We start from the raw sequence: 72,089 nt of genomic DNA, 5'->3' as shown, positions 1-72,089 counted from the left end.
CCTGGATACTGTACCTGGGATCAGCACAGAGTGCAATGGTTTAAGACCTGTGTGCAGTGAGGATGAAGACACAGAGAGGGAAGAAGAACAGATGTGGAACACAAAGTCATCTCCTGTGTCTGCTGTCAGTGGGTCACGGTCCATCCTGAGCCAAACAGCATCCTCACATTCAAAGAACAGAGGGGTAGAAAACTGCCCTTCACTCCACCCTGACAAGCCCAGCCAGCTCCAGACAGCCAGTTTTCTCTTCCATCCACTCCATGACTTTTCATCTGCTGCTGTCTCTGACATGAGAAAGCAAATGGAAGCATCAACATTAAATTAATAACAAAAAGAAAATCCCTCATCCACCATCCATATAAAACCACACAGAGAGAGATCAGACCATTCCACTTTGACCCTCAACACAAAATCACTGCAAGAGTCTTCAGAATCCTGCCACCACCCCTAAAATATCTCATTTCTCCAACCAGATGCTCAGATTATGCCATGATCTGCCACAGATCTCATCTCATACACCAACCAGAGGGGTACTCATGTTTCAAACCAGCACACAAGAGTCTCCTTTGCCCTCCCACACAGCCCTCAAAAGGCTCTCCTGCTCTGTAATCTCTAGTATATCTCAGTTCAGCTTCATATTACCCCTTCTCCAGAATAAATCCTTGTGAAGCCTCAGGAGGGACCAAGAGGGATCACACGTGGCCATGGGACATAAAGGGAAGCTCCTGAGCTGAGCAGGGTGATGGGGATGGGTGACACGAGCACTGCAGCCAAAATTAGATTCTGCTGCTCGTACACAGCACTGATGGTTCCTTTGGCAGGAGATTCCATGAAATTTATGATCATGCACTGCAGTGCTGAGCCCAGGGACAGAGCCTTGCTCCCAGCACAGTGGTTTCATGTGCAGCTTAATAACCAGGAGCTCTCTAATGGCAAATATTGGGTGTACCAACCTCCTCCTCCACTGAATTGCACCTTCCGTAGGTGTGAGAGATGGGAATGATCATAAAACTAATCCAGGCGGGCTCTCAGGAGAACAAGGAGTATTCAAATGCAATCAAGGCAATATGAAATCCAGCCTGTGAAAACTCCTGGCACATCTCCTAGTGCATTGCTCAAATATGATAACAAGAACACTGATTTTTTCTTTCTGTGGCAGATTAAGGCAGTTGCTCTAAAAACAAGAGAGTTCCTTTATTTTTCCTCCACTGAGTGGAAAAGCTGTATGTGATAAAGTAAATCCATCTGGGGGGGCATTAAGAGGTAATATTGCTCAGCAAATATGTACCCACTGAAGCACTGCCACCCAGAATGCTCCTTAAATTAAAAGTAATGAAGCTGAAGCATCACCTTTGATGGGAACAGAATTTGCACCTGCAAATTTAACACTCAACAACTGTGTTATTTTTTTATCAAAAAACTCTACAGTTCTGTTAAGCTGTAGTTGACTTGTGGCACCCTAATTTCACATTTCTCACACTTTTCAGAGAGGAAAATTGAAATATGTTAAAAAATGCTTTTAAAAGTAATAGTTATTGAAGTTGAATGGTTTTTATCAGCTACAAATCAATACTGTAGATATAATCAATGGATTTTCTATCAATTTTCTAGGAATTCTTTTAGGATTAGTCACGTAAAAGTAAGACTAAATAACACCAGTTATTAATAATTCACTAGCCCTGGTATTTTATTGGCAAAATTCTACTGACTTCAAAGTACTTAATGGGAAAATATAATGATATAGAGAAAAAAAAGCATCCTTTAGCTAGATAATTTTATACATGGATAGACAGATGAAATAAAATTTCATACCATTAAATAATCTGGGAAGTGACAGGAAAGGCTAAAATAAAGAAAGCAATGATTTTTTTTTCTTGCCAAGGAAAGTTCTGCTTTCAGGAATAAAATAAAAATCAGAGACTGATGCCCAGGGAAGGGGAAGAAGGGAATGGTTGAAGGAAAGTGATGAGAGGGGGAGCTTTTGGTTGGAAATTCAGCAGCAACACCTCCTGCACCAGGTGAAGAGGTCAGGAATCTTTTCCCTTTCCAACAACTTCTCACCATCCTACTCTGGGCAGGTGAAAGGATTTATGGAGATGGACAATCAGCTAGACCAGGAGCATATAAAAGTATTAGTAAAAGAAGTTATTTTGTAAAGGATGGGAATTGATCATTTGGATACAGAGGGGAAAAGAGAAAAACAAAAGTGAAATGACAAAAGAGGGGAAAAAGACGTAAGAATTTATAACATTAACTCCAATACATAATGGACTAAAATATGGAACCCCAAATAATTATAGGAATTCAGTCTAGTTCTTAAGTTATTTCTGTGTAATTTAACTCTTTCATCCTTGGTTACAAGGGCAAGAAAGGCTAAGGAGGAGTGAACAGGGCACATGCAGGATGAGCCTGGCACTGCCCTGCACTGTGGTGTTCCCTGAAATCCAGCACCTCAGGGTAGCACAGAGCACAGGTTGCAGCAATTTCACTTTTTTATTGGAATTGTTTAAAGTGCAGGAAGGTGATTTTCCTCCCTTCCACTTTTTTTCAATGACTTTCATGTGACCACGTTAGCACAATTAAAGGATGTATTTCTCACTCAGTCTTCCACCTCCTCACCCACTGCCCCCTTTAACTTAATCATCATCTCATTCACCTCATCCCAAAGAACAAGTGGAGAGCAACATTCCTTTCTAGTTGTGTTCCCAGAACATCCTGTCACTGAACTGCTCTGGGAGGAGCAATTTCCTTGGTGGTTCCTACGTGGAATCCACTCAGTTCATCATTTCTTCCCAAATGTCACTTCCTGCCCCCAACCCTATTTTCTGTTTAATATTTCAAGCCTTGATATTTAATAATGTCATGTAATAATATCAGAATAATACCTCTAATAATGTTTCTGGGAAACCATAAGATTTTCATTAATTACCTCAGTAAGAATTAAAGAAACAAGAGCAAATCTATTGCCTGAACAGAACCACATCACCACCAAGGCCTCTCCAACACTGCAGTTTCAAAAAGGTTGTTCAAAAAGCCTAAAAAATTTCTTTTATAAATTCTGTCTAAAAGGAGAGAATAAATGAAAAAGCAGAGAAGATCTCTTATTTTGGTACTTATATAACCTTAATTTCTTTTCTTAAGAGCATTCAGACAGCAGTCAGCCATTGCTTTTCAATTATTCTCATCACTTTCCACTATTTAGTGTGTCTGCATAATTTTGAAAGTTGAATTTGTGAATATTTGCAATTTTGAATAATAAAAAAAATACAGTCTTCTGAAGTTAATAAGCAATGACATTTTTCAGGTAATAGATTTAATAACCAAGGATACATATTACTTGAATTTCTGACTGCAAAAGGGATTCTCCAGCTCTCTTAAAGGAAGTGATTTCTACAGCCATGTGTTGGAGAAGATATTTCACATTCGGAAAGGAGAAGAGAATACATTTAATTTGAGAGCATAACATCTGATACCACCCAAAGGTAATAATATTCCTTTCTTTCTTTCCAGCATTGCGTTATTTTTTTCCCACTAATACGCTTTAGAAACAACACAGATTTAGAAGAAAACCCGAGACACATCTTAAAGATTCCTTTGATAATGTTAATATGCCCTTTAAAACTGAGTCCAGCTGGGAAATTGAAAGGGTGACAAGTGGAACCAACTTGTATTAGGTTGGCATGGGACCAGTCACTGGCATGGCCTAAATGACAGTGACTGCATCTGGAGAGGGGTTGATAAGGAAATCCTGTTACAGTGCAGTGCTAGATTATTATTTTCTCTTCTCCTTTCTTAAATTACATGTTCTGTGATTTTATTTTTGTCATTTCTTCATTTTCTGACGACCAAATTGGTTTAATTGAAACCCTGCTTTGATTAAACAAATGCCTCAGCGATAGCTCCCAGCACTTCCTTTGAGGTGAAAAGAAAACCTTATGTAAACTAATCTGATCAATCCAAGATTCAGGCTGGGCACCCTTCCAGTCAGAAGTTTAAAATTTGTGACAGTGGTTTGCAAAGTACCTTCCAACTGAGGACAAGAGAGAGCATAAGCTCTTTAGATGACCTTGATCTCTTCAGCTTTACTGGAGGTAATCCCAGGGGAAGGATTGTGCTGTAACAACCCTGTCTGCAGAGGGTTCCAAGAGAAATCAAACAGGAGAGAGTCACCCCAGGAAAATCTCTCTTGTGTGCAGACATGCTCTGGGAGTACATGGTGGGGAAGTGATCAACCAAGGTCTACAAGGGTTAAGACAAAGATAAATGAGTAAATTTTGTCAAAGCTTTACATTCGGCTCATCCACACCTCCCATTTCCAGCTGGATCTGTCACTACATTTTCCTCCTCTCAAAGGCAAATCTCCATCTTTAATGAAGCTGTCCTGGGAGTTCACAGGTTTCACAAACCTGGCACGGCTGTCACAACCTTGTCAGGAGAGGTGGAGTGTTTAAAACAGCCCTCCTGCTGCTGACATTTGTGTTTCTGAGGAATAAACACGATCCCTCATGACTTCCACAGGCTTGTTCTGATTCTGAATCACATCATGCTGCAAACACAGTGCTCAGGACACACCACTTGAAAACCGACTCAAAGGATTTTTAGTTTCCCACCATTGTTTTCCCCCAAAAAACCAACATTTTCTCATTCAACACGCTGGCTAATGGCAACATCCAAAATACAAGTCAACCGAGAAAAGCAAGTAAGTCACTGCAACACATCTCAAAGAGCAAATATTGGGGGTTATTTCATCATTAAGGGTGGCTGAATTAATGAGAAGAAAAAAAAAAAATCAAACATAAAATAGTCTAAAAATATGGCTGACTTTCCTCAGCAAAGAAGGTCTGTGGGTTGCATGCAGGCTCCTAAGGAATTTTTGGAACTGTGAGCCAACTTCAGTCAGATCTGTCAGATTAAACGTATAGAACGTAATTATCTTCTCATTAAAAAATTGATTAAAAAGACATACAAGAACATTGCAGAATGTTAATGTAAAGACACCATGTTTTGCATTAAAAGATGTAGAGTAAGTCTGCTAAAGAGGCTGAAGCACCAGAGTGAGGAGGATCTTCAGCCAAAGCTTCCACTGCTGCTTATTGTCCTGGATTCAAAAAGATCTTTATCTTCTCATTATCTAAACTCATTTTCCTGGAAAAACAGTGCTCCTGATCCATATAGAACCCCAGGATGGTTTGGGTTGAAAAGAAGCATCCAGTGCCACCCCCTGCCATGGGCAGGGACACCTTCCACTAGCCCAGGTTGCTCCAAGCCCCGTCCAACCTGGCCTTGGACACTTCCAGGGATGGGGCAGCCACAGCTTCTCTGGGCAACCTGTGCCAGGGCCTCCCCACCCTCCCAGGGAAGAACATCTTCCTAATATCCAACCTAAACTTCCCCTCCTTCAAATGTTCCTTGAGATGGCTCTACATTCACAGGAATTGTTGGACTTCTCAGGACTTTAGGAAGCTTCACAAATACTGGTTAAAAGTCAAGGAAAAATTCAAAATCTGCTTTAAAATAACACTGGAACTTTTGTTCTGCACATCAACGTTTCAATGCTGCAAAATATTTCAATCTCCCTTTCTGTTCTATTTTTTTCTATGTCACATTGAATTCACCCTTCAGAAAGAGGGAGGGAAAAGCAGGGTTGTGTTGTTAGGTGGATTCCTGTCATCACAGGGCACTAATGTTTCCAAATAAAGTCCTGTCAAAGACTGGGAAGAACTTGAAGAAATTCAAATGGTTTGTGTGGGTCTGAATTTTGATTCTCTGGTATTTGACTGAGCACCTGCTATCATAAGATGCATTTTTCTTTTAAACTGGGTTATATTTCACCCAACTTCCAACCCACTTGGGCCTATAACTTCTATCAGGTGAAAATTAAGGTAAAATAATACCCAGGGCCCAAACCAGGATGCATGGCTGGCTTTAGCTAATTTTTTTAGTATGGTTTTATGCACATGTGCATCCTAAAGCATCGATTCAGCTCAACATTTGTACAGCCAACATCACTCCTGGCTCCCCCCACCATTCATTCAATATTCATTTCATATTCCTGCAAAGTAGAGAAGTTATTTCACTTCACTACAGAGATTAAATGACTGACTTGGAGAAATTCAGTAATTCTGTAAAAATGCCAAGATCAGAATCCAGGTCTCCTGACTGACTCCACAAAACCAGGCACTGCAGCTGCATGTTTGAAGTGCAGAAGTTAATTATTCTCATTTCTTGTCCAATACAATCCATTTACTTCTTCTTCAGGATTAAAACTAATGTTTTGTCCTAATGAAATACCATTTTTTTCTTGGCAAATTCAATATTTCAGGTGTTTTGTTTTGTTTTTAATGGAATTCTTATGTAGAACATCATAACATACCTTCCATTGGTCGAATTTTTAGCATTTATATGTTATTATGAGTCAGGCCTTTAAAAAAGGCATTTCATACCTGGACAACAATTAAAATTTCTTGTTACATTATCTGATTTTTTAGTTCTCAAGCAGTATAAGTATCTCCTATTTCATGTATTCCTTCAGCAGTTTAAGCTTTTATATCTATAAATATTGAAATCACCTCAATACATTCTCCCTGTACATGAACTGCTGCCAGAGTTACATTTGCTTTAGTTTTCAATCTGAATAAAGACAAGCCAACTGATTGTGATCTTTTCCTCCTGGTTCATTTACCAAATGATTTTAAAAGAGAGAAAGCAAACACACAGAGCTGACAAGGAATATGAAGCTTCCTCCCCCCCTAAGCCCGATTAAAGGAAGTCGTCCTGAAGTTAATGTCAATGGAAATATCATGGAAACATGACTGCTTGTGATATTTCCAATGGAAATACCAAACAAAGAACTGTCCAAATACTGCCTCTCCTGTAAATATCATAAGGATATTTGCTGCTCAGCTCAGAGGTGGGAGGATAAAAATCGAGAAGAGGAAGAAGGGAACAGAAACAGGAAAGCAAAGTGGGAAAAGCTGAGGGACAGAGTGTGGCCGAGCTCTCTGTGAGGACATAAAACCAGAGGAGCAGAAGAAGTTCCCAGGAATGTAAATTGAACTTTAAAGGTTGGGGAAGATTTAGAACTACACAGGAAATGAGTGAAAAGGAGGGAAGGACAGAAGACAAGTCCAAGACCATCCAGCCTGGTCTTAAACAGCTCCAGAGAGAGTTGTGGATTCCCCATCCCTGGAAGTGTCCAAGGCCAGGTTGGACAGGGTTTGGAGCAACCTGGGATCATGGAAGGTGTCCCTGCCCATGGCAGGAGGTGGAACTGGATGGGCTTTAAAAGGTCCCTCCCAACCCAAACCATTCCATGATTAGAATCTAAGGCACAGAGATAGAACAGGCACACTGGGAATTGAAATAAGAATGAGATAGAAGATGCTTTTTAAAGAAGTAAAATATATTTACACAAACACACACACGCCTCATAAACACACTTGTATAATCCTTATATATGTTATTAATTCAAACTAGTAGATAAATATGTATGCATGAAAATAGTAAAATGTAAGTGTGTGTATATATAAAGTAATTTCCTTGACAGCATTTTCTTGTCAATGGAAATATATTGCAACGTTTATCTGGATACATCCTCTCAGTCAATTATTCCAGAAGCCAAAATGTATTAATGAGAAAGAGACTGTACAGCCCAAATCCTTGTTGGTTTTCTCTAGTCCATCCTACACACGACAAAATTAGCATTGGGCATCTTAGGCTGCATATTTAAAAGTTGCAGTTTTCAGCTCTTGTACAGAAACAAGACAAAATATGAGGGATTGTGGTTATTATGTCATTTCATTTTACATGAATCCTTTCCAGATGATTAATTCTGTATTTTTTCCATTACGAGTGTTATAAGAAGTCTAGAGAAACCTTTGCAATGTAAAAATACCCTGTAGAGCGAGAGGAAATCCTGTTCACAAGTCAAAGTTATTTATATTCAACTGCCGTAAAAATAAACTGAATATTTAACCCATTTTGTAGCGTGGATTAATAATGCATAACTGTGCACAAATTGTATGGGAAAGCTTTAGTCATTTCTGAATCCTTCTGATCAGTGAGGAAAATGTCACAGAGAAACCCTTCCAAACACCACTGATGAAGGAAGCTTAGAGAGTACAATGAATGCTCAGCCACTGCACAATTATTTATAATTACTCATATTGAACTGAAAAAACATTAGTCGTATTACAATTCCTCCTGGATGTCTCACACACAGGCAAAAGAGTCCTGCACCAAGGCCAGAAAGGCCAAAAGATCATGAAAATAAAAGTGGAAGAAGAAGAGAGCAGGAACTTCCTAAGTGATTTCACAAAACAGGACACAACCAGCAGAAGTGAGAAGAGCCACGTCTTGAAACTGCCAGTTGCAATTCCCATCACAAACCTCTGCCTCCCACCTGCTAACGCAGGTATAAAACTAAAATAACATGTGATACGTGCCTGCCTTGCCTCTTGAAAAAATTAAGTCCAAAAGTTAATAAAATTTACAAATGAAATGTACAAGACAAATTAAAAATATATACACAAAATGAAGATACAAATTAAGTATATATACAAAATGAATAAAATTGCAAATTAAATATAAATGAAATCAAATCTAATCCTCGTTTCCAACTTCACTCTCTTCCAAAATAGTGGCTAAGACCTTCTTGCCCTTTAAATTCATTTAAGTTCATAATATCTTAGGAAGGGTTTCATTTATCACCATGAGATGAAAAGAAATATCCTTAAGTGAGAGTCTTTTGTCTAGTTATTTGCACCAACTTGAGAACATAAACCAGGCAGGGAACAGCTCAGAGACCCACAATCATCTGTAGGATTCCCACAGCATAAGTGTTTTATTGATCCTCGTGTTACGAGGCACCATTTAAGACACGAGTCATTCCAGTTTCAAGCACACACTTCACCAGGTCAATAAACGTTCCTCTGCTGTCCCCACCAGATCACAAACATGAAAGCAGGAGCTGCTTCTCCACATCCCTTGGGGACTGGGATTCACACCCCGTGGATTGCACTGCCTGTTCCATGGACTCACCCAGACTTGCTGATAAAAGAGGTGCTGTGGAGTCTCAGAGCAGAGCTCCCCTGGGCTGGTACATCATATCAACATCTCTCTCCAGCCAAAAATCAGGATGATGCAGAGCCCAATTAGCATTTTCTAGTGCATGTTCAGCTGCTGTTTTCATAAGGAGTTTTAATGATGTGCTATGAGGGAGCCCAGGAAACTACTAGAGAGTTTTCAGTTCAGCAAAAGCCTCTTGGCACATAAATCTTCCCAGAGTGTGGCTCTGGCAGCCAGTCCAGAGTTCACATCTACCAGAAGGTGTATTCCCCCTCATTACTGCTGGGAGGGCTCAGCAGAAACTGAATTCCTTGTTTTGACAAAGCACCACTACGTTTTTTTTATGACAACAACTGGGAACATCTGCTACTACTGGTGCAGTCAGTTATTTGATCAAATAACTCCTGGTCCTGCCTTTGATTACTACCTGTTCAAAAAAACTATTTGTAAACACACCTAGATACAGATTTAGACAAGATATGGGAGATTTAGACACAGCTATATACACACACCGAGCACTGAACCACAGAATCATGGAATCATTAAGTTTGGAAAAGACCTTTCAGATCATCAAGTCCACCACCATGTTCCCCATTAAACCATTCACACATTTTTTGACATGTGGTCGCTCTGAGATCTCTAAATTCTTTAAGCTCAGCTGCACAATAGGATGCCATTTTCATGTGAAGGGGACAAAAAAAATATCCTCTAAGCCACAATTCAGCTCTCCCTGTAGAAACTGGCTTGAACAGATGGAATCACATCCATTCCCCCACTTTCATCAACACTGTCAAATAAATTTAAGACATGACTGGTTAATAGAATAAGTAGTTGAGCTTACAGCACATCTTATAAATCAAGCAGGTAGCAGCTATTTTGCAAAAACAAACAGCTTGACCAGAATAGTAACAAAGATATAATTTGACAAGTAGAAGCCTTGAAATGCATATCTGATTTAAAAAAAAAAAAAATACACAGCAGGACAAGAAAGATCTGAAAATTGCTCTTCAGCTCAGCAAACAACCACCTCAGTTATGAATTATGTGACTTAAAAACATGTCTGTGATTTTACGATTAAGGTTGGAAAAGACCTCCAAGATCATGGAATTCAGCCTTATTATTTAAGACTTGAAATTATGTATTTACTGCTTTTGTATGTGCTGTCATTTGCTTCTGAGAGAGGAAAGGCAAACCAGACTTTATGAGCACTGTGGAGCGATTTCTGCTCCACAGGAATGGAATCTTGGGAATGCCACAGACAAGGGCAACCAGGATTGTGGTTCTTACTCCCCGAGACAAAGAGGGGTTGGTTTTCTTCGGTGCTGGGTCGGCCATGTGGCAGGACAGATTACCCAGAGCAGTTTGTGCTTTCTACTTCTTCATTTCACTTTTCTACAATGGGCTGTAAAAAGCAGAAAGCGCCGTTCCTGCCTCGGAACATGGAACTCCTGTGGTGAGGAAGCAATGAAAGCAGAGGCTGTGGCTCTCCTGGGGATCACAAAGAGAGACCTGAACGTGAAATCCTCCCATAAACCAGATGTGCTTCAAGGCACATCCAAACTTCTGCCAGTTTAACCCCCTCCCTCCCACGGCACAAGAAATCCCTTGACTCCACAGCAGGGCAGCAAATGCAGGATGGTCTTGGCACCAGGCAAAGATTCTGGCTTGGTACTGAGCTTTTTCCTCATCTTACTTAGATTTTGAGACATTGAAGAATCAGTGCCTACAAGGGAGAGCACACCAAAAAATACCTGTTCTGTCTAGGACCTTGAAATACATTGAAGGCTCCACGAAAATAATAAATAAAAATTCAAAAGCTGCAGAAAACTGAACAGTAAAAGACAGTTTAGCTCAATAAGGCCTCCTTAAAACAGCATAGGCCCCTGAAGATATATAACACCAATGTATATTCTCCTTGAGGGACTGTAAACATTTCAGAGCTGTGTTCATCTTAAAATTAAAAGCAAAAAAGTCATCAGTGAAACAGAAGGCAGACAGACAATCTGGCAGCAAACTCAACTCCCTTTCCTTAAAAAAAAAATAAAAAAATAAATTCAAAACTCCTTGGTTTTCCAGCTACGATATAATCACAATTCACAAAAGTTCCATAACCCACCAAACACATCATTTTTCTTCAGGCAAATTAAGCACTGAAGCAACTGGACTTGCTTTGTACCTCATGATTTAGCAACATTAAACCCACCAGAGTGTTCTCAGCAAACACCCACTGACAGTGAGCACCTCAGGTCAAACTGACCCATTTGGGGTCCCACCTGCATGATATTATTTTCTGACCAAGCCAGTGGATCTTTCCAGAATTCCTCATTTGCTCCACTTCTTTAAGTCACCCCAGACAAACCCCACCCGGATTCAGACTCTGATAGATCCAGGATTCCCTTTTCCAGAACCTGCCATTAACAATACACAAAATATTGGACCTTTTCTTTTAAATGTTTATTTTTCTAAGATAGTTGGGGGATACAAAGTGTTGATGGGGCTTCCAGATACGTATTCCCAAAGTTCACAAATTTGTCTGTCAAGAGCCTTGATTCAGTTACATCTTGAAATCAATGCTGCTTATTTTTGGATTTAAAAAAAAAAAAAAAAAAAAAAAAAAAAAAAAGAAGTGTCTTACTCTCACACTTCAGTGTTTCTGATGACAAAATAATACACCATGGAAGTACAAATTTAATAAAGCCCCTTTTATATAGGATAAAGCCCGTGGGACTGACAAGGTGTAGACTATATAATTAGCAACCTGCACCTTCATACACTTGTTGCCTGAACAATAAGCTGAAAACCTGAGGTATCTCTCCACATGTCAGCAATCCTTTCACCAGCACAACTTGCATACTGATGAACATTATGTAAATGAATTTACAGATAAAAAGGAAAAATACCTATTCTGATGCAAATCACACTCAGCACATAAGCAGTGGGAGTGACTGAAGCCTAAATGCCTCTTGTGCTTTTTCACAGCACAAAAAAAAAAAAAAAAAAAAAAACCAAAACCACAACAAAACCCACTTAGGAAAAAGCTGTTTGGATGTTCTTACTGCTGCTGACATGGAACCAGGAGAAACTGAAATTAAAAAACCCGATCCACATTTAGTATTTGCTTTAGTTCCTGCTTGTTTAATATCAACGTGACACCAAGAAAATGAGGTTTGGTGCATCTGATCTGCTCTGAGCATGACAATAAAAGCTGCTTTGGGTAGATTTATTGCTGCTTTTAAGAGGCCAGTGCTCCAGTGACGCCCCTGAAGATCTGCACAGGTACCTTTCCCATCTCCCCACTCTAATTCTCCCTTCCTCTGCCCCTCTCTCCTCATCTTTACAGAAGTTCAGCTGAAGTCAATAATTTCAACTTAAATTAGGTGGAAGAAAGCTGCAGGCCCCAAAAATGCATCTTTGCATTTGTTTCAAGTAATAAAAGAAAAGTTTAGTAAATAAACCAGTCAATATTACTCAAGCCTCAATTTTCTTTAAAGGGGCAACTCAGTAAAAGAAATCAGTAGTAGCAGGGAAGCAGCCCAGTATTTCTCTGCTTATGAGAGTTGTGCCAAAGCACAGATGGTGTTATAAACTTTCCAGATATAAAGCTTAGGTTGTTTTTACCATTTTGCACCTGCATATTTCCCTCCTAAAAAAATCCTGCAGAAGAGCAATAAACCCCAGCCTGTTCCTCGTGCAAAAACCCCACTGCTGGTATCAGACTCCCTCTCCATCCACCCTCCCCACTGTACCTGCAAAGAGAGAAGGAGAGTGAGAGAGAGTCAGTCAAGTACAAGAAGGAAAAATCCAGAGGAAACTTGTGTGGAAGCAGAGAGCTGGAAACTTCTGGAGCATCCCTGGGTGTGGACACCACCCAGTGCAATGGGGACACCAGTCAGAGCTGAAGGAACAACCTCAGGAGGCAGTTTAGTACTCACACACCCCATGACCACTGGCACTGGTCAGACATCTCCCTCTCCCTGCATTCCAATTCCTCTGATATACTGACTGGCCCCAGGTGCTGGAATTTACCACAGAAGTGCTTGATTTCATTTCTAATTCCTTGTGTACACGTAAACTTGCTCTGGCTAATTTAAGGGAGTCTATTCCAGCACTGAACTCCTGTAAGGACATTTCAATTTTAGTCTAATTTAATGGATTATTACATTTTAAGTTAACAATGTTCTTAGCTGATTTCCACTAACCTGAAATAAACTTAGTTTATGCTGAAATAAGAGTGGCTGCTCAGCCTATTGGACCAGTTTAATGGAACTGATTTAAATTGCACCTTAATTTAAAGAGGTACAGTAACGCATATAAACAAGCTCTTAGTGATGCTTTGAATATGAAGAGAAACAGAATGAATATGAAAAGCTACAGCCACTGTTGGGTTGTACATCTCAGCTTCTCAAAGCCCAGCTTGGAATCTGACTTGGTTGGTAGTCAAGGAGAACAAACACAGCATAAGAAACAAAGTAATTAATCTTATTTTCTGCATTTAAATTATGCAAATTCAAAGATTCAGCATTTCTCCAAAGCTAAATAAAAAAAGGGGAAAGGCACATACCTGAGATTACATACATTTGATATGGGGCAAATTTATCACTGAGAGCTTGATTCTAATGCTCAAATAATTTGAGATACCATCAATTTTGGACAGGAAAGCAATGAAAGAATACAAGCGAGAGACACTGGAGTTGTGCTTTTCCTCTGTAATTAAAAGTTATGAAACTCTGTCCTCTGTTAATTGTTTGTTCTTTGGACAAAAGCAAAGTGCACAACTGCAAAATAGTGATGGTTATGCCTATAAAGAAAACAAACTATTAACTACTTGGGCTCAGTTTACTTAACTTATGTTGCATTTCAAACAAGAGAAGCTGGTTATTTGCCACTTCTAAAACTTTTATGTCCCCCAAGATTTAATTCATTATGCTGAAATAGAGTGCAAATAAAATATAAGGAGGAGAAAATGATGGTATAAACCATTGTGCTGCAGTGAGGAGAAGCAAGACCAGCTTATCTTGCCTCTGCAATGCATTCTCCATTTTCTTCTTCAAATGGGCTCATATATAATTTTAAGGGTTTGGAAATAAAGCTTTCCATGTTACTATCTGTTTAATGTCAGCTGCTCACTATTTCATGGTGGGCTTTGTGACAGCCTAATTCTGCAAGACAAGCTACTCCTCCTGCCTTGAGAGTTTAGGCCAAGGTGCTGATCACAGTCCTTAAGCTTGACCTCAAACTTTGAGAGCTAGTTGTTTCTTTGACTCTAAATTAGCACAACTTAAAAAAAAATAAAATGAAAAGACCACCAAAAAACCTAAACAACCTTATGCTTCCTTTCCACATATACAAATCAAATGCTCATTCTTGTTCCCTCAAGTTTGGGCAAAAGAATGCAGATATAGAGTCTGACATTTTCATCTCTCACAGGTAAGGGCAGGTCCCTCAAGACTATGAGCAATAATTAATTAAAACAGATGAAGACTTACCCCTGGATACAGTCTATGCCTCTTCAAAAGAAAAATAATTAAAGAATCACAATTTTATTATATTCATGACTCCTGGGAGAGCTGAACTGCATTAAATTATAATTTTATTAAGTTGGACAATTAATATATGCTAAAAACAAGTCTGAGAGAACAAATACCACAGCAAACTGTTTCTTTACTGAAGTGTCCCACTGCTCCCCTGCACTAATCCAGGTTTATGGCTGCTTTGCACCACCAGAGCAGCACAAAATAGCCAGAGCACATCAAGGAATAGGCCTAACACCTTCAGCAAAATGTTCTAGGGGTTTCTTAACCTGTTTTGGGGCCTGAAGAAGGGAGAGGGAAACTCAGCAGTGTATTAACTGAACACACAGCAATTTGGATTAAAAGTGGGTAACTCAGCAGGCAGAAAGCATTAACCTGGATTCTTCAGCACCATCAACCCAAGTGTTACCACAGACAACTCAGTTCATTCTGTATCAGGGCTTTTTCCCTTAATTCTCTAGTTCTGACTTGGCACAAAGTTACAAATAATCACTGTCGACTTTTAGCATCCCAGGACAGGCTGAAATCCAGCCCCCCTATATCCCACATAATGGGAATGTATCTTACACCAACATCCTAAACCTCAGGTACCAAAACCAAACAGCACTGCCTGTTCTCCAGAGTAGGATGGCCTTGAAGCAACAAACCCCAGCTGGTTCTTTTGCAATACAGTTCATTGCCACCTACACACAGGTTCTTCTGCAGGCTCAGAAGCCAAACACCCAAGCACCTAATTCCCACATAAGCTCTCTCCCAGCTCAGAAAGAAGGGAAACTCTGATTCTCTTGGAGAAGTCCCTGGAGAAGATGAAAGGCCAAGTGCAAAGAACACTTAACACACATTTGTGGGCTCTGCCCCCGAGTCACAGCCACGCTCAACTCACAGGAACAGCACCGACACCCACACTGAACAAAGGCAGAAAGAGCCACTTCTCTTTAAAAAGAAACGTGAGAAATGGGATCCCCTTACCTTTAAAGACGTGACAAACAGACCTCCAGAGTGCCCTGAGCATCCCTTTCAGAGCCCTACTTTTAAACGACTGCTTCACCAAAGTTCTGACCTGCAGAACTCCTGTAGTTAGGACGGCAAATCATTTCTGGAAAAAAAACATTTTTTCACTCTTCTCCAAACTTGTTCTGCCCTATAAAAGGGCTGTTAACACACAGAGATAGTCCAAGCCTCTCTAACAAAGGAGAAAGGCACAAAACCTGCAGACAGGCTTCCCAGGAGCCCTTTATAGTGGAAGTGAACAGCAGGAGAGCTCTGTCTGTGGCCAATTAGGCACCTTGTTAACAAAGACACTCCTTAAGGAAGGCAGGTCCTCCAAGCTCAGCCATCTAGGGACCCTTCCCAGCCCTTACAACGATCCACTGCAGGAACCAATCTCCTCCTGAGGAGGGAAGTGCCAGCACCTGTGGAAGGGAGGGAAGAGCACAGTGGTCCAGGGTCACCCACCTGGCAGAGGGTGGGGAGTCCCCAGGCAAAGAACAGAAACAGAATTAACAGAATTAACCAGAATTAACTCCTGGCTCAGCTTTACACCCACTCACAGGCTGCAAGTCTAATTACATAAAAATCACAGAATTTCACCCAGAAAATGCTGTCTGACAGAGCACTGGACAGAAGCTTTGTGTTTGCAAACTGGGCACAGCTCCACATTTACCATCTTAGCATTTAAACCACTATTCGTATTTGCTAAATTATTGAGGCCAGTAAAGGCCAGTCTGAGAATGTTTTGACTCTTCAGCTATATTTGGTAGCTGCTTATTTGTTATTTCTAACATGACAAACATTTTGAGGAGGAAAATTATTAGGGCAAAATCATCTTCCAAGCAGGTACTCCGAGAAAAATTGAAGCCTGTTGCAAAGCTGACACACTCCACAGTTTAATCTTGAAACAGATCCAGTGAGGTAAAAGAGTGTTACAAGTTCAAGGGCTTGAGCTGTAGCCAAGAAAAAGGAAAGTTGGCCAAGGTGCTACACAAGTACGTACACAGTCTGTGCATAAAAGTTGTATCTGTCCTTTCATCCAAGGGGAGGTGAAGAGAAGCAGGAAAAAAATCCCACCAGTTCTGTGACTTAGTTTAGGCACAGCAGAGCTTAAAACACCATGTGAAAACAGCAATAAATTTGTGTGTTCCTGAAGACTCTGGTTTGAGACATTTGAATATTTTACAAACATCGTCCAGTACTTGACACCATAAACATAAATAATCAGAGCAGAAGCTGAAATAGCAAAGTGAAAAAACCATCACAGTTTATAGAAATTTTTTATACTGGAGAATCAGTGCAGGACCCCTTGGGAGGTCTGGGGTGTCTAGGTCTGGGTCTTCCCAAAACTCCAGTGTCTGTCAAGATGTATTTATACACAGTCGGCAACAGGATCAGAATGTCAGAATATCCTCAGGAACTGCAGAAGCTGAGTCAGTTCTGAACCTCGCTCTTGTATTGCCTGACAGGAGAGGAAGGAAAACCATGTCAAATTGGAAAAGACAAGTTTTGTTCTAGAGCTGTAAGACCATAATGGTAATGAAGTTTCCAACCAGGAGACTTCTCTCCTATTTCCATTGTGTTCAAGAAAAATTGTACAGCATCCCAGAGCCCTGCTGAATCCAGTAAAGTTCTGGGGTAGGAACTCTGATTTGAACATTGGCATGAAGCTGCTACATATGATTTAACAGCAATAGGTATTTCATGTGGTAGGGATAAAAAACAGAATGAGGCTTAGAAAACCAATCAAAAGAAAATCTGGCTGACTCTTCTTATGTAAAAGGTCTGTGAAAGATATTAAAGAACAGCACAGGAGAGTCAAAATTTCTAGTTCAAAATTGTGCAAGTGCATATAAAAAAATCACACACAGATCACCTTTCATTTATCAAAACAAGTTTGGAATAAGCCTTAAAAATATTTTACAAGCATATTTTTAATACAAATATAAATATTAATATAAATTAAGTACCTCATGCGACTACAAGAGATCATGGTACATGGCCTGTTTAAAAATACAGATCCTGCCTTGGTTGAAATAAAAAACCTGTTATTTAGGATGTCAGGCATTACCCAAATGACTTTCAATGGGAAAAAGATGAACATCAGCAACATTGTTAAAGATAAAAATAGACCGTGGTAATGGATAAAAGGGGTATCTTGGGGCTTTTTGTTGTTTCTTTGGTTTTAGCTTATTTGGAATAGCTGTGGAGTTGGATTTAGGTTTCCATTAATTATCATCTGCTCGTAAAGAAGCTGAAGAAATCTTTGATCTTAAAGGAATCTTTCTATTCCCAGTTAAAGGCGTGCAGGGTAAGAACACAAAGTACATGAAATCCTGTTGTATCTGGTTAGTAACACATGAGGGCTGTGAAATGAGCAGGTCATGGTCCCTTTGTGTGCCCGGGGCAGAGCCAGGATGGCACAGCTGGGCTGTCCAAAACCAGCCAATATGAACCATGGCCACGATGTCCACCAGAGACAGCCCAGCTTTTGGACAAACAGCTTTGATCTGCCCATCTCCTGCAAAGCTGAGCTGGCTGCCAGGCTCCAGGCTGGAATTCAGAGCCCTGGGAATGCATGCATGCATTGCTCTGTGTTAAACTCGGGTTTATCTGTGTGGAAGGCACCTAAACCAGCAAGTGTTAATGCTCATTCCTTCCCCTTTGAAAGTAATAGGATCAAACAGGTTGTGCACAGCTAAATGTGCAAAGAATAGTTCCAGGTCAATTGGGTATGACCTGCTCCACTCCCAAACAGGATTTCCCTATAATCTAAACCAACAGAGTTGCAATTGTTCTTTCAATTGCAGCTTTCTGGTCAAAAAAGTGGAGACAAAAACCTGTTTCCAGTTCAGATCACCAGCACTTCCTTGCACACATCTACACTAAACTAGTAGAACAAATGATGTGGAGGGGGAAGGGATTAGCTCCTTACACCTTGCTGAAAAACAAAGCTCCAAAAATCAGACAAAGGACTATATTTAGTTCAGGCAACTACTTATAAACCATTTTATGCTTTAAAGTCTTTTCTCTTGCTAAGAGATGTTGTGCAAATGAAACAGCTTCAGCTCTAAGACTGGTGGTTTTATTTCCAGCCTGAGATTTCCTGGGCACAAATAGATGCAGGACAGAGCACAGCTGCTCTGTAAATCCAGCACTTCAGAGATGCACTGGATTTGCTGGATCTGCACAAATTAACCCTAAATCTCAGGCTTTCTTGGGCAGCCAGAACTGCTCTGGCTCTGAGAGATTGTTGTGGTAAACACATCCAAGGTTCCTGGAGCTGAACAGGTTACTCACAGCTCCTGCAGAGCAGCCAGGAGGGATCAGATTGTTCCATGTCCAACACCCAGACAAACACAGAGCATTCTCAGAGCATCCATCTGAACAACAAGAATGACTCCTCGGGGCATTTTTGAACAGCATTCAGATGAAAAGAAATAAATAAAAAAACCCTTCTAAGGGCAGAGCAAACCCAGGAACAGCAGTTCACAATAATCCAGTTGAAGTGAGGGATAGAAGCTGAATGCAAACCTGAGCTGCAACAGCAAAGATGGATCAAACAAGAGCTGGAAGATTTCGTTTCAAAACAGGAAGGCTCTTCTCTTGGTTTGTTTTCCCAACATTTATTTAGATGGCAACAGAGGCAGGAAAACACAATCACACTATTTTTAAAATTGGATGTAGCAGTCAAAAAAGGATTAAAAGTTTGGCATAACTGCAGGACTGCAGCCCTTGACGACATCAATCTTTTCTTTTTAAGGAATTTTTCCCAATCTGTACACGGTAACTCGTCCTCAGGCTCACCAGGAGTTCCTTCAGCTGGCACTAGATGGGGGTGTGATGCACAGCATCTTCTGATCGCAGTGATTCATTCTTTGGGGGGAAAGGAGCGTCAGAATGAGATTTCAACCCGATTAAATCCTGTTGAAATAGCTGGGACACCTTATTGCGGACAAAAAAAACTAGCCATAAGTCTTAATGCCCTTATTTTTTAAAATACTAATTTGATTATATTCACTGTGTCCTAAATTGAGTGTGGTAACCTCGACTTAGAAATGCAGGATGGGAAATTACACATTCCTCCTCCCACACCTTCCCATCCTTTAGAAGGTTTCCATATCAAAAGCATTGCCACTGACGTTTTCCAAAATTTGAAGGGGAAAAAAAAAATGTATGTTTAAAAGTTTTGTTTCAAGTTTTTATTTTTATGATGAAGCCCTGAAAATTATCCAGAAAAACAAACCATTTCTATAAACCTCCTGGCCTTGAAAGAAACTGCTCTAGAGAATAATGACCCCAATTCTCCCTCTTAGGTACCACCTAGAAAAGGTCCCAAAAAAAGTAGCAGCACACAGAAAACCATGTCTCTTCCTTTGCCTTTCCCAGACCACACATTCAAATCTGTTTGAAGCAGAAAAAAATAAATCTACCCTTAGTTTGTGATCTCTCACTCACCTGTCACTGGAAAGTCAAGCAGTGAAGTCGCTTTTTGAAACAGTTTTGGTTACTCACAGTGATCTGTTCTTAGAAATTAAAACTATATTGCAAAGACCATGGTGACAAAAACTTTAATTTGAATTATCTTACTAATGTTTTTCTCCTTTGAAAGGCTTAGAGTGAGGGAAAAGTTTCATTTGATTAGTTTTTTAGTTCACTTGCATGTGTTCTACTTCCTTTCTGAAAAAGAAAACCCTTAAGTTTCTGTGACTGTCAGGCCATTTTAATGAGTTGAAAAAACATTTTATTAAAATTATTCATCTCTTTTCTCTCTTGGTTTTTTAGTTTCTTCTCTTCTTACTGTATTATATTACTATTCTGTATTCTCTGCAACAAAATACTCACTTCAAAATGACCAGATTTGATATTTTGACCAAAAAATTACAACAAGCTAAGTGATGTACAGAATACTAAGTGATATATATTTATAGAATACCACCTGCAATTTCACTGCATTGTATGGAATTTCATCTTTTTTAATTTCTTGCTTTTTTCTCTGGTGGGAGGACAATAGAAAGGATGAGGGAGGGAGGAATCTGAGGCTGATGAAGTGGCCCTGGGGGTGTGAAGGTTCAAGACACACCCTGTAGCTTTGCCTTGTCTGTAGCACTGACTGATATCACAAATATCACATACTTCCAGTAAAATATCTAATATTATCAAAAAATTAAAGGATCTGGCTACTCTAGGAAGAAAAATCACTGAATCTATCTAATGATCTATTTATATCCTGAAGCATAAGAATTAATAGTGTGGTAATTTCATCCCAGCTACTGAAACAGCAGAATCTATTCTTATACTCCTGATAAATGGATTTACCCCACAAGTGGTTTAGAGCCTTATTGGGACAAACATGAAGAAATTTTAGCCAACAATAAATGACTCCATTGCTTTTGGCAAAGTAGAACAGACTCAGAAATGCTTCCTTCACAAACTGCTCATTATAAGGATAATCCCAGATAGTGAAGCTTCAGCACAAAAGAAGCAGCTGAACAATTTTGGTAAATATTAATGCTGCTTATCAGTCCTTCTAAAATGTTCACATCTATCAAAAATATGCTGTAATGATTATAGTTTATAAGAAAAGGATCTCACAACTCCCAGGAGATGCTGAGCTGAATTACTCAGACACTTGTCTTGGTTTCTTGAAATGATCAGAAGGTGCCTAAAGCCAATAATTAGTGCTTAGACTTCAACATCTTTTTCTTCTCTCCCACTATGTAGATTATTGTCTCCTGTTCTTTTGGGGATTTGTGCTCATTTATATTCTAGGACTCATCTCTTAAGAGGAACCACCCCAGCACGAGGAGCAATGAGTGGAGGTTCCACACTGAGCAGGGGCTGAGAATTTCACGAGTAAACTACACAGCAACTGAGATCCACAAATGCCAAAAGGGCAGACGGAAAAAAACAGGGACTAAATAAATCTTGGACAGGTTCCTGAAGTGGGGAAAAGAGATAATCAATAGAAGTGTCAAATCTTGTAAATCAATTTATTCTGACAGTCCTTGAGGCTCAAGGATGGGGCATGGGAAGGGAACAAGCAGCTGAAGCTGCAGAGAGGTTCACATATACACACTGTATATGACACATGCAGGGCAATGCAGTGACAGAAGTTATAAAAAGAGTCAAAAAGGACAAACAAAAAAACCACCAGAACGTAATTATGGCAAACTGCACATTAAACCAATGTCCTGTGAGGAATAGTTTAATTTATCTATCATAGATATTTAGCTACCATAGATACAGCCCCCTCCGAGCACCAGTGTCTGAAGCAATCACCATGTAAGCTCCTTTAAAGTAAAAAGTTCAGATTTATCACAGTATTACTGTCCTGAAGTAGTTGAAACATCTGTCATACTCTCAGCTTACCACAGGAACCCACAGAACTGCAGGAAAGTTGTCCATGGTTGTTTTTTTTCAGTTGTCCTGCCTTTCTTATGTTATCTGTGCATCTTAGGCAAAGGATTAGAGAAGGTCATTAAAGCTCCAGAATGGCTGGGAGACAGTGCTGCTGAGTGACTATGTCACATCATCTGCTGAACATATTCCATTCCAAACCAGCATAAACCAGTAGACTCCCTGCCAGCGAATTTAGAAGACTCTGTCCTATGCAAATAAAAGCTGCACTTCTATACCCAAACTGAGATAGTAAATCTATTTCTATTAAACAGATCACATTTCTTTTGATTTATCAATGAACAGTTGGGGTTTCTTTCTCTCTGTTCCTTGAACAACTTTTTTTTCTGCCCAGAAGTGGACAAAGATCTTCCCTTAGATTTCGCAATCCTGGTTCTTCATGTGTTATTTCCCAGTTTGTTCATAAGTGCCCAAAAGCCTCTTTGAAATGATCTCCTCCAGTCAGAAAATCAGAGATGTTCTAGTTTCTTCTGAGCTCCTCTATTTAATTAACTTCAAGTGCTGTATTCTCTGAGGAAGCAGAGGGAGAGTGTATTAGGGGGTGTGGTATAAATTACAAAGTAAATTGAGCAGAGTGGAAATCCAAGACAGTTTGTGTGCAAGAAATTTTCTTTAACACACCTACTACTTGAGAGGCTGAAGGGCAGAACCTGCTTTCCAGCTGTTATTTAAGCCCCCATGGAAGTGTGATCCCTCAGCATCTCCAGCAATTTGATCCATTAGGTGCTCACACAGAGGGGAGCTCCCAAAGGCTTTGTAGGGATTTCTAGAGCTTAAATCAAAATCATCACCTAAAAAAACTAGAAAAAAACCCCACCCGCTCACATCCTTACTTGTTGCCTTGGTGAGGAATTCACTAAGTCTTCCCTTCTGCCTGAAAATTACATCTGAAGGATCCAACCCAGAGACATAAATCCTACATCTCTAATTAAGCAGAGGGTCTTTAACACTCTTGAGAACCCAAATCTACTGAGCATGTTCCAAGCCCAGCTCGTAGACAAGAGCAACTGGATTGGCTCTAAATGATTGCTAGAGCATCAGATAATATCAGATAAGAGCTTAACAATTAAAACAACTCTCCAGGGAAGGGAAAAACAGGCCAAAACAATCTTCCTCCAGAGAGAATTCAAGACCACATCATTCCCTGATGATGATGACACCCAAGTGAGCATCCCAGAGAGCAGGCCAAGTAGAATAATGAAGAGGAAGGTAAATCATGCCAAATTAAAGGGCCATAAGGACAGAGTGCAAAATTCCCAGCAATGCTGCAACCCTCGAGGCCGTGACCCCCTGGCAGAAGGTGGAAGGGTGACCCCAGGTCTGCTCTCATTTATTCTTTACACATTTTATGCTGCACAAGCACTGGGTTTAGGAGGAAACAACATCACCTGGAGAATTCTTTTGGAAAGCAAGGACTAAAGCTGTGCCTTTACCACCAGACTACCAGCAGTTTGCTCCTTTGGAGATGTGAATTCATACTTAGGCTGAAGTTTGTAGCAGTTCAAGGCAAGGTTGGACAGAGCCTGGAGCAACCTGGGCTAGTGGAAGGTGTCCCTGCCCATGGCAGGGAGGGGAACTGGATGATTTTTAAGGTCCCTTCCAACCCAGACCATTCTGGAATTCTATGATCAATACTGGCTGGAAGAGGCAGGTTCAAGGCATCTCCTTCAAGCCTGGTTTAAAAACTAAGCCCAGTTCTACACTTCTTTAAGAAACCATGCAAATGCACAATCTAAGCAAAGAGAACAAGCAAAACACAAAAAGAGGAGCCAAGCAAAGTTTACACCTTGAATATCTATGAAAAGCCACACCACCAAATCCATATATGTTCATTAACTATTCTTTGAGCAATCAGTTAAGTAGGAATACAACAAGTTTTGCAATATAATACGGCTACATTTTGGTGCCTTCATGAATCATATCAGCTTCAATTTTATTAATAATATTCATTTCAACTGTCATGAGGACAAATTGTAAATGATTTCAGAAGCCTTTCTTAATTGTTGCATAGAGGGGAAAATATTCTCTCGTATCAGGTTCTTTATTAAAAAGGATAAGCAAATAAATCTATAAAACATTCTGGTAGTTGCTGGGAAACCTCATTGTTGATATGACAACCATGGCACAGTAAACCAGATTAGAGCTTGTTTCTGATCTGTGTACTCTACATTTTCATTAAGGAAAGTGTTTTCTATCTGCTATGCTATAGTGACACCTACAGAAAAAAAAAAATCTAAAATGGGGCACCAGGGCAGGGATTTGATTAGAAATCAATTTTAAGTGCTGCACAACCCCACTTGTGTATGTCTGCAATATGTATTGTTTAAATTCCAGCCAGGAAGCTTTGGAATTACCACATGCCAGTCTCCCGGGACCCAGTTTATAAACATTTTCATGGCAGTCATGGCAGAAAATCATGCTAATAGCAGGTTTCCAAGCAAAGTTGGTTATCCTAGTTGCTGAATATATGCTGCTAACATTCCTTCAGAGGCAGAGACTTCTCCAGTTTTCCCAGGATCAGCACTTTTTTTCCTGTGGTGCTGCTGAATTTACAAAAAGGAGCATCTTCAGAATCTCCCATTGATTTTGAGTTGTTGCATTGATGTCGTGCAACGTGTTTGCTCTTGAAAATGTACTCAAGACTTTGCTTCTGCTTTTGCAAAAGGAAGGAATATTCCTTTTTTTAGCCCTCCTTTCCTTTAATAACTCAGAATGAACTGCTCTGGGAAGTTCTGGCACAGCTTTTATGGTTTACAACACCTTCAACATCAGAAGTCCATTTGCAGGACTCTAATTCATTTAATATGATATTCTTGAATCCTCAAAGCCTGACATCATGAATAATATTTTCCTTTTCCCTTTCAACAGAAAGCGGCAGCACAACCTCCTCTTTTTCCCGTCCTATTTCCTTAACACTTTTAGGTATTACAGTTAACAAAGAGTTAAACAGCAGCACAACATCAAAGGCTTAATGAAGAGGCCTCTTTCTTTGAAGGATTGGATAGAAAATCTTGAGTCACTTAAAAAAAAAAAAAAAGCCTTCATTATATTTCCCACTATAAATTAAAATTAGCATATTTTAAAATTAGTATCATTTTCCTGGAGAGGAAATTCAGCACTGAGGGTAGTACTGAGCTTTCTGTGATAGAAGTGAAACCTCCAGAATAATCCACCACCCAGAATAATCCTGCTTTTTAAGCACTACAACACACCCTTCCCTAAATGGGTCGGATTCTAAGAAAGAGATATAACGTGTAAAACAACACCATTTTGAAATATTCACCAGACAAACAGATTTTGCTGCTCAGAATAAAAAGCTGTCAGTGATATGCAACCTCAGCGTGACAGAAATCTTGCAGGGGCTCAGAGATTCCCAGAAGGGATAACAGCATAAAACCACACTCTGGAGGTAGGACAGATCTCCTGTTTGGTTGATTTTTCCAGGATCCTGGGTTAATGGAGGCATCCTGGGTGCAAGGAGGATACTTTACTTATCGGTCAGCAATGGTTCCACAACCAGAAGGCAAAGTCCAAGCAAGGTTTGTTCTCCCCTTTGTTCAACATCTGGATAAAATCAGAAGGGAAGAACTAAATAGCTGGACTTGGACCTAAATATGACACAACAAACAGCTCTTGGAGTTGCCTTTATTCACTCCTATTTATTTAACCCACCTCTGTTGCCTTAGGATAACATTTTCTCAATTAACTTGACCTCAAGCTGTGTCTGTACCAGACATTTGTGTTTGCTAAAGTGTGCAGGTGACATTTATTTGCCCAGATCAGCCACTCTCATTACTCTGAGAAGACCACAAGGACTCTAAGCAGGGCTTGATTCCAGTCTTAGCACTGCCACCATTCCAGGCTGGCAGCAGAAGGCCTCTGTGGAGTTCCCTGTGAGTCTCTGAATAAACATAAATAGTCACCAAAAAAAAGTTGCCGGCCATAAACCACTGTTTTATTACTCCCTGCACTTCAGTGTTTGTTCAAACTCACTGTCAGTTCTTTCTAAATCAAATGATAAATGAAAAGAAACAAGAAGGCAGAAATGATGTGGCTACTCCTGTAAGAGATAAGGATTCCTTCCTACCTCACCCCCAGACAAACTGGCGTGGAGAAGCTGCAATACAAAAGTAGGATGCACAGATATTTTGGACAGAGACAGACACCACCTGTGAAATCTTTTTGCTGTGCACAGCAAGAGTTAAAACCAACTCCATTACCTCCTTCCTTAGAAAGCTCCTCACATTCTACCTCCCTTAAATTGCTCCCTAACTTAAGTAATCATCTCTTTCAGGCCCTTAAGCAATAATAACTGACTGGAGCTGGGGGGAGTGAAAACCAAATAACAGCAGCAGCAGTGGAGGCAGCACAGCAGCAGCAGAGGTATTTCTGCTATCAGCCAGTGTATAAAACATTGGCAGTTTAGAGAGGAAGGAGCCATTTAAATATGACAGGTTTTTAATATTTTAACTGCAGTGTGTCTGAGTGTTGCCCCAGGCATCCCAAAGTTTGCTGTACCACATAATTCACTTTTACAATTCTCTCACACACGGAAAGCAAAATAAAATACATTAAAAAAAAAAATACCAAGGCAGGCAAACTCGTGCTTTTGGTGAATCCAAACCCACAGTTCCCCTGAAATGATTGCTGTCATCAAGACCTCTCACTGTCATTGACACAGACAAGTGCCCAAGTGGATTCCTGGATAAAGGCAGGGGGGTGGATGTGTCCAAACTGTTAAAGCTCTGATGGTGCAAACTGTCCCTCAGCGTCAGACAGGATTGTCTCTAACGTGGATTTTTCATTTGCTGCAGAATCTGAGGAGCTGTAGCTTATTTTCTATCAAGTGGCAGGGCTGTCTCAAGGCCCCAGCTGTGGCTCACCCACCATCAAAGTATTGCTGCTTTAGCTGCCACTACCTTTTCCTGCTGCTTTAACTTCCTTCCACGCATCTCACGCTGCTGAGGAGTCAGTTGTAGGTTTTGTCCTCTCCCAGTCCTTCTCTGCAGCCAGGAGGGAGGTTGGGCAGTATTTCCACCTGCAGCAATGGTAAAATAAAAAGGGGAAAACCTGTTCCCAGCTGTCTCAGCATGGTTTGAATTGATCACAGCTGGGTCATTTTGGGGTAGTTCAGTGTGTGTTACACAACAGCAAATGAGAACTGACACAGCCTCGTGCTCAGGCCTCTGCCTGTGGTGTGAAATGAGCTTTACACTCATTTCGTTTCCTTCCTTTTGCTCCTTGTTTTGAGGTTTTGGACTGGAATGGATGCTTGGAAAGACCTGGATTTAAGGCTGCCAGAGGTCAAGAAGGATTTGGACAATGCTCTCAGGCACAAGGTGTGATTTTTGGGGTGTCCTGTGCAGGGTCAGGAGTTTGACTCGATGATCCTTGTGGGTCCCTTCCCTCTCAGAATATTCTATAATTCCATGATTTGTTTGGCAACAGGGCTTTCAGGTTTCACTGTCTGTCTGTGATGAATTTTTGTGTCAGAGCAGAATTTCAACCAGTTTCTATTCTTTTTATCATTCAAGAGAAGAATAGGCTTATTTAATTCAGGTCATGTTCCTTCCTTTATTTCATTTTCTTTTCACAAAGCGGAGTCTCGGCTCCCATCTCAATACTCAAAATACACTATAAAAATATGCAGCACTGATCTAAAGAATATTCACACGTAAATTCCTGTCTGTAATTAAGTAAACACTCCAAAACATGATTTCATTGCAGGAAAAACCAAGCATAGCTTTTAACCTCTGCTTTAGGTGTTGCCTGGACATAAAAACAACATCACAGAAGAACAACAGTGCACAGGGTAAGAGTGTAGAATTTACATTTCTGCTCTAATACCACCTCCAGATTTAATTTTATCCATTTGCTCAGACACCTCACTATCACTTCAGCTATGGTGCTTGAATATGAATACGAAACACTCCTGAAAACCTCCCTCTAAATGCCCTCTGCCATCCCCCATTTATGTCCCACACAGAAGCAGATGCAGAGTCACACAGAGAAAAGAGAATTTGGGCTTGTGATCAGGTTAGACACATGGAACATAATATACACAGAATTTAGTATTGTGTATTTACATAAATCTCAGCTTTCAGAAGGCAAATGTCACACACACCTCAACTAGAATCCTTAGGTGTCATCTACAGACAGATGGTCCTGAAAGAAGCCCAAAAATGTCCACACAAATGAAGGATATTTCTGTCCACTGCAAACTAAGGAAGGATATTTCTGTCCCCCAGTGCCACAGGTAAGTCAGAGGAGTTCTGTGTCCAGGAAGGACCTGATAAAACGAGGTATTCAATGGAATAATAACCCATCCTGCCAAGAGGGGAAGGAGCAATGACTGCAGTGTCCCAGGTAACTTCCCTCCATCCTCTGCCCTTGCACAGCCACCCCGAGCCAGGCTCTGAGCCAGCACAAGGAGATGAACAGTTTGAACCTGAAAAAGCAGAGCCTTCCCAGCCCACTGATGGCAGAGTTCTTCCAGGGACCTGGAGAGGCACTAACAAAGGGAAAAAAAGAAGGCAAATATCTGAGCTGAAATCAGGAGACCCCTCCCTTTTACAGGAGAGAACCACCCCCTCCCGAACCCACAAAGAAAAAACTGGAACCTTTAAAACATTTGGTAGATTAATAAATTAAGAAAACATTATCAATGCAATTACCAAAAGCTAAGGAGTGTTTCAGTTTAGTGTCTAAAAGACTGGTTAGTCAGTCAGGTGGCTTTACTTTTCATTTTGCCTACTACGGGACATAACTTGACCTTCACAGGACAACCACCACAGCATGAAAGGCAATTTTCTTTCTAGAAAATTCTACAAACCCACTGAAACTCCTACCAAAACTCAGGATTCAGTAACTCCAAATGCCTGCATTGAGTACCCAGCTGTTGTGGTGGGCCCAAGATCCTGAGCCAGTCCAAGGGAATCATCCTCCACAGATAAATCAATGCTCTCAAGATTAAAACAAAAAGCCACAAAATCAAATTGCTCCCAGGTGGCCAGCAGGAAACTGGGTATAAATTGGATTACAGGATAGTTAAATGCAATATCAGTGGGGAAAGAAGGTTCTCTCCACTGCTATGTTTGCTTAGGAAACTACAGAAATCATATCCCTGAAAAAGACACAAATTCTTTATTATTTATTGAATAGCTTTAGATTTGTAACAGAATACAGCACCTAAAAATCAATGTGAGATAAGTCACTCCTTTAGCTCAGACTTGGAGTGTTTCCAGTTACTCAAGTACTGGTAAAAGTAGTGATTTATGCTTGAATAAACTTGAACACTGGATAGTGAGAAAATCATTTAGCTTCCATTTAGTGACTTCAAGTTCTCTGTCACATGCTACAGAAAACCATTCTGTAGCTAATTTTCTTAATTTCGGATAAATTTGGGCTTTAGTGGCTTTCTTAAAACCCTTTTAGTTAAATCATCTTATTTGAGTGTTCTATGCAAGCTTCAAGCTTTATTGGAGAAATAAGAAACTACACAGCAAATTTCCCCCCAGATTTACCAACTTCTGCTGGGGAGTTTCATCCTTTCTCAAACTCTGCCATTCTTGATGCTTTGCAGGATAATTTTCCATGAGCATCTTTGATCAAAAGCATCCAGATGTTTCCTTGTAGCTCTGCCAAATGACAGATTTCACATCTCTGCAAAAAATAAGGAATTTTAGGAGCAGTCAGTCTTCAAGGAATCTTAGAATTCCTTTGCCTCATCATGTGGATGGTTCTATTAAACCCCTCCTAAACCATTTAATTACACTAAAACCAATGTAGCTCCCAAACCTTTTACCCCACACACAGCTGTATTCATAAAAAAGTGAATTATTCACATGCCCTCATGAGGACCAAGGGGGATCTCCTGACAGACACTGTTATCTTTGAACACTTTAGCAAAGTTTTAATTTAGGGTTTTCATTGCTGCCTCTTGTTACATAGGATGACTTGAAAGAAAAGCACTAATGGAGAGAGAAGACCCATTTAAACCAAAAAATGCTATTGAAAAATAAATACATTTCTGAGGGCCAGAGAAATCAATAAATAAAATCACAGTTAATCTGGAACTGAGATAAAGGTTCCAACTTGACTCTTAGAGCAGTGAAGTTCTGGAAGCACCTCCCAGACATGGTGTAAATGGCAAAAACCAATGAATCAACAAAAAACTAAATTGTGTGCTGTCTGCAAAATAAGGATTAGAGTTGCTGATACAGGACTGCTTCTTGTAGGGCCTCTAATGGAGAATTTTCTCCTAAAGCAGGCAGGGAGTTTGAATCCTCCTGCTACCATCCCATCAGCAGTGCCACTGTGCACTGAACAATGCAGCATAACAAGCTTCTCCATCAGGACTTCCATGTGTGGCACTTGATTGCCATTCAGCTTCAAGGAACTATAGCCAGTGATTATTTCCCCACCAGCAAATTCAAAACTCAGCCATGACTTCGACTGAGGTTCCTTCCCACCCCCAGACAGTCATTCATGCATCAATATTCCATTTCCTCTGTCATACAACCGTTTCTGCAGCTCCCACAGTCAGTTTTAATTAGAATATTCAGAGTCATTCTGCATTAACAGCACATTGTCACCTATTTACCTCCTTTTTCAGCCCACATTTGTTATTCAGTTCAGGTCTTGGAATTGTCCTCCATATGAAAACACAATAATCCTGTCCTCAGTTCCTCTTCTTTTTTAATAGGTTACAAATGCCTTAATGCCTGATTGCAAATGCCTGATTTTTTTAATCCAATGCTTGCTCAATTTCCTAAAAAGCTTTTATATAATTTCTAAGAGGTTTTTGGAAAAATCTACACATAACATGTAGATTATGTCACCCACAGCAACATACTCATTAACTTCTCCTAGGAACTAAAATCTTCCAGGTGCTGTTTATCTCCATAAAAGTTACAGTGATAACCCTCCAAACATATGTTTATCCGTTCCTCTGAGTACCTTATTTTTTTCTTATGCTGCACTGAGTCAGATTTAGTTTCTTTGAGTTCAGCTATGCACTGGAACACTAAAAAGGCTGGTGAAACAGTTGCTCCCTGCTATTCCTTCAGATATAAGTGGTACCCCACAGCAGCAGGCTGGTAATTCCACATTTTAATTCCCTTAGAAGGGCTGGGTGAAGCCCATCTGCTCTTTGTGCAGTGTCAGTGCCCAATTTATTGATTTGTCCCGAGGCCTGAGGATGCTGAAGAGAACAAAGCTGTGTTACAAAGGTCAACTCAGTCCAACAGACCCCACAGGAAACTCACAGTTTGCAAGATCATTTCTCTAGAAAAACTCAGCTACAGATGTGGTGCCTCTTTTTGGACAGGAGAGAGCTTGTTTGGTATATTCTGGCTGGGTTATGTGAGGAACCAGAAGGGAATTTGCCCAAAGTCATAACACTAAGGATCACAGAAGCACAAAGGCAGTGAAAGACCCCTCAGAAAAGAAAGACTTCACAGTAAAGACCTCTGAGACCATGGAGTCCAACCTAAATGTCTATATATCCCACAATCATCTGATGATTTGATGCCCTATAATCCCACAATCTTTCTACAGATCATTTATTAGGCCATTTCCACAGCTTTTATACACACACACACTCTGAAAACATATGAACATAGGGTTAAGCATCTATAAATACATTGTTGCCCTTGCAATTTGTAATCTTTCTATTTTAAATCTAGTCCCCCTATAAAAAAGGCAGAGCAGTCCCTTAGTTTCACAGCCACACACACACACTGTGTGTGGAATTAAACCTACTTTGCTTTTTTCTCTGTTCTTCCTTTCCCAACTCCCCTCATCTTCTAAAAATTACCTGGTACTCAAGCTGGCTTTATCAGGGCTTTGTCTCCTGGATGCCAATAACCCAAAGTAAGTAAATCATTCTCATCTGATGGCAGTGCACACACCTGAAGGTGGAATTGGTACAGGAGAATTGTGTTGTGTGTATCTTTGCAGGAGCTTTTGGTTCCTGGCTGTCACACACACAAAAAGCCATTGATTATTTTGGTTTCCTGACCTCAGATCTACCTGAAGTTTTAGAGGGTACCAGCAGCATCCCTGCTGAGGCTGCAGCCAAAGGGGAACTCTGATGGACAAAACAAAGGCTGGAGCCAGGGAGCCTGCTGAGGAACAGAGGTCAAGGCACAGCAGGGAATCAAGGGAAAATCAGGAGAACCTTCCCTTGACTGCAGCAAGGACTGGGGGGGGGGGAGAGGCCTGGAGAGGTCAGTCCTGGGGACCAGAAATTTCTGTAACAAGTGCCTGGGACAGAAAACTCCCCATTAAACACCAACTCTGCTCTGCAATCAGCCACATCTCTCTTGTCTCCTCTCCCTCCCTGTGTTCATCACCTGCTGCGATGGAAGGAAAAGAAGGGATTAAGGACAAGAAAAGTTTGAGGAGCAAGGAGTAAATGCCTCCTGTAGGAGAGGATAAAGGAAAAGCAGAAGGAATTGCAAATGCTTATTTATCTTGCAATATATTGCACCTTGATTAGCGCTATTGGAAGGAAAGGGAGCAAGAGGGGTTGGAAAACATGGAAAGAAAGCACAGAAGGATAGGGAAGGAAACTGGGCTGGATCTCAGCAGTGTTCAGCACCCACGATGTTTTGCACAGGAGAATTTGGAAACAGGCAGTTTATCCAGAAAAATGAAATTCAGGTAAAAGTTTGGCTGTTTAGTGTCAAAGAGGATTAACAAAAAAATAATTTCTAATAAAACCAATACTTTCACTAAAGAAAGAAAATCAAACCAGCTACAGCATTCCTCAGTTATCCTTCATCCGACACGAACACAAGAATGGAGCAGCTGCCACGTTCTGCTGACAATTTGGTTGACATTTTGACACATCACTCACATTCAGAGCAGTTTTCCTGTCTCTGAAGCAAACAGATTTTGCTTTAAATAGCCCATGTCATGCAGTGATACTCACAGGCACAAATCCTTGGGTGTCATTCATGAAGCAAAATGTTCAGCTGATTTGTAAATTAGAAGACAACAGACCTTGAATCAAAATGAAGACTCAAATACAGAGCAGATACCACCATTTCAGCATGTTTTTAATTCAAGCACTTGTTGAAACCCTGAAAACAGTCACTGACATGAGTGAAGTGGGCAAAGCCACACAACTCCTGCTCGCTCTGCATCATGAGCTGTGATGCTGCAGGAAGGGTCTGCAAAAAACTTGAGAGCAGAAAAGCTCTCTCAGCAGAGGATTAGCCAATTTAGCCTCACCATAAGAAAATAAAAGCTGCCAGTAACATGTATCCTGTTCCTTTATGTTATTTCTATCAGAAAAAAAACAAAAATGGGGTTTGTTTTTTTGGTTGTATTTATTTGTGCCTATATCCATATTTAACTTCTCATTTTAACCCAAATCCTGTTGTCCAATATTATGAAAGTCATAGTGTGCTTTTGTAAGTCTTTTAAAATTGACAAAGCAAACATTTTCACCTTAAACAAAACTCATTGCAAGGCTTAGTCCCTCCCCTTTGTTTGTTTGCCTTCATACAGAGACAACTGAAGAGATTATAAAATATGTTTTAAAAAGTGTTGTTCACTGAAGACCCGTCACCCTTTGTGGAAACTGAGACTTTTAGGATGTGGTCACACAGCAACCAGCCCAGCAAACAGTAGTGGGAGTAGAGCTGGGGGGTCCCAAGAGAAGAGCAACAAACCTGCTCATCCCTTTGAGCCTCCCAAAGATGATTAGTCATACAATCATGGAACGGTTTGGGTTGGAAGGGGACCAGAAGGATCATCTCGTTCCACCCCCTGCCATGGGCAGGGACACCTCCCACCAGCCCAGGTTGCTCCAAGCCCCATCCAACCTGCCCTTGATGCCTCTTTTGCTGGAGAAATGCAAAGGAGATGCTATTTGGGCTTCAGAGGTTTTCCAGCAGAGTTTTTCCCCTTCCTAACAGATTTCACCTAGGAAGGACATCAGGCCCTCGTCCTCCTCCTTCCCTAAATGAACTGTTATTAAGCATTACTGCACTTCCTCAGCTGTCCCAGAGTAGAGCAGAAAGCAGGAACAGCATCTTAACACCAAGCAGGAAAACCCTGCATTGCTCTGACAGTGCTTCCCCGTGCCCTGGCAGACCACTGGACACTGGGAATACCTTGAAGTGCCCACAACTCCTGCTCTGTGTTTAAGTGGATCAGCTTCTGAGGGTGCTCTGGCTTCTGAGACAAGTTTTATTGTGGTAACATGCTGAGAGTGCAGCTGCCTGGGCCAGTAATCTGCAACTAATAAAACTCCACAGTTATTTCTTTTTGTGAGATTTGACTAAATAAAAAAAAAAAAAAGCTTTTGTTGAGCAGTGAGCATTCTGGTTGGTTTGGAAAACCGTCAGAAAAGAAGCCTCATCACTCCTCAGCTGCCTTAGCAAATGGAGATGCCATGCAAAGCAGTCCTGACAAACACCCTGCAGAGAGAGCAAAGTTCTAGGAGTGAAAAAAAAACCCTATTGGAAATAGTCTGTCTGGTGGGATTTTCTGAGCAAAAACCACACTCCCCACACACTGTACCATAACCTTGGTCCTGGTACTGCTACACAGCTCTTACTTCTGCAGCTTCACACTACAGGAACAATGTAAATACAAGAGACATTAATGCAGCAGTTGAATATCCCAACTTTTACAGCTTCAGAATAAAATGCTTGAGGGAAGAGGAAGGAAAATAGTTTATTCTTATTGGTATATTCAAAGTGTTATACACATAAGTTATATAAGCAAACTCATCAACTTCCACAGAATTACATTGCCAAATAAATTCAGGTGGAAAGATTAACATGCAAAATATTCTCTAGAAAGCTATTTTGACTTTCAGAGCAGTCATCTCATGCAGCATAAGAAATGTTACGTGGTGATGCTTATCCAAGAAAGTCAAGCAAGTTTTAATTTGTACTGCAGAATGGAATTGCATAAAACACTGTCTTTTGAAGTGTTGTAAGTTATAAATGTCTGTTAAATTATGAAAAGATACTTCATGTTCCCAGTGCAATATAGAAAAAAAATAAAGGGTAATCATCACATTTCTGTATTGGTTTTTGATGAAGTGAACAGCATTTGCAATTCCTCAGAACAGTCAATCTTCTCTTTCAAGCAGTTTGTAAAACATCAGGATGATTTCCAGTGCCCTTTAAATCCAAGTTACAGTTTAATTTCAAAGATTTTTCCATGGAAATAAGTTCTTGCCAGCCAGGCCTAAAAAATTCCTAGTAAAATTGAGGCTGACTCAGCAACAATAAGATTCATAACTATGAATCATTTCTCATTATTGCTAATTCCTCTGTCTTAACCTTGGCCCAACCAATGGTGTCATGGTGGAACCAGTTCTCAAACCTTCAGCCTATTTCATGATTTAACCAGTTCTTCATCAGACAGCAGAAAACACTTGCAGTTGCTTAAACACCTCTGTTAAAAATCTAAACCAGCAAATATATTCCATACAAAGCAGGTGATTGTCTCTGGCCAAACCTACAAACAGAGCAAATTCTAACTTATTTGATTTAGCAATGTCTGTCCATATTGGCTTTGAATCCTCCCAGCTTGAAAAGTGAAAAATCCAATCCCCTTGCTTAATATCTGCAGGGAAACTGAAGTTTGGTGCTGAACTCCAGCAAAATGGAATGGCTTTTTTTACCCATTCCCATCTCATACCCATACAAGGCATCAATTCCAGAGAGGCTGCAGACTCCTCATCCCTGGGAGTGTCCAAGGCCAGGTTGGATGGGCTTGGAACAATCTGGTCTAGTGGAAGGTGTCCCTGCCCATGGCAGGGGGTGGAACAAGATGATAATTAAGGTCCCTTCCAACCCAAACCACTCTGTGCTTCCATGAAATTTCAAAGCATTCCACAGCAAGTGGTTTGAAAAGGGAAACAGAGCCTCATGAAGATGATTTTTATGTCCAGTTTTAGTCTTCCCACTCTTGACTACATCACAGGAGGAAAGATTAACTCATAACCAAGCTCTTATTAGACACTCCACCCTCCTGCATGGGAAATATTTGTCTACCTGCAGCCAACCTGGAGACTTCACTTCCATCCACATGAATCCTGCAAGCACTGCAAATAAGCACAAGAAATTTAGGCAGCAGACTGTGAGAACTTTTGGACCCCCTATGACAATACTTACCACTCGTGAAGTTTTGCATGTCCAGGGATTTATTTTAGTAGCCATATCATAGCTTTAAACAATAAAAATGAACAGGAGTTATAAAATGTGGGTAATCTAAAAAGGTTTTAATGGTTATTTTACAGCAGAGGTCAAGCCAGTCACCAGCTCACACTGGGAACAGAGGATGTTCCCTGTACCAGAACATTTGTTTGAAGATTATTTCCTCAGCTCTGTATTTCTCAGGCACTTTATCAGCCTGAACCCAGTCTCCTACACTTGAGAAAGTTTATAGCAGTCGAAAGGTGTTGGAAATTACTTCCAGGAGCTCTTCTCTTACCAAACCATACACAGGAGAGCTGCTCCTGACATTCCAAGCCCCTCTTTCCAAATCCTGTACACTATATTGACTGAGCATGGTCAGGCACTGGGCTCCATTACAGGGATGAACAAAGTCACTGCATTATGTAGGACATTTTAGCAAATGGATTCCAAAGTCATTTAAACAGTGACAGCAAAAATGTGACCAAGAACATGATGTGCTTTTTCACTGGCAAGGCTCCCACAGGCTTTATTAAGAACTGATAGGCTGTCCCAGGATGTTCTTGAGATTCCATCATCCAAATTTAAGCCATTTGCATAATCTGTGCTGAAGGGGAGGCCAGGATATTTGCTTTTTACCAGTGTGGTAAAAAGTAATCAGAGTCCTTATCTCTGCTCCTGTTTTGACCTTCTCCAAAAAAAAAAAACCACTACGACAAAAGCAACTTGTCATCTTTTAAATGAACACAAGCCCTCAAAGTCACCTCTAAAAATGCAAAAATCTGACAGTGAGAAAAAACAGGGAGGGCTGGGCAGAAGAGGAGGGGTTGTATCTGTAACTGAAGCTCTTTCTGTGCTAAGAACTGTTGTCACAACTGTTCTCTCACTCCTTTCTCACCTGATTCTGAGGTCCAACGTTTCAGAAGCACAGGTCACCTCACCTTCAAGGAACATTGTGGAGCTGAAAGGCTTTAACCTTGGTTAACAGGTTGGCCAAGAGAGAAATAACCTGGGAAAGCTTAATGATTGCAATTGAAAGGGACAGTTCATATGGTACCTCTCTGCCTCCAAAGTTTCTGGGATTTTTTTTTTTAAAAACTCTTCCTGTTGTGCAGCTTGTGTCCTAATTGTGATCATAAAAGCTGGTTTTGCAGCACTAACAGCTAAATGCAAATAGCAGCTCTGTTTTAAGCAGCATATGATGGCTCTATTGATAATTTAATAGTAACTCTAATGTAATACAGTAAATAGGAAAATTAAATATAGTAGTGGAGAAAGTCTATATATATTTGGCAAGCTACACTAGCCAGATAAAAATGATGCAACTGAGCATGACTATTCCAAGATGCTTCACAGTACTTGAAGAAACATGTTCACATTTTTCAAACTGAGATACATTCAATTAACTTTTCTTCAGGCTTTCCCTCTACAAACAATGCAAACTTACAATAAAAGAATAAAGTTATTTGTCAGAAATAATTGTCAGGAATAACCTCTGGTGCAGAAGCAGCATTGGTGGGAGTAGTTTGTGTGCACATCGTGGGCCACTGTGTTTGACAGCTCAGACACGATCCCAGAGGAGCTCTGGGAGCCTGAACAGGGAATCTCTGCCACCTCCAGCTCACAGGGACACAGGAGGACACAGGGAATATTCCCTTCCAGGCCGTGGGGTTTAGTTTTCTAGGAAGAACAACTGTCCAACAAAGGTTGGAAGCAATGCTGGCACGTCCTTCATGGGCCAGCAAAGCCTATTGAGAGTTTTTATTGCTCTGTTTCTTTACCCTCCTACACAATGGATTGCCCAGTTTACAGCCATTTAAGGTTATAAACAGAACCTTAAGTAGATCCAAGCATAATTCCCAATTCACAAGGATGACCTTTACATCTTTATGCAACTTCTTATTTAAGAGTTCTGTATCTGCTGCCTTTATTTTATGGTACAGAAAAACTTGCTACAGCTAAAAATCACGGAAGGCCTCTCCTAAGGGAGTTCCTTTAGCCAGGAATCATCAAATATATAGTGAATTTAACACAGGGAAGATCCACACCAGAAAGAGGAAAACAAAATAAATTGGAGTTTTACTATTTCATCTTGCAAAACAATTTTTAGAAAAAAAGTAGAAGCACCATAACTGAGGCACTGCTACAGGAAAAATAGGCAACTAAAAGAAATGTTTGTGTTCTTCAACACATTAACTGGGTAATTTTTTGTCTTACTGTCTTCAGAGAAATATTTTATATACACACTGGGCCAAATCCTGAAGGATTTGCTGAGGTGTTTTTGTTAGGTTTGGGGGTTTTTTTCCCCAGACTTTTTAGTTAAACTGGTAGACAGAACCTAATTCTAACCTACCAAGGCTTCACACTTCATTCTGCTGAATATTTGTTCCTTGGTATCTCTGTTCATTCCTTTGGAAGTCAGCATTTGAAATCCAAAAATTTCTGTTTTACTGAAATCAGTAATAGGGTTTTTTTTATTATTATTTTTGTGGGTCTTTACGTCCCCCAGTGTATGGAAAACCAGTTTGGGGCTTTTTTTGAGGCTTCCATTTCTTGTGCTTGTGAACTGATCTCTAATATTAACATAGTTAATTATGTTTCCATCCCTTACCAAAAGCACAGGCCTATTAAACAGCCTAATTAATCCTAATTAAATAGAAAGTCATGGAACACTTCTCTTGACCAAAATAATTTCGAAATGCCCTTGTGCTGATGGCCTGTAATTTGCAGAATTCATTTTTCAAATGAAAAAGACAGATGTCTTTGTCTCTGATGCAAATGGCCTGGATATATTAAAACTAATTGGGTTTATGTGGTTCTGATAATTGAATGAGATGCATGTAAGCTGTATTATGATGGAGGAAAGAATAACTCTTAATTTTTATAAATGAGGTGCAGCAAATGACAGAATCTTAAAGTCTATTAAAGGGTAAAATCAAACAGTAACACGGAGGGAGGAAGAGCCTTGGAGTGTGTACCAGGGACCTTTAGAACTCCAGTACAAGCAGAGCCATGAACAGTGTTTTCAGTGGGATTCAATTCTTGCCAGAACTGGTTGAAATGAAACAGGAAAATCTGAATTTTTTTCTGCCTCAATTCTCACTGTCCAACCTCGGCACCCCCTTGTGTGCACAGACAACTGCAGATATCACTTCATGTGGTTTATCTGCCTTGGCTGCTTGGATAAGTGACCCTTCCACATAAAAAATAACCAAGTCAGACAGGATCAGGCAGCCAGACAAATTGCAGCTCATTACAATATTCCAAGGACTCCCAGGGAAGCACTTTAGAAGTAAGTGCTCAAGTGGAGTTCCCAGCTGGTATGTTTGTTTGTATTTTGAGCACAAGGCACATGGATTTTTACAGTGCAAATTTGCTCTTTGATGGTCATGGAAACGTGGCTGTTTGAGCTGAAACAACGACACAGGCACAAATCCCAGCCCAGCACCCTGGACAGGGTCATGTGCTGCAGCTCCACCAGGAACTCCCTCAAATGCACTCAAACACCTTCAGGAAGATGATGGGAAGAGAAGCCTGGGATTTCCAGCTCTTGGAATCATGTGGAATTTGGGTTCTTCCCTTTTGTATCAACGTATAACACACTGAGAGCAGAAAATGGACACATTGAAAAAGGCAAAACAAAAAAAGAGACAAACCGTAGATCTGCCAGACTATTCAAGATGAGGTGTGTTCACATGAATCCCAAAATACTTCAATACATAATGAATGGGATACCCCCTCTCAAAATCCAAACTGATTGCCAAGATAAGTCACAGGATTTACACTTTGTAAAATCAGATCACTAAAAGTCAATGTACACAAAAAGACAATGTAGACTCACCCTAGAAGCTAAAAAAAATGAAGTAATCTTTCACTTTCCCCCTCCTTTTTTCCTCTTCCTCTAAATGGACAGAAAATGTAATGTTTCTGTGCAAATCCCTTGACACGTGGGTATAGCTCAGCCACCCCTGCAACAGGCACAGGGGGAAATGAAAAAAAGAAAAAAAGAAAAAATTAACATAACAATTTGAACATGGTATTTGCAACAAGGTAGAAATCATAGAGTGGTTTGGGTTGGAAGGGACCCTAAAGATCATGTGGAGAAGTACATTAAGCCACATTCATAATAATAAGCAGCTTTCAACATTAGATTTATTCTATTTGCAACAGAAAACAAGCAATACATATCACAAAACTGCAATTTCTGGTCTTCCACTTAGGATATCAATTCTACCACTACAGCTTATGGTGGGAGGGGGGGGGGGGAACAACACAAGAAATCTTCAAGTATGTTAAACCCAGAAATATAAACCAAAGATATATTTAAATCAGTAATACATTGAAGGAAGCTTATTTTTAGCCCAAATTTTGGTAGAGGTATTATCAGAAGCATTTTTTTTTCTTTCAGGAAAAAGGGATGGGAAGGGAAAACTTTTCAAATCAGATGTTGAAAGCAGTCAGTGAGTTTCTAGTTATCTCAGACAAATCCTAAGGAGTCCCCTGCCTGCTGGAGGCTCCAGGAACACTCTGCAGCAGCACCTGCCTCAGTGGTTTTCCAGTTAAAAAGGTTGGGAACAGCATGGAAGCATCAGCCTGCTGTGTGAGGGAAATGAGTGTAATAGGAATATTTGGAAGAGTGACTCAAAGAGAAAGAGGAGGTTACAGCCATGACAGAAGAGCACTGGCCTTAATCTCCAAAGTACAACCCCTGCCTTGGGATTCCATTCTTCCCATTTCTGGCAAAGAACTGTAATAAAACACCAATATACAGTTAACTCTATAAAGAAAACTGAGGTGGAAAATATGCCCTCACCTTAAGGACAAGAAATGAGGCAGGAAATCAAATCAATGGTCTGTCCAGCCTGATGGCTCCACTCTGTGAATTAGGGCTGCTGAAGTAGGTTTTCCTGTATAAGAAATTGTTGAAAAGATGACTGTGCTGTCTAATATCAGTGCAGGGGGGCACAGACAACCCATCAGAGTCCTGTGGTGTGGGTAAAATACAAACTAATATGTGTTTAACTGTCAGAACCCAAATAATGCACTGGAATGTTTCCACTGATATGTCAGTGAAGGGCACCTGCCACCTCTGAACACAGAAAAGCAAGATTTAAAGCTTCTCTTTCTATGTGAAAATGTCTGTGAACAAGTTACCATGAATTTTAGGCAATTTACCCCTAAATGGGTAAGAATTGTCAGACAAAAGCTTTAAAGGAACCCCACTTCCCAACACTACGAGACAGAAATCCTTGTCCCTGCAATTTTTTTATTAAAACTGAGAGAGGGAGAGGAAGTTTTTAAGGTGCTTTGAAAATCACCTTAAAAACCAGACTGGAGGAAATTAATAAAAGGAAAAAGTGTCAGCCATATTCAAACAGAACATGATGAAGGGAAAAAGAACTTTAAAGCTAAGAATGCTGCTGTGCCTGAGCATCCTAAAGACGTTGCCAAAAGACACCATTAAGGTAATTTCAAAACTATAATTTCCATAAAACTTCACTAATAATAATCCCTGTTTGGCACCTCTCAGCTTGGCAACATAAAACTGCATTTGGAGACACAAAATTCCATCTGTGGGCAAGAAGACTTTTATTGAAATGAAAAAAATAAAGAATAGAACATCCTGAAAAAAAAAAAAAAGAAGCACAACACCAGTTTTCTTTTATTCTGTTGTTTCTTCGGACTAATAAAAAAAACCAAAAGCAAGATATTTTTAAGGAGTTTTACTGACAACTTCACAAGATAATCCTTAGTAAATAATATCTTGAGCAGCACTCAGAACACCTCTTCTGCTTCTTGGTTTGGTGTGACACACAAAGATGGAGAGGGAATTGAGTCCTTTCTGTGTTCACTGTAATGCAAGAACCTGTAGCTTATCCTCCAGAATTTCCTCCTCATCCATTTGGCTTTCATCCCAGGCCCTTAAAAGAAACACATTACGTTGATTTTCAGCACCTCAACTTGCTCTGCTTTGAGCCTTAGTGACAAATGTTCACATATGTAGAACCAAAAAGCAAAAAAATAGCTTTTGCAGGAGGTTTTGCCAGCACACACGGGGTACAAGCTGCTGTATTCAACTCTTGCCCTCAGTTTTTGTCACAAATCTCTGAATCAGCTAAATTTCCACAGCGTGTAATTAACCTCACAGTGTCTCTCTGACTCCTTCTAGTTCTGAGATCATATAAGAAACCAGTGAGACACAGAACTTTGGGGAACTTCCCTATTTCCAGTCATCTCCTCAGTGTCCAAAATAACAGCTTTATCACAGATAATGGTGAGTTAAAGGTTATTGGTCGACCTGCTCACAACTGCTGTTTTCAAAGTGCATTAAAACTAAAGAATTTGGGTGATTTTAAAGAGATTATTTTATAAATTTCAGTGCTAATGCATTAAAAAACCCCACAATCCCAAAATTTATCATTTGGATTCTCAACAACAAAATAAATCCCTTAATTCTTAATCTGAGCTGCCTGAGAACTGGTTTAGGACAAGTACAACACAGGTACAACACAGATCATGCTGACATTTCTAATAAGCAACAACTAGAAAGTTGAGATTGGTTTTATTTCAGTTCTGACATGATTTTTGGCACATTGAGCATTTTAAAACATCATTAAAACACTGCAAGTTTAACCTACCCAAAAATATCATCTGTATCATGGTCTTCTAGCTCCAGGTTTTCATGGAAATCTGTAGTATTTCCATAGATGTTCTCCAAGTCTCTGCTGGAGGAGGTTCCATCTTCAGAAGCTGAGCTGGAATGTTTTTCAGGATCTGAAATGTTTTAGGAACAAATATAAACAAAAAATGCAGGATCTACACTATCAATTTTTAAAAAATCCCAGAGTAGCAACAAAAACTTGCCATTAAATGTCTCAAAACAGCTTCAGCTGACAAAGAATGTCACTACAAACTGATTTTGCTGAAGATTGTGAATTTATAGATGTTAATAAAAAGGTCATAAATACATTGGAAAGTAGCACCTCATACTTCAAAAGCATCTTTCAGAGAAGAAATATATATGATTTAAATATTATGCACAATGCCACAAATTTGGAGGAAGGGAGACATTGTGATTGTGTGCAGAAAGCTTAAAACTTTGGTTCCTTCTCTTAATTTAAAATAACATGAATAAAAGATAGACACTTTCAAATATTTTTCTGGGATTCAAAATTGACAGTTTTGATTCCTGCACACAGCATTATTTAAATTAAAGTGCCACACTGGTTGCTCATGATGAGAGACATAATGTAAACCACATTTCTTGAGATGGAGACAGTTGAAATTGAGAAAGGTAAAGAAGTGCAGATGTAGTTGTGCATTTCTTGGTCCCTTGTTTCTTTTAGCTCATGTAATAATTACTTCAGTAGCAAAGGAATCCTTTATTAGATCACATCCATATTGCACAAGAGACTGTAAACACACAGTAACACAAACTGGTGCTAAAGAGTTTATTCTCTAAATATTCAAGTTAACAGGGGAGCAGTGGAGTAGAAACTAAGCACAATAATTAGTAGTGATAACTGAAAATAGGTAAATTTTAACTCAAAAGTCCATTTTTATGAAAACAATACCATGTATACGAGCCATTGCACCAAAATACATAAGATGAAGATATAAAAATGACCTAAATTCAGAGTCATCACAGTGTGTCTACATTTTACATAAGAAAAATGACCCTAAGTAGGTCCTTACCTGACCTCCACACCCCCATGTGAGGAGAAATTCTATTTTGAGCCCTGAACCCATCAGAAGGTCTGTTCAACTGCCTTTCCAAGACACCTTGAACTACAGAGTCCTCAGCATATTCACTTAAGCTCCTTTCAGAAACCCACTGTCCACCTCCTGAAATTAAAAAAATTATCAGAGGAAATTATTGGCAGGTTTTGTGTTAATATGCACTTAACTGGTCCTATATTTGCTGCATTTGATGTGTGTGATGTAAAGAAGCCATGCAATGAATTTTCTACCCATACAGAACACACTGAAAGCTTAATTTCAAGTGATACACTTGATCAAATTAATAATGTTCACCAGCCATTTCACATGTTGTTTCTCATACACCATTAAAAGCAGTAGGAACCTCCTCAAGCCAAATTGTCAGGGAATAGAAATAATTATATAAATCTATATCAATCTATGGCACTGGATTGATCTAATTTACCTCAAGGTAGCAAGTTTATTTTATCCTTCCACAAGTCCACTGTGTGCTGGCATGACTTAACCCTGAATGACTTCCAGAAGGAAACTGGATGGAAGTTACATGGAGAGAAGGATGTCTTACAGCAACAGGGATAACTATGTGTATTTTTGAGGATTTGATTCACATGCCAGTACCTGGAATAGGGAGGCTACTGTCCCTAGGGCTGGAGGCAGCACACAGGGAAGGAGGTGCTGCCAGAATTCCTTGCCTGGGGTTTGCACCTGCACCAAAGAAACCTTCGAGTCCCTGATACCACGTGGCAACAGATTTGTATCTTCTGGCTACATCCTGCAGCTTGAATAAAACACAGAGACATCAGAGACAGGAAAGGAAAGAGGAAAACTTCACAAATTGCCCTTGCAAGTTCAGATTAATAAAATGCTCATTTTATAGGACTGGGAATGATTTTGGCAGCCTGCTGTAATTCATATGGATGATGTTTTTGTACAAGATACGCCTTAAAATCCTAAAAAACTTCTCATGTTGTGAGAGTTTGAGTCTGTTCTTTCACTGTGGACATGAAAAGCAGTTTTTCTTTAGTTTCACTTTTGTGTACCTCAGTGAGAGCAATCACTGTTTAACAATGACTTCAAATCTTTGTCCCAACCTTTTCTAGGATTTTTCATTTTTAATTTTACTTTCAGCCAAAGAACATGTGAGGAACTTAAGTCAGATAAGAGCACCTACAATTTTTGGTCATTAAGTAGAGAGGTGAAGTAACCTCAGTTTTAACATGGTAAGAGCTGCTTCTCCCCAGCACCATCTTTTTTTCTGTCTGAGACCACACTGTTCTCTCTTTTGCTTTTTTTAGCACTAACAGGAATTTGGCTATATAAAGTAGGAAGCAGAGAGACCTTCATCCCCTACATATGTGGCAGGCAGAAACAACCCTTTAACTAAACTTTACTCTTATGGGGTGGAGTTTCTAGAGGAGAACAAGGTGAAGTGGTCAAGTATTGCAAGGTAACCACACAACCATCCCCACCTCTCAGCTGATTCAGGAACATGGTCTGGTGCCCCCTACTAAAGCAGATTAAGCAACATCATTTATCTATTTAACAATTAGACATCATAACTTACTGGTGAAGATTTCTTAATTACAGGCAAGCCCAAGCTGTGACTGTTACAGACACTGCCCAGTTCCTGTGACTCTTCCCTGGTTTCCTGCAGTTCTGTCTCAAGGTGTTTGTTGCTCTTTGGTTCAGTAGGGTTGGAGATCTCCTCCAGTGCTTCCCAGAAGCCCAGTGACCTCCCAGTCTCTGGTTTAATACTCTCCTTTTGCACTGAATTTCCTTCCAGAGGACTGCAGACAACCATTTTTTCTACAATCATAAAAATAGGTATATTTTTTTAACGGAAATATGAATTATAACCTGCAAGTCCACTGTGTTTTCTTCATGAACTTCAAATGTAAAACCTCCATTAAAGAACTGCAATAGCAGCAATTTCATAAAACATCTTTAAAAGCAGTATAATGGTTTGGAATCCATCCTATCAGGCTGTGAATGATTCTGCAAGCTGTATTTCTCTGTTTATACAACACATTATTTTTTACCCTGTGCCCACAAAAGCACAGAAATCACATCTCATTAGTCAGCTCTTGTTTGTTTTTGGTTTTTTTTTCCCATTTGAAGAGTTAAACAAGCAGTTTCTTGAACTCAACACAAAGAGAACAAGTGCCAGGTCTTGAAGTGCTGGAGCAAATGTTTGGGACTTGCAAGAGCAAGAAATGAATAACCTTTACATTCTAAGTTATTTCTTAATATTAAAAAAGTGACTGATTTTTTACATAGTTTTAGGACACAGAGTAAGATCTGTGGGACTCCTCAAGAGTGCCACAAAATAAAGCTGTCAGATTTTCACAGTGATTTCCCTGGCATGCAGTTGGATTACTTAAACACCAATGATGATCTTTCATGCAGAACAGGTAATCGTTTACACAGTTTCTTAATCTAGCTACCTAAAAGTTTTTTATACATCAAAAGCACACATGCTATAAATTAGATTTAATACAGATAAACTGACTTGAAGATGACCTGCTTTATAATGGGTTTATTTTCAGTATCCAGCTCCTATTAGGTTAGCTTCTCCCTCAAATACAAGCTCAGAGAAGCAAGATTTCTGTCACAGTGATACCCATCATTTCAAAATTGCTCTCAGAGCCCATCAAATTGTAATCAAGGGACCTGATAGCTCAGAGAAGGGCACATAATTTAACTTTAATTATTTTTCAGACAACCATCATAGTTGCCTCCCACATCCTACATGAGAATGATAAACTGTACACATTTAGGTTTATTGTACAAATAATAACTTTCCAAATTTACCTTGAGAAATTTCTTGAGAAGAAACAGGATTTCTGTCAAGAGGAAAAAGGGTAAAAAACATTGAGTGTCAGCTGTGGAAGTTAAATGACAAGAAGATTTTCTCATACACTTTCTCTTGGCCAAAGGTCTGGTCTGCAACTGCTGAACAGCTTTGAAAGGGAAGGAGAAAAGACTAAAAGAATAAAATATAGCAAAACAGGTCACAGCTAATCAGTGTGGGGAGATCAGAAGAACTGCGCATGTGTCGTTAACTATGAGGACTTATTTTTGTCTGGAATTACAAAGTTAGTCAAGTGAGAACATCTTAAAAGAGCACAACACTGAGTAATGACAGATTTTGTATGTGAGTTCCTGTTTCTGCTGAGGCTGGAGCTCAGAAAAGAGAAATTCTACCTGGAATTCATGGCAAGCACATGGAAAGAACTGTATCTTACATGGGTTGACATTGGAGTGATCAAAGAAACCAAATGAAGACATTTCAAAGTGATGTCTCTCCGATTACAGGCAATTAATATTCTGTAGTGGCTTTAAAACAATGTATCAATGACTCATAAAAGTGTGACTGACTGCAAAGAAAAGCCCCCTTTTCTTAGGGATGTAACTAAACCAGAAGATGGGATTATTTCCTTTTCTCTTCCACAGAATCTCTGCATTCCTGATACCTTCCACACTGCTCCAGTGCTTCAGTTTTTCCTTGCTGGTTCATTCCCTCAGCCCCAGTTTCCACCACCAAATAGTTGGATGATTCTTCCAAGTCTGTGCTGTGAGGCTAAATAAAAAACAAAAACATCCATATTCAGCAATGGATTAAAATTTAAAGAAAAAGTCAAGTAACTCAAGTGATTAAAAGCTTGAAGACTTCATCTTTGTATAACTTCTATATAGTGCAGGTCCCTGGATAGAACAGGAAAAAATACAGGGAACTTTTGGAAAAATAAATTTTCCACATTGGTATGGAAAAGATAAACCCATATTTTTTTCATACTGCAAATTATTTATTAAAATCCTTTAAATATTTAACTTATCAAGATTTGAAAAATCACTTCAGATGACTGAAGATTCAGGAATTCCTTTATTACACACTTACATCATCGAGGAACTCAATTTTCAAAGAGGACTCTGGCTCTGCATTTCCAGAAGTGGTGTTGGATTCTTCCACTTTAAAAAGAGATGCCCAAAATCTCTTCATCTCTTCAACTAGTAAATATAATTAATTTCATGCATTTATTTTTTTCCTGTTTGACTTACACTTATAAAAATGCAAACTTTTATTTATCTTAAAGTACCACAAATTCCTCCTTTCATTATTGTTACTTTAAGCAGAATCCTCCCAAGTGTATAGCTGTTCAGCAATAAATTGCAAAAAATTTTGCAAAATAAATTTATTTTGCAAAATAAATTGAAAAAAAAAAAAAGATATTATTTAGGTTCAATAAACAGAAATTTATTACACCTGAAAAGTCATCCACATCATCATCATCTCCTTCTCCTCCTCCTCCACTCACAGCTTGATGGACACTCAGTGTTTGCACAGGCTTTAAATCTCTCATGCAATTGTCAGGAATCTCATCAACAGGAGTTCTGAAAAAGGAGAAGAAATCAATCTTAAAAAGTCATAATTACATTATATATATATATATAAAATATCACAGTCCTTAAAACAAAAAAAAAGAAAAAGGAAAAACCCCACCCACTATTTACTCCAGCTGTATTAATTCTTCCTAATTTCACTGAGATGACCTTGCACCTCAGTGAGTAACAAAACAACCCTGCAACATTTCTAAAGGCATCCTGATGCTTGTGCTTCCCTCTCTCTATAAAACTCCTGTAGCAAATGCCCCAGAAAAATCAAGCAACCAAATATCATTATCAGTCTTCAAACTCTACAGTAAACTGAGAGCAAAGAGAATCCCTCCAAATACTCCCCCTGCAGTAATTCTGAACTATTAAACCATCAAGTCAGGCTATGATGGTTATTTTATTCAAATAAAGCACTCTGTATACACTCCCCTTAACTCTTGATAATGTATCTAATATGTTAGAAGTTTCAAGGGGATTTTTGTTAATGCTATGAAGTATTTCTGAGCTTTTCCTTTCAATACCTTCTGTATTTCTTAAGTAAGAGTTTCTCCATGTAGCTCAGGCCATCCTTCTTAAATTCCACTTGGACAGGTTCCTCCAGAACAGTAACACTGGTCTGGACCTCACAAATTCCCACAGATTCTATTAGAATTATGAAAAAAAAATATACAGATGTTCAGGCTTATAAACTTGTTATTTATCTACATTATTTTTGAATGAACAACATATTGGTAGTCTATCCCTCACTGAGTCTTTGCATAATTCCAAAATTTAAATGGCCAGCAGATAAAAATCCCACCATATCACAGGAAAGAAAAGAAAAAAAAAAAAGTCAGTATAATATTATTTGTACAAAAAATACAGAGAGAACAAACACCATCCACAGACTAGAGGAACAAGACCAGCTTGCACAAATCCAATCAGACAAGAGGATTTTTATCCCCATTTTTCAATGCATACTTCAGCTGATTGCAGCTGTTCATTGGGACAAAGAAATATTAAGAGCCTGTGGAAGGCAAGCAAGAAATGCATTTTGATAGAACACACAAAATCCTGAGCTTTGCACATTCCCTGCCTCAGTTCAAAGCTGGGACTTTATGCTTGAGCACTGCAGTTCATATTAAAGTGTCATGTGAGAAACAATGCCACAGAAAGGGACATGAGCTGAAAAATCTGGCCAATGCCACAGCTGAGTACAAAAACTGGGATAAACATCAACCTGCATGTTACTAAGATAAAAAAAAAAACCTTCAGAGGTCGTTGTTATTGATAAAGGAACATAGAGAGAAAAACTGAGAAAAAAAACCATTTTTTATTCTAATAGAAGATCTCCCTTCACCAATCAAAAGTCTGCCGACTCACCCAACTGGCTCTTAATGTATTTAAAATGCAATTAAAACAGAACAAATCCTACCTGATGGCACCTCACTGGCTGGCACTTGTTCCCTGTGATCACTATTCCCCTTCCTCCATTGAAGCAAAGCTTCCTGGAAAGACTTTGCAGATTCTTCCTCGTTATATGAGCCATTTAACAATAATCCTTCATCCTCATTTTCAGGGCCTGTACAGGTTGATTCTGAGGGTGGTTCCTAAATCAGTTCCACGACATAATTAACAAAGCACTGGTGATGACAATTCTCTCCCCAGCAATGTTTTTAGTGTCCCCTGTGGAAATGCAACACTCAGTTTCCTGGGCTCAGCCAAACTACCCTGGAATTCAAGATCACTCAGGTTTTATGTGCTCTTGCTCACAACTAAATTGGAACATTCTGTCAAGAGCTAAAGAAGAAAAACCAAGAAATTTGTATAAGCAGATACACAAAAAAACCCCCACTTTTAAATGTTTCTAATAGCAGAGAGCAGTGGCCATGGACAGCCCACATTCTATGCACAGGATATACTGCCACGGAGAGCTCACATTCCATGGACAGGACAGATTAAATGAAGCATTTTATGCACCACATCTCATTTAAACTAATTTATGAGCTATGTACTTTATTAATGAAGTTCTACTCATTGAAGCTTCACAGCAAACAGAAGCACATCTGTAGAAGTCAATAAAAGGAAAATGTTCCTAAGGAGTAACTGGAACACCAGCTCATACATTAAAAAAGCAGTCCAGGGAAGTCCAAATTTTAAAAAACTAGATGAGATTGACTGAAAATAGCTACAAAAGGAGAATAACAAGTATTATACAGGGATTTTGCTGATTTGCAACCTTCATTAGAACAAATAAAACTACTGTGGAAAGTTTTGACGACCAACTCTTGAACGATTATCAAGCAAAATCAAGAAATATTTTATGTTCATCCACACAGAGAGCAGAAGAAAAGACTTTTTGTCTGTACAATCCCAAAGCAGAGCACACGTTCTTACCACAAAAGCAGCAAAGGGACAGGCAGAAAGGGCAGTGAGAAAGAGTCAGAGCAGCCTCTACAGAAGCAGAACCTGCTCACCCCACATCTCTATGCCATGATCGACCCAGCGACCCTGCAGCTGCTGGTTGCACATTAAACGGTCCCTGGGACTCGCCCTGAGCCTGCAGACACACGAACCACTCTACAAAGCTGTTCCCTGTTTCCTTTCGCACTTCCCTCCGATCCTCGCGCTGCAAGGCTGGGTGGGCACGGCTCAGAGTTTACTGTGGGAATGAATCCCTGTTCCTGGGGTTCCTGGGATCGGCAAGAAGCACCCGAAAGAAGGCAGGCCTTCACCTAGCGCGGGGCGAGCAAATCGTCGCTCCATTCGTCACGAAATTCAGGATTTCCAGCCCGATTTATCCCCTCACCCCCGGGAGGCGGGAGCGCTCCGGGATCCCGGCGCCGCAGCCGCGTTCGGGGCGTCCCGCGGGGCCGCAGCTCCGCCTGGCGCACATCCCTGGAACTGCAGCCCCGCTCCCGGGATCGCTCCTTGGAAAACCCCTGGGAAAAACCAAACCACGCACTTGGGGATTACTCAGTAGATACTTGGGGTATTTACTCATTATTGGGTGGGTAGTAATGAAATTGCGGGGAGGGCATGGAAAAAAAAAAGAATTAAAGCAGCAAAATCCCACCGGCTCTGATGGCAGGGATTTCAAATCCACAGGAACCTTTTTTTTGCAAGGAAAGCCATTAAAAGACACACACAGAGTATCTGTTCCATCTGGTTTGAGTGTTAGCAGCTCCAACTGGTTTAATTTGCCATAAAAGCAATGGAAATAAATCACAGCATGACCCCACAGGTCGGGGAAGGGGATCTTTCTAAGGGAGGTGATACTTTTTATTTTCCTATTGAAGAGTGGAATTACTCTATTAACAAAAGTTACTTCAAAAATCAAATAGTATGAAGCTACACCACACTTTGGAGGCCAGGTTTCTTATTCATACTTTCTGAAAGGCAAAATTTATTAAATATAAATCACCTCATAGTTGATAACAATAATTTCCACTCTAACATAGCAAGTGCCAGCTTGGAAAGCAGCCACAATTCAGCACGTGCCCTGGTCCTTATCAAAGTATTTAAAGCTACAAAATATTCATGGGCCACTCAATTCTGCCCTATTTGCCTGCAATCACATGTCTTATTTTATTCACAGAGTGGTGTTCTTTAGGTAAGTAAGAGTCTTCTTCAGTCATGTTCACATGCTGTGCAAATTCATAAAAATACAGCTTAAAGGAATTCTTTAGCTGCTGCCAGTTAAAGAACTGGTCACAGTTGTGGTAACAAAATCAAATCATTTGTTTCCCTGCATTCAGGGAGATCAGTGCATAAAACCTCCCTTATGGGCAATAAACAGTTATCACAGAGACAAAGCCTATGTGGGTATCACCAATGTATTTTAGGAAACAGATGAGGAAAAACTCTTAATATGGTTTCGATTCCAGAAAAAGAAGATATTTAACTAATGTAGGATCAAATTAATCTCAAATGTTTAAGTAGTTTTCTCCTCTTTTGAAGTTGCTGCATGGTCACTCTGGCAACTCAGCCTGGACAAACCCAAGGCAATTCATTTTACAACATATAACAACGTCTAATAAATGTCTGTCTCCATACTGCCACAAAAAACTTATATGCATATTATTGTGTTGCTGGAGAGTAATTTTTAAACCATTCACTTACCAGCAGCACACTCTTAATTTCAGACAGTCCACATGCAACCCTCTCCACTTCAGAGTTCTTATGTGCTACAGCATTTTCCATTTCAGGCTTAAATTGTTCTTTCACTGGCTCTGGAAAAACACAAACAATTAAAAAACCAAACTAATCCAGTATTCCAGTCTCTGATTTCTTTATGCCTTAATTGCAGCAACCTCCAAGAATAGATAATCTACCAGAAAATCGTGAAATTTTATTTTGTTAAGAAAGATGTCTTTACCTTGAATCTGGTCTTTGAGTATTTGCAACTTCACTTTTCCTGAAGAAACCTATATGGAAGAATATATGCACATATATTTAAGATGTTAATGAAAATAAATAAAAGAGTAACTTTTGATAGAATAGAATGAAAATGTTGCTTGGTTCCAGGAAAGCAGCCAGGCATGTATATGAAGAGAAAACTCCACATATTGCTCATGACAGCCCTGAAGGCTGGGACTACTTTCCCTCCCCAGCCATGAAATGATGTTGTCCTTGTTCACCCAGCCAGGAATGTTCTCCAGAACATTCCATAACTGCAGAACTTCCATAACCACAGTGATCTAAACCCAGACATCACTCAACCAGTGATGTCCTCTGCATATACAACCTGCACTCACACCTACCCCTGTTTGAGGGGGGAGGTCTCAGCCTGTTTTCACTCTGCTTCTCCTCATGACCCTTCCATGATTTGGCATCCCAGTAATTAATGATTTTCATCACTGCTCCTCACTTTTTCCCTGCAGAGCCCACACTGAATCCTCACTGGCCCTCACTTGCCCCTTGCTTTAATTTTACCCTTTAGAACATTCTGCCCCATCTCAGCCATCAGAGCTGAAATCTGAAGTCTTTTGAAGCAGCAACTGCTTTGAGTTACTCGTCCCAGAGAAGGGGAAAGAGAAGGAGGTGGGTTAAAGAAAACCTTTTCATTTTATTGGAATTGAGTGTGTTGGCTGAGAGGACCTTCTTGCCAAACTGCTGCTGCTTCAAAAGGCTTCAAACAGCAACTGTGACGGCTCAGTCTGAAGTTGTCATTGTCTGGTTTTCTCTCCAGACTTATCCAAGCTTTGTTTCAGCCAGTTCCAAGTGGTCTGTGTTAATTAACAGCTCTCATTTCAACCCAGCGCACACAGCACGGCTGCCAGAAAAAAAGCAGGAGAGAAAACTTTCTTTTCAAGTCCCACTCAGACCAATTTGTGCCTCTGCAGACACATCTGTGCCCGCTAAAGCAAAGAGGAAGCATCTCTAAGCTGAATTAGTTTCGATTTTGGGATCCCCTACAGATTTTTCACAGAACAAGCGAAGAACATAAGCTCTGTTATCACAACTGGGATTTTACCAGCACTTGTGAACATTATTTGCTGACAGACACACCTAATACCTGCTTCCATGATGTACAAAGCCTAAGCTATTAAAATACACTTATTTCACCAAAGAATGAAATATTAAGACCAGCTTATTACAGTTGGAAGTGATAACACTCCCTACAAGGTTCAGTCTTCAGCTACTTACAAATTTGACCAGCTTTCACCATTCCCAAATGTCTGCCTTACCCTGAATATTTTTTAAGAGTGTCAGCAAAATTGTCCTTGCCTATTCCAAAAGGGAATAAGGGAAAATACCCCATTGAGTGAATATTGAAAAGAAATCACATTTTTCAATTCTTACAATATTAAACCTGTAGAAGCAATGATAATTTGCTGCCTATCACAATTAAAAACACAACAGATCACCCCAGAGAGCTTGATGTTCCTCCAGCTCAAAGGGAACCATAAGCTTGGCATGGAAAATAAACAATGAGGGATTTTACTCAGAAGGTGCTTAACCTCTTATTATTTTTATAGTATATAAAATTCCCATGTTCTGCAGCATAAATCTAATTCTAAACCTTGCTTTGTTTTAAATAGCTTTACTTGCAAATGTACTTTAATACCTTTTTCCAGTTTTCTTTACTTTGTGACAAAACTCGGGCTTGGATGGTCATTGGTCCTGCCTGTCCAGATTTCCAGTGATAAGGACTTAATTTCCTATGAACCAAGAGCAAGAAAAAACTCAAAAACTATGTCTTCTGTAAGCAAGAGAAACATATAGGTTTTCCTTCAGGTTTTAAATATGAACAGAGCATCACAAAAATAAAATACTCCTCTAGAGGATAATCGATTCCCCAAAACACAAACACCTCCTCCACATTGCACCCTGCTTCTCATCTACTTTAACAGCAGTAAATATATCAAATGTATAAGAAAGAACTGATTTTGAAATTGGTCTAAGCTTTTAAATGTAAGGAAATCTCAGGTTGGTTTTAGAAGAATAAAAACAGAAGTACACCTTAGATAAGTCTTCATTGTCCCAACTTACTCCAGGGCTTTCATCCAGCACTGCTAAAATGCAGCACCTTTTAATAAGTCAGGACCAAACACCTACAATCTCAGTGATAAATCAATTTAGATTTGATTGCTATGATTAACATGGAAGATGGAGGGGAAGAATTTAAGACTATGGGAGATTAAACTCTGATTTTCACCTTTAGGACGCTGCAGAACACAGTGCTGTGGAATAGTGAGCAAGGATTCAAATGTAAAACCTGCTCTGTTTTACAGAAAAACAAACATAGGGCAAAACAAACAAAACCAAACAAAACAAGGAGCAAGAAAAACAGAGGAGGGAAGAGGGATGAAGGCCAGGCTGGATGGGGCTTGGAGCAACCTGGTCTAGTGGAAGGTGTCCCTGACCATGGCAGGGGTTTGGAACTAGATGATCTTTCAGGTCCTTTCCAACCCAAACCATTCTGTGATTCCCACTGCTCCTATCATTTGAGCTCACCATGACACCACCATCAGGATCTGCAGGTCCAAGGACACGAGAACAATATGGGGGGCCAAGTGCCACACATTATCTGGAAATCTGCCTCACCAGCCCAGGGAAACACTGCCAGAGCTGCAAACTGAGCAGCACCAAGGCTCCAAGGTATCCAAGGCTTTTGCATCTCCAGTGACACAGCACATCAGGCAGGAACACAAAGAAATAGAAGCAGATGTTGCAGGGATTTGCCAACATTCAGAGTGAGTCTGAGAGATTTAAACTTCCACCCCAGCATTTGCTTCATTCCATTGTGCTTCCTTTCCAAGCCTTGTTTCCCATCCTACAGGAGATGCAGCTCTGAAGCTACACAGGCACATGAAAAATGGGATCAAAACAATGTTGAGAACAGAATCCTCCTGAGAAATTGCAGAAATAAGACTAAAACAGTGCAGGAGAAACTGCTCTCTGTCTCCTGCTTTAAAATTAAGGGGACAAATCCAGTCAGAGAGCAGCAAAGGGAGAGGGGAAAAAAGGGGGGAAAAGGGATCAAATGTCACATGTGACTTTAAAAGTAACAAAGCCATAGGGAAGCAAGTTTATCATTGGGAAGAGAAATTGGAGAGACTGAACACTTTTGTGAATTCCAAACTTTGCAGGAGAACCCATCTGGGGCAGGGGGAGGTGTGGAGGGAGCATCTCACTGGATTCCATTTTTCCATACAGAAATTCCACCTACTTTCTCTCTTCTTTTTCTCTGCTCATGTTTGACTGGAGTTGCTGCAATTTCTTCTCCATCTCTCTGTTTTCTGTCTCTAATTGCTCTTTCTCCAACTGCAATTCTCTGACAGTTCTGGAGGAGTTAAAGCAGCAAAATATTCATCAGAAATTACAGGACAGTGAGTGAGGTACCTGAAGAATTTTAAAGCAAAAAAAAAAAAAAAAAAAAAAAGGTCACTCTTCTATCTCCCATCAAGACTGGAAACAGTTCTGGAAAAGGGGCATGACAGTGACAGGGATACTCCAAAATGAGCTTTAGAGTGGCCAACACAAAAGTCATACAACTGTGTGCTCAGAAAGGTTTGTTGTTTAATTATATTAAAATCAACCATCCCAGTGACTTCTTCAGTATTCTTTGTATTACACATTAGATATACAGAGTTATAAAACCTTTAACTCAAGCAGAAAATAGATTAAAGCCTATGAAAAGGTCAAGGATAAAAGCATAGGGAAAATGCTAGAACAGAAACACATCATGATTCTTATTGCTGTGGCACAAATAAGTTCTTCTATTAATGTTGCATTAAAAGCTATTAAAAGTTAACACAACACATCTCAATCTCAATCAGACAGAATGCACTTACTTTGTTTTTAATCTCACTGAGGTTCCAGTTTTTGAGCCTGGGAGTACCACAAAATCATTGATATTCATGATACCCAGTATAACTTCTTCTGAAAAAGAGAATTTCAATAATCTACAGTCAGAAACCTGTTGAAATGGGAATTTGATTGAAATTAAACCAGTAAAAAAGTCATTAAACATCCAAAAATATTCACGTATAGGTGAGAAAAATGAAGCACAGAACTTGTTTATATGAAGTACCAATAAAATCCTAGAACAACTCAAAATTAAATTTAACTGGAAAAAAAAAAAAAACACCACCTTTTTATTACTTTTATGATACCAGGGAAAAGATTTTCTTGTCTTTCATTTGGGCAATTCCCTAAAGTTCAATGCAAGCAGTTTAATATTAAATAAAACAATAAAAATGAACGAGACCCATAGAAAGCACAAAGAAGGAGAAAATTGTACCAATGGCTATGAAGTCAAAGCATCTCAACGGACTTGGGAAGATAAATACCTTCTGTCATGTACAAATTGATACAAAGGAATACAATAACTCCCAGAGCAGAGTTAGTCCCTACTCTCAAGATTTCAAGACAATGGTATTTCAAATACATTTTTTTCCCACATTGTAAAGTACTCTTCCAAAAGGCAAGTTCATCCAGCACAGATGAACAGTCCAAACTGGTGCCACAGAACCTGAAACAGTGACATTTCAGTGTTGACAGAATGTGTGCACCAAATATGTTTCTTATTGTGTCAGAAAAAACCAAGCCACTCTATCCTAACATCACGTCAAAACAATTGTTCTTTTATTACCTGCTAAGATAAAACAAGATTTTATTAACTGTGCTAGCAGGACTAGTGCAGCTGGACAGAAGGAGGGAACACTGGGTTTGAGGGAGCCCAAAGGATATTTAATAGCAAAAAAATATTAAAAAAAAAAAAGAGGTAAAATTATAAAAAAAAAAAGGCAAAGAAAAAAGAGGTAAAAAATAGTAAAAAAAAAAAAAAAAGAAAAGAGGTCAGCTTAGCAAGCCAATGGGGGGAAAGTAGTTAACTCACATAAATCGTATTCTTTTATTAACTTTAAGCATTTGCTTCCAGGAATATTTTAAAGAGGTAAGTTAGCAGTTGTGATAACAGCAGAGTTAAATATCAGATGTACTGTGTGAGAATATCAGAGATAAAAGGCCCTGTTTTTCAGGAACACTGTAATACTGGGTGGAAAAAAAAGTCTCAAGTTGAAAGTAACAGGGGATAGACATGAATTTATTTAATAGCTATTAGAGCATAAGCTTATTTTTTTAAGAACAGCTGTTAAACACTGAGATTGTAACAGTCAAACAATTAAACAAACCCCATGGGGAAATATGCACCCTTAGCTTGTAAGACATCCTGAAGTATCCATGAGATGGGTGCTCAGGACTGACAGGGAAGTCCAGCAAAGGCAACCCCAAACTCCTCAGAAACAGATTCATAATTTAAATACAGACAGGAGTTCCTTTTTTTCCTGTCTGCTTTTTGTTTAATGAATCCTTTTTCTCTCGCTAATAGGTAACACAATTTGCCAGTGAGGCAAACAACAGTAAAGCAACTCATCAACATAAATAAATCAAGCATTAATTAGCCACATCCTTTCTGCCTGCTCTTCTACACACCCTGTACTCAAATTTCATCATTCTAGCAGGTTCCTCTGTGCTAATGGATACAGAGTGCCACTGAACAAAACAAACACTGGTGTTTTGGCTAAATGAAATTTAATTTAACTTTAAAGCCTGCATAGCTAAATGAACCCAAATTCCATACACCCCGTATCTCAGCTTAGCTCACGTTTCTTCCTAATCAATTTAAAGATGGGTTTATAACTCAAAGACAGCTGAAGATGGGTGCAGTTTATTTCAAACTACAAGAGTTTAACTAGAGCAGACTAAATTCCAACAGCGTTCTCACATCAATAAAACCATAAAATCCGAAGGGATACTATGTATATGTAATAGCTCACATCCAATTATTGTAACCATGAACACGGATTTCATGCTACACTGAGTCCTATCCACTTACCAATAATTCAAACCTAACTCTTTCCTTTGAAGAAGAATTCTAAGTGTAGTAAAGAATTTGTCTGTCATTGCTCCCCACCCATTTGCTGTTAATTACAACAACTGAGACACTCAGACTTGTGGTTTTTCCAAACATTTAACATCTCGCTAACTAGTTAAAATAAAAAAAAAAAAAAATGATATTAAAGAAAATAAAAAAAGGAAAGAAAAAAACCCACCAAACAAACTTTGATTGCCTCGTTAATCTGCCAGTCTAAATCCAGCAGTCAGGTAGGCCAATGGAATCTCAGTCTCTCAGGATAAATTCATATCCTCCATGCCCCAATATCTGTGACACCAACAAGAAAAAAAGCTTTTTAAACCAATTATCCATTTCTATGTTTAATACCATACAACATGCACCAAGTCAGACCATGAAACCCAGATTAGAACAGCTAAAGGACACTTTCCCTAAGTTATTTTTCCAGAGTTTGAAATTTCACCCCACTTTGGAAAGACATATTATCTTGACGACTGTGAAAAGCCAACACCTATTTCCACGAGTGGTGAATCTCCACTGCTTAACCAAGAACTCTGGTTTCAACTTGTATTTTAAAAAACTTCAAACGCAGAAGACGTGAGATTGGTCTCTGTGTCTCCAAGCAGTCTACTAAAAAAGAAAAAAACACATTACCAAGTTATGTTTCTGGAGATAAATGCCTCCTTATCCACATTGTACAGCTACAGTAAGTGCTCTGTGAGCTGCGCGATCTGCCCAGAGGAAGCAGAGCAGGGGGAGCAGCAGGTGGGGCTATAAATAATAAATTTATTGAATAAACGGAGCAGAGTCAGGACTTGCCTTTAAAGCTTCTCTTCAGCTCTAGTGTGTGCAGAGCAGTTGGTCCGGGTGGGAAACTCAGCTCTGGGGAAACAGAGAGAGTGCACAGGGGCAGGCAGAAAATCAAGACCTAAAAGCCTTACAGCAAAGCGGTGGGGTTGGGGTTTTGTTTCGTTACCGAGGCTCAGTTTTCCGAGACTGATGAAAGGTGGGAAGCGCAGGGAAGAAGTGAAGTACCCAGAACTGTAACCTCAGACTACAGAGCCGAGAGGGGGGGAATAAAGAGCAGCGAGGGGGGCGAACACAAATTCCAGCTGTGCGCGGGCAGGGCACTCCCGAGCACAATCCAGGGGCACTTCCACCTGTCCCAGGCGCTCCCTCAGCCCTTGCTGGGGGCGGCAGCGCCGGGGCGGGACGCGCTGGCTGATGGTCCCCTGAGGGGAACCGCCAGGACCCCCCGGCCTACTCTGAGGGCTCAGCCCCGCGGGGTTGGTCCCCGTCCTGATCCCAATCCCGATCCCGGTCCCAACCCCGGCCCCGCGGCCGCCGCCGTTGCCATGGCAGCGCGGGCCGCGGGAGAGCCCATTCGGCGCCGCGGGGGTGGGACACGGGAGAGACTATCCCGTGGGGGGGTGAGGGGAGCGGCCGCCCCGTGGGACCACAGCGAGCCCCTCAGTGCCGTGCCCGCAGTCAGCTAAATGTGTGGACTCGTGGAACTGTCAGGGTTGGAAGAGACCCTTAAGATCATCCAGTCCAACCATCCACCCAGCACCTCCACTGTAACCCCTAAAGTGCATCACCCAGCGCCAGATCCAGCTCCTCAGGGACACCTCCAGGGATGGTGACTCCAACACCTCCCTGGGCAAACCATTCCAAGCCTGACCACCCCAACAGGGAAAATATTTTATTGAATCTTTCCTGCCTTAGCTTAAGGCCGTTTCCTCGGTCCTCTCACCACACACATGGCAGAAGAGATCTGCCATCACCTGAGCACAACCTGCTTGTGGAGAGCGATGAGGTCCCTCCTGAGCCTCCTCTTTTCCAGATTAAACACACCCAGGTTCCACAGCTGTTCCTCATAAAACGTAAAAAATTTAAACCCCGGGCCCACGATACCTCCTGTGAGCTCAGTCCCTCAGGTGTCCAGGGGCTGCTCTGTTATTTCCAGCCCAGCAGCATTTCCATGGTGGCCCAAGAGTTCCATCGCTGAGGGAGAGCAAAGCTGAGCCCTTGGTGCTCCCACCCTGGACAAAGCTCAGCTTTTCACTCACTGTATTTAAAGCTGATCCTTAAAGTCTCTGTGCCTCCAGTAGACTCAGTGCTGCTCCATCCCACACACCACCAGGAGTGAGACCCCCCCAAACCCTGAGATGCGGTAGCACACAGCACTTCCACCCGCTGAGTTTTCAGGACATACTTTATTTACATTTTTTTTTTCCCCACAATAAGTGCAAAGGATTTTATCCAGTGAAAACAAAAATACGTGGTCGGTGCTCTCACACTGCAGCTTGCGTGAAGTGCGCTCCCTGCAGCAGAAGTGGTAGGGGATGCCCAGGAAAGCATGGAAAGGGGGAATGACCTCAAATTTTACTGCCCATCCTCCCTGTAAGCAATTCAAGGATTTCATAGAACCACAGAATCCCAGAATGGTTTGGATTGTAAGAGACCTCAAAGCTTATCTAGTTCCAAACTCCTGCCACGGACGGGGACACCTTCCACTAGCCCAGGTTGCTCCAAACCCCATCCAACCTGGCCTTGGACACTTCCAGGGGTGGGGCAGCCACAGCTTCTCTGGGCAACCTGTTTGTGTGTCTCATCACCATCTGAGTAAAGAATTTATTCCTGACATCTAATCTAAACCTGCCTTCTTTCAGTTTAAAACTGTTGCCCCTTCTCCTGTCACTATCTGCCCTTATAAAAAGTCTCTCCCTCCTTTTTATAAGCCACTTCCATCCCATTTCAACCTTTATTCCCAAAGCTCTGCAAAACACACCTCTGTTTATCTTTGAATCCAGGCTCTTCTGTTTTCATTCTAACTTATTATTTATTCACGATTTCGTCTCTGGAAGAACCAATATACTCTCCCTGCTGATTTAGTGCCCTGCTTTAAGCAGCTAAATCTAAATCAACCTCACTGAGTGCAAGGAGGCTTCAAATAGCTTTTCATACCAGTTATCCCATTATCCACACAAACCTTTAGTTAGTGCTCAGGACCCAAAGCTACACAGGGCTCCTTGTGATGTTTAATTTTTCAGAAAAGCTCTTTTTATGCCCACCCTGTAGATATGTGCAGTTGTAGATCTGTGCACACATCTTGGCTCTTCTGGGCCAGGTATTTACGTATCTGCCAATAAACAATAACTCCCACACCATCCCCTCAAAGGACACCTGGAGTGCATGGCAAGATTAAAGTTTTTATCAGTCAGATTGTTTCAGTTTGTCTGCTTTGAGTCTTGTCCTCCCAGTTTTGGTGGCTACACCATTGTTTATAATTGATGCTGCTTTAGGGAAAAACAATCTTCACAAAAAAAGCTGGCATTTCAGGAAAAAGCTCTCTGTGATCCAAGCCAAGCTTTAATAAGTACAAAGTATTATCTGTTTGAAATTTATGCACTCTAAGCTGTATTTCATTTGGCAAATTTGCATTTGTCCCATATGTATGCAAGCTAGGAGGCAAAAAATAACTTACACCGTTTTTCTTGACTGTATAATCTGTCTGGCAGTAATTTTCCTTCATCATCCTGGTTACAGTACAGTTTTCAAGATTTTACCCTGACAGGCAGGAGAGCCTGTGGAAACACATATGGATTTATGGATTTTTTTGATCTTGAGAAGGAACTGTAGTTTGCATACTGTGTATCAATCTGAAAATATTCTGTATTCTGGACCTTATTTGGAGTATTATTTTGTAGTTTTTAAACATGTTCTTTCCTGTTGGAAAACCATGTTCTTAGTAGCCACATGAATATAGTTTTTAATATCCTATAGTAATGCCTTACTGAAAGGCATCTCATTGTACGTGGGATACATACCTGTCATTTTTAAAGAATGTAGAAATAATACATTATTCTAAATAAATTATGTTACAATACTCCAGACTACTTCTAATTACAAAGTTTCCACTAGGAAAAATGCAGTTTTAGACGGAAAGTAATTTTCTGCAGAAAAAATGGCGTTCAGCTTCCAAAACTTAAATGATTCAAAGTGACTTTGTGAGCTTTGGATCAAGTGCTTCAGCTGGAAGAGTATCAAGAGCCTGTTTTGTTGAGGTTTGGCCCATTAGATTTACATACATGGGAGATGAAGTCATTCAGGAGTTGATGGTGGCATATTTATAATTAGATTATTTAACTTGCAGCCATTTTATGTCTCCTCTGGTCTTCAGTTCTATTTTTTTTATTTTATTTACTTAGATCTCATTTCCATAAACATAATTTCCTACTTTTGCAGTCAGCTTTTTACAAGTGTAGAGCACAAAAAATAACCGAGTACATGCCTTATTTCTACCAAAGTCACTTTTATCAAAAGTAAATGCAAAGTTTATAAGGAAAATAACAACTGAAATTCAACTCAAATCCATCTGGTGGAGTTGTGCTATAAGTTATAAACCTTCCGTGTTTCTTAAGGCTCTTCCTGTTGCTCTTCTCTTCCTTTGTTCTCATGCTGCTCCTGACAACAAGAAAACCAGATTTATGAGCTTTGTAGGGTTTGTCATCCATATTAAAATATTTTTAACTGTTCTTGAAACTCTGTATTTAAAGCTGCAGTTGGAAGAGCTGAGCACAGAGGTGACTGAGTGACCAAGGGACTGACCAAGGCTGACTTTGCTTTGCAATCCCTTAAATTTCTTTCAAGCTTTAGGTGAGGTTCCAGATCAAGATTTCAAGCTTCCTGAGGTTGCAGAGCTGTGAGTTATGTTAATGCTGGAAATGAAGAAGGATCAGGAGATATAATTTCATTTTTTCCCAAGCTGCCTTTAATCACTTTCCACAAATAGTCACGCAGTTCAAATTCCACTTCCATGACCATTTACCAAAAGCCAGTTCTAAAATCTCATAAACCAGTATTTGCAGGAAATGGACTTTTAATTTGGTCTGAAACAGCTTATTGTTATAACCAGGAAAAAAATAGAAGCAACATAATTTTACTTACCTGATGACTTACCATGGCCACTAATACACTTTCAATAAAAGCAGGGTATTTTTAGTCCTCAAGAGGAGATTGTGTTATTTATTAGGAGTGAATTATTTGCTCCATTTTGTCAATACAGCAAGAACTTTGTCTTCCCTCTTTCCCGACTATTTTTGGCTGCAGATACATGTATGGAATGAAAGCTACCAATCAGATGTTATTCCTTTAGTCGCAGTAGATCCCATTTAAGATGGTCTGGAGCATTAAAGCTATTTAAATACAGGGCAACCCCTGAACAGCTTAATCCCTTTTGCTGGAGAGGAGAGGGCTGGTTAAGTCCATTGGGAAGACAAACCCAAGCAGGGTTTGATTTCCTGTCAAAACCATCCTTCCCACTTCCCAGAACAACACATGAAAATTGTCATATTTGGTATTTCTCATAAATAGGAGTTTCCTTGCTCAGTCAGAGCTCCTTGTTTGATTACAAATCTTGGGTTCAGCTAAGCACAAACCTCAAATCATCAAAGTTTACCTGATTAAAAGAGATATTGTTCACCTTGAGGAGTGCTGTGGAGACCAGGGCATTAATTTGTGCTTATGTGCCTTGAAGCAAAAGCACAGAGTGCCTTTTCTCAGCCCTGCTTCCCCCAAAATCCAACCAAAAATATCCAAAAATGGAGCCAAGTTTCAAGTTTTTTGTGAGATCAGGTGAGTTTCAGGTTTCACCACCAAGTTTCAGGTGAGTCTAAAACCTGCAGCCTCCACATCTGAAGGTAAAGCAGGTTGATACCTACAAAGAAAAGCACTTTGCAGTAATAAATGGAAGGGATTATGTTCAGTGCTTCCCCTGAATGCAGCTGCTGGGTAGTGTTTTATTTGTTCACTTTGTAAGGTTAAAAAAAATGAACTTGTCTTAAGCCATTCAGGTTTAAGATAGGCTGGTTGGAGGGAAAGATTAGCACTTATTAGAGCCTAATCTTAATGATATCCATTTAAAAATAGGGCTTCAAATTGTCTAAAATATTAAAACATGATGAAATGGAAAGACTTAAGGCAGCTGGAGTCTTCAGAGAGAAAAAAAAATTGAAAACCTGAAGATTTATCTGCAAAGATTAAAGTGGCTTTAATGGCAAAGCCCTAAGAAAATAAAAGAAAATATCAGAAGAAGGGAAACAGCAGCCTTTGCTCGTGTCTGTACAAGGCAAATTAAGTTATAGATGTGCTAAAAAGGCTTAAGAAATTATAAATCAACTTAACCATTCAGTTGCTGTTTCACAGCCAAAGACAACACAACCATTTTCCTTTGTCTAATGATTTGTTTGTCTGGATCTGCAGACAGTCTTTGCTTTTCACATAAAAGAGTGTTAATGCGTTGAGGCATTTGCAAGCTTTAAAAATAGAAATGGCTTTTTTTTCCCCCCCAAACTGTAGGAAAGAGAAAACATAATTCTTGTTTGTGTGCAGATATTCTACTGAAGAAGACAGAGAGTTCCTCACTGATCACAGGGTGAGGTGGGGTGAGAAGCCTTGCCCTGAAGTTTTAGCACTCTGAAATTCCACCTCTGCCCAGGATCTTCCTTCCCTTTCACTCAAAAGCTCCCCCATCATAAGTGAAAATGGTGTCTTGTGCTCAAACCTCAGAGGACCCTGGATATGAAAGGCCTTTTTCAACAAGGTTTTCAGCATGGAATGGGTGTGAAGAGCAGGATGGCAGGATGAGCACAGGGATATCCATTGGAGAGGGGAGTTTGCCATCATGTTCAGCACAGAAAAGGGCTTTTTTCCAGCATGAGATGGAGCATCAATCTGAACATTTCCATGTCAGTACTGTATCCAAACAGATGGATCCTTTCTGGGTACACAGGGAATGGCAGCTGGGTTTTTATGGAAGGCTGAGCTGAATTTGCTTTGCTTCTCCTCCCCACTTACTGATCTGTGATGACACATTTTTACATGCCCAAGGTTATACAGATGTGAGTCTGAACTCACCTTGCATCCATTCTTCTCTCCCTCAGACTCACAGCACTGCTTTGCTTTCCTCATATCCCGAGTTTCTCAGTGCTGCTTTCCATGTAGCCCTTTGGAGATTTGCTGCCTTCCCACGACTTGCTGTTAATACAGGTCTTGGCTGTTTTAGGGCAGCATTTACCTAAACTCAAGTGAGACGTTCTGTCCCTTGAAATGGTTAATAACCTTTTCCTTCCATTTTCACAAATGCAACATCTCAGTTTCTTTCCATTCTGGAATGACAGAAAACAGGAATCAGGACATAGCATGTCTAAGATGAATTTGGTTACAATAACATGCACAAACTCCCTGGAAAGATTGAAACTGAGAAATCCTCCACTGAACTTTATCTCTTGACATTCCCTTGACATGGTTACTGAGTGCACCTCAGTTCTGCAATTTATCCCTGTAACAGCTCTGCAGAGCTTCTTCAAAGCCTTGCCAAGTTATTTCGGTGTCATCATCAATATTTTCTTCCAAAAATTGGATACGAGAAACAGTAAAAGGGCAGTTTATATGTGAATAATGATTAGCTTTAACAGCAATACCAAATCATTTCCCATAGCCCTGGTAGAAATAGTTCAACTATTTCCCATCTCTAAAAGAGTAAGACACAAAAAGCAATGCAGATCACAGTCCAATTTTAGAGCCAGAATGCCAACATATCATCTTTTAAAGAACTTTCACCGGAATTGCTTACAAATATGAGGAAATATTGCTTATTTAGCACCTCTGTAGGGGGGAGAGATACTTCTCTAGAGAAGAACTTCTAATATCATCATTAAAATAATTCCATCTAGCAAAACTTTGCAGTTTTAGTGGAGTATGTGCAAAACGTGATAAGGATGGTTTGGTCTGCTTGTGTTAAATTCCTTTTGTTGCTGAACCACTGCAATGGCTTATTGAAAATACCAAAAATCAAAAGCTCAGCTCCTGTTTTTTCTGGGCTGGCAGGGATATGAGCTCTTAGGAGCACATGTCATATTGCCATCATTTCTAATTTGCTGAGTAACTGTGATCAGCAGCAAAACCTGACTGAACTCGCTGCAGGTGGGTCAGAAAAGGTGATGGAGCACAACTGATTTGTGCCTCCTCAAATCTTTGTTGTGTTAAAAAAAGAACTCACTTCATTCCTGTGCTTAAGTTGCTGGGAAAGTTTGCGTTGTAAAAAACTTTGTGAGTTCTGTGATAAGGAGAGGAGGGTTGGGTTGGATATGAGGAAGAAATTCTCCCCTGTGAGGGTGGGGAGGCCCTGGCACAGGTTGCCCAGAGAAGCTGTGGCTGCCCCAGCCCTGGAAGTGTCCAAGGCCAGGCTGGAGCAACCTGGGATAGTGGAAGATGTCCCTGCCCATGGCAGGGGGTGGAATGAGATGAGCTTCAAGGTCCCTTCCAACCCAGACTATGCTGTGATCCTGTGAAACCCTTGAATTGCTTTCAGCAGGCCTTTAGAATTCAAAAAGTCTGGAGAAATGACTTTTATTAGGTCTGTACAAGTTCGCAAGATGTAAACTTTGAAAAGCTTTCTCTCCTCCATGAATTTAATAACAGGACTGCTCATTTCCCGGTAGGCACAGAGCTCCTAGAGAGGTATCTGGAGCTCTGGATAAGCTTTTTAAGGGCAGAAACAATGGGTAGGGGAGGAAAACATCTCAGGAAGTTGATCTGAAACAATGATGGTGCAAAGTCTTTCATTCTGTGCAAGAATTTCTTTCTTATTCTCATTTTAAGAACTACAACTGTAAATATATCCCCCTGTTAACTAATATCCTCCATATCCCTCCAAAAAAGGGGAAAACTTTTTCTCTGGATCATCTCAATCAAAGAGGACTCAAACATTTTTGACCTCCCTGCAGAGATGGGTTTCTGTGTTTTTACTTTATGATTTTGGACTTAAGGTATCTCAGTTCTGCCTGAATTCTGCTGGAGATGCCAAAGCTCTTTCCCAGATTCCCTGCTGTGCTTTTCACAGAAAACTATTGACAGAATACCATGATTGAATGGAATCATTGTAAACACTGGTGTCCCAAAAAGTGAGCCCTCTCTCCACGTAAAATCCCACAAAAAAATGTATTTACTGCCTCACATCTACATAAAGAGGTGTCATTTTAACATCCATGTTAAAATCACACCCTTGGTCGCAGCTCCACTGGAATTTGGGTAAACAATTAGCAAATGTTTGATATTTGGCTCTAAACAAAGATGTCTTTACAGTGTCTATTTTGTAGTCTGGTTGTCAGATCATCACCAGGCAAAGGCAGGATGGAATATCCATCAGGAAGTTGTTGGCAATACTCCAAATAAAGAAGAAAAAGATTCATGTTGTGTCTAAAAGAATTCAGCGAATAAACAAGCAAATACAAACCAGCTGCTGGATTAAGAAAAAAAAAAAAAAAAAAAAAAAAAAAAAAAAAAAAAGGAAAAAAAGTGTTTCCAACATAGAAGAGCTTCACTGGAGTCCTTTTTTGTCCCAAAAAGCAGCAGAAGTTAATCACCTCTGCTGGCAGGTCAGAGTTAGAGACTAAAACATTGGTCCTGCAGGTAAATACAAGTGAAGGTCTCGCTGTTAAAAAATTCATGTAAAAATCATTCCAGATCAGATATTTTCTTCCAATTCCAGCAAGCTGACAAAAGAAAGAATTTAAATACCAGGTCACAGGGGGCCTGAATTAATCAATATGGATTTCAAATACATCTCCTTGATAGTTGCATTAAGATGAGCAGATGATTATTGCATGGGCAAAGAACAAGCTGTCAGAGAAACAGATTTTTTATTCTGAAATTCAAGTTTTCTCATCTTTTTTAACACTTAATGGATAAGAAAACAGTACTTAACTATTAATAATGAGCTTTTAATTTCAGGAATTACATCTTGCTTGCTTTCTGTGATTATTCCATCTCTCTCACACGTAGTTGTCTTTTTCAGCCCTCCCCAAAAAAAGCATGAAGTCTATACAGGCAAAGGAAGAAAGGAGAATTTACTTAATGCTAATCATTACTGTGAACTTTGGGTTTTCATCAGCTGCTAAATGTCCTTGGCATTAGAAAATACCACAGCCATAGGTAATGTCACAGAACATTAACAATTCCATATTTTTATCAATTTAACTGACCTTCCCTGCTGTTAGTATTTATTTGAACAAGAAAAATCCAAACACACCATGGATATTATAGTGACACTACTACATAGTTCTCTAAATGCCTTTCCTTACCCAAGACTTTCCATCATTCATTTCTGAAGACCTCAATAAAAATAGCAATTGTCTAATCAGTAAAAATAGGAATTTCTCTTCTTTGTATGGCACCCATTTGCATCTCCTACAAATGATCTGATTCAAAGTCATAATTTAAGAAACACCTCAGTTTTCACATCATAAAACAGCAGGAATTTTTGTCATTAAAGGCATATTGTTAAAAATGTTATTATGGAAGGGTGTAGGGATTTCCTGCCTCCCCTGAGCACCCATTTCCTGATTGCCATCATATAGTGCTGTAATAAAGTCCCAAATATTCTGTCTTACAGTAGAGAAATAAAGAAAGGAAATGTGATTATTATTCCCCAGTTCATCAGTACCAAACTCTACTACAATAGTGAGGGACTTGAACTGTCTGTGGGTGGAGAGCAAGGAAAGCTGGGATGAGGAATCAGGATTCTTTCTGAAAATTATTCCAGTAGAAGTACTTGTTTGTTTTAATGCTTTATTTTATTCAGAGACCTTGAAAAATCCCAGCAGAAGGACTGCAGGGAGAGGGAAGAGTGGCTGAAGATCAGTTAACTGTGGTATAATAAACAATACAACCTACTAGACTTCTGCTGTGTTCCGATATGGGAGTCCATGATTCATTCTTTTACAAGAAAAAGTCACTTCTCCACCGAATGAAGAAATAACTTTTATTTTTCCCTTTTCAAATCCACTACCCAAAATCCAGAACAGGCTGCATTTGTCCCTTGGAAGTTGGAAATGTGGTCAAGCATCAGGATCAGCCGCCACAGGCCACTGACCCATCCCTCCTGCTTTTTAGTCCATCTTGCAGCAAAGAATAGTGACCCAGCTTAGTAAAATACATTCTTAAATCACAATCTTAAATTATAAGGAGAAAGTCTGCCTGAGATTTTATATGGTTTTTATATGTGTAAGATGTATTATCTGCAAGGACCCAGCAGAAGTAATCATTGACAGTAACATTTGAAATAGTGTGTGGTTTTAACTTCTTCCACTTGAGACGTGGTATTTCGTTTTAAAACTCATGCTCAGAGCATATTGTAACTATGTGCTGTTTTAACTGTGGTTATTATTTCCCCTGCAGGCATTTGGCAAATGGAAGCCATCAAATGGCCCATTTAAGTGACAATGGATATGCTCAAGAAAAGGGGTTTACAACTGAGCATGTGCTGGTAACAAATGAAAATTTGAAACCGGCAAACTCCTTCAAAAATGAAGCCAAGTTACCCCCAGTCCCCTCTTAGTATCCTTCCTTGATGTAGCAAATCACTTTTTGTGCATTAAAACACACTGAAAAGCAGCTTAAGGACCAGAAAATGAGTGCAGAAATTCACTTACAGGCAAAATTTACATTCCCAAGGTGTAACACAAGAATGGAGGGAACTGTCAGGGCACAGCAGTCCTGGGTGTCCTGGAATTGTGCAGGGAAGATTCTCCCAATTCTTTGCTTTTATTTAAATTATGAGAAGCAAGATGAGAGCTTGATACCATGAACACCCTTGTAATTTCTCTATGTCAAGCCTTCCCTTTTTACCTTGTGAAAAACAACAAAAGGCAATGGAAAGAAGAATGGAGATAAAAAACAAACATATTACTTAAGACTTCTTTCTCCCTCTGCCTCCTGAACATCACTAAGCCAGGCCCAGCTGAACTGCAATTCCTTTGTTCCACCACTTGCACAGCCAAAGTTCAGACTAAGCTGGACTTCTCCTCCTCTGCAACTGTTGCAAAATCCGACAGTTCTCGTGACTGGCAGAAAAATGGCTTGAATTGAGGCCCAAAGTTATGACTTGTCATTGATGATGAAGGCAATAATTAGTATTTCATGTATGTGGAGAAACCCCATTGATATTAAAACACCAGATCTTATTCCCTGCAAAAAATGCAGCATTGATACCTCAGCAAATATTCCTGCCAAGAGCCGCGTTCCAGGGTGCAGGAAGGTGCATCCTTAGACAACATTTACAGGGCAGAGACTCTTTGCTTGGTGAGTTCCCACTATCACAACTCCCCAAGCTTTATAAAATATCATTCTGCATAACAATATTAAGAAATGTTTCCTAGGGCTGGGAATCTAAAGGAAATCACTGATTTTCAGAGCAGCTTAAAGCTGCCCTGTCCCTCACAGATCAGCTGGTCCTGTGAACGTGGTGGTGCCGAATTCCAGCCCCACTGAGCAACATCTTGGATCTGTCATGGATCATAAACTCAGTGTAAAGCAAACATTCAGGACATAGGGGAAAGTGGAGAATAACTGGCAAAAAGAAATGATATTGAAAAAAAAACTGTAGAGAATTTACCATCTGTTTTGTTTTCCATCCAGGTACTTCTGGGCTCTGAACAAGCTTTTGTGCCTTGGAAATTCACCAGTTTTACAGCCACCGGAAAAAAAAATTCCTTGTTGCTATGGAAATACCATTCTTTCCTGATGAATCCCTCTTGAAGGTGGAGGACATTGGCAAGAATAAATGTAAATTTATTTTATTTTTTTTATGATGTGTCAGACAAAAGTGGCTGGAGCAGGGAGAGCTCCTCGGCCGGGAACCAAAACGTTAGGAGATCATCATCTCCATTTGAACAACACGAAGTAGCTGTGTAATGGTGTCATTAGCCATCCACAAAACACATCCATAATCCCCTGAAGCTCGTGGCACTGTACCTCTGCTGCTTTGTGAAGAGCTGCAAATGTTCCGAGGGTTGGCTTTGTGCCCAGAGGTCTGTTCTAATGAAACACAAAGTTGAGGGAGATCAATAACGCTCTCCCCTTCCAAACAGCCCTTTAGTGCAATCTCTGTAAAGGTGATGGGGAAGGAAATTAGATGTCTGTGAAAACTGGCAGCATCCCTGGCAGGTTCACAGAGCAGAGGATGCCTTGTCATTTTATGGCAAACCTCAGCAGGTGGAAGCCACTGGCAGATACAGAGAAGAATTAGAGGCTGAAGAGTGTGTGAAAAGAATGCGATAGCAAAACTCTCTTTTTTTTCCTCTTCTTTCCCGTCCTTTTTCTTTTTTTTCCTCTGCCTGCATCCCAGCACACCTTCAACTAAAAGTCATCCCCTCAAGGTGAGCAGACAGACAGAAAGACAGACATGGTGATGCTTCACATCCTTCCCCCCACTTGGAGCCCTCCTATAAATACAACCTGGTGGCTGCTGAGGCCGCTATCGACCCTGCCTGTGCAGAGGGGAAAATAAAATGAAGCCACAGCTTCAGCATTAAGACCTAATCTATCCTTCTGTGCCTCAGACATGTGCAGTGATTTATGACCAAATTCATCCCGCCCCTACAATGCTCTCACCATCACAAA

At 40.1% G+C, this 72,089-nt stretch overlaps 1 protein-coding gene across 1 annotated transcript; it reads right to left on the bottom strand.

Moving 5' to 3' along the window:
* Nucleotides 1–41,742: 41,742 nt before the first annotated feature.
* ZBBX (zinc finger B-box domain containing) lies at nt 41,743–59,252 on the bottom strand. Its single transcript, XM_039381873.1, has 18 exons — nt 59,094–59,252; nt 58,825–58,934; nt 56,563–56,650; nt 55,938–56,051; nt 54,333–54,426; nt 52,641–52,689; nt 52,385–52,494; nt 49,698–49,872; nt 48,805–48,925; nt 48,156–48,283; nt 47,790–47,899; nt 47,365–47,471; nt 46,703–46,734; nt 45,456–45,697; nt 44,510–44,669; nt 43,868–44,017; nt 42,811–42,946; nt 41,743–42,093 (listed from the first exon to the last, which is right to left on the bottom strand). The coding sequence occupies exons 3-18, from the start codon at nt 56,628–56,630 to the stop codon at nt 42,021–42,023; spliced, it is 1,869 nt and encodes a 622-aa protein (XP_039237807.1). The 5' UTR covers nt 56,631–56,650; nt 58,825–58,934; nt 59,094–59,252; the 3' UTR covers nt 41,743–42,020.
* Nucleotides 59,253–72,089: the final 12,837 nt, after the last annotated feature.

The sequence above is a fragment of the Pipra filicauda genome, unplaced genomic scaffold (genome assembly GCF_003945595.2).
Source record: "Pipra filicauda isolate LSUMZ 115617 unplaced genomic scaffold, ASM394559v2 scaffold244_size1468961_pilon, whole genome shotgun sequence".
In the NCBI taxonomy this organism is placed as follows: domain Eukaryota; kingdom Metazoa; phylum Chordata; class Aves; order Passeriformes; family Pipridae; genus Pipra; species Pipra filicauda.
This window is presented reverse-complemented; position numbering and strand designations above follow the sequence as displayed.

Bases quoted from the DNA above. Each gene is read 5' to 3' on its own strand.
- ZBBX (XM_039381873.1), bottom strand. From the start codon at position 56,630: ATGAATATCAATGATTTTGTGGTACTCCCAGGCTCAAAAACTGGAACC. The intron at 47,900-48,155 runs GTGTAATAAATT...TATATTTACTAG, and splicing joins TGATGTGGATGACTTTTCAG to TTGAAGAGATGAAGAGATTT. The intron at 47,472-47,789 runs GTAAGTGTGTAA...TTTTTTATTTAG, and splicing joins AAATTGAGTTCCTCGATGAT to CCTCACAGCACAGACTTGGA.